At 44.9% G+C, this 72,089-nt stretch overlaps 1 protein-coding gene across 1 annotated transcript; it reads left to right on the top strand.

Annotated features, from left to right (window-relative positions):
- Positions 1–28,017: 28,017 nt before the first annotated feature.
- Positions 28,018–67,804, top strand: LOC310660990 (vasoactive intestinal polypeptide receptor 1-like). Its single transcript, XM_083406664.1, has 13 exons — positions 28,018–28,171; positions 42,467–42,566; positions 42,746–42,853; positions 46,370–46,479; positions 48,022–48,119; positions 50,187–50,319; positions 52,482–52,635; positions 54,755–54,815; positions 57,883–57,955; positions 58,945–59,036; positions 61,143–61,272; positions 62,680–62,721; positions 64,854–67,804. Exons 1-13 carry the CDS (start codon positions 28,136–28,138, stop codon positions 65,034–65,036), a joined length of 1,320 nt encoding a protein of 439 aa, XP_083262790.1. The 5' UTR covers positions 28,018–28,135; the 3' UTR covers positions 65,037–67,804.
- The last annotated feature ends 4,285 nt before the right edge of the window (positions 67,805–72,089 follow it).

Here is a 72,089-nt window from a genome sequence, read left to right as displayed (position 1 = left end):
GGAGAGCAAAGTAAATAAATATGTAACAAAGAACCAGTAACATTGGGATTCCAACCATAAATACGTGTATGAGAAAGTAACTTCCATTGCATCTGGAATGGGGTCCTAGTTCTGAGGACTGAATGGGGGCACTGTAATTCACAAAGGCATCCTCACCGAAGGGAATTTTATTCCTTTGTTCGTCATTTTAGACTCACAGCTGTCCATGGAGGCGCAGGTCAGTTCTGTGTCCAGGGCAGCTGTCTACCAGCTCCACCTGGTACACAGGCTGAGAACCTACCTGCCCGCGGACTGTCTCACCAGAGTGGTGCACGCTCTGGTTATCTCCCACCTGGACTACTGCCATGCGCTCTACGTGGGGCTACTTTTGAAGATGACCCGGAAACTACAACTAATCCAGAATGCGGCAGCTAGACTGGTGACTGGGAGCAGCTGCCGAGACCACATAACACCAGTCTTGAAAGACCCACATTGGCTCCCAGTATGTTTCCAAGCACAATTCAAAGTCTTGGTGCTGACCTTGAAAGCCCTAAGTGGCCTCGACCCAGTATACCTGAAGGAGCCTCGAGTGGGTGAGACACTCAGGGCTGATTTCCTTCAGAATGGAGAGGTTTGATCTTCTTGCAGTCCATGGGACTCTCAAGAGTCTCCTCCAGCACCACAATTCAAAAGCATCAAATCTCTGGCGACCAGCCTTCTTTATGGTCCAGCTCTCACTTCCATACATCACTACTGGGAAAATCATAGCTTAACTTTTGATTCAAATAAATCTGTACAGTTTATTCCATTTTTGGTCTGGCTCTGGTTTCGTTCTCATTGCCACCGCTAACTCACTGGAGAAAGCTCACTGGAGTGAAATTTCAAACCTATTTTTGTATACGGGCTCTTCAAACTTCAGCCATCAGGGATTTTAAAATTGTAACAAAGTGGATGCAGCTGAGTATTTCTAGGAACAAGTTTCCCCTTTGAGTATAATTCTTATATCTAAGCAAAGAAATCAGCGATGCGTAAAACGTAGTAAGTGCATTGGGACGTGAAGGCTGCAGTCCTAAATGCACTTAGCAGGAAGGTGAATTCTATTGAACACCAAGGGACTTAAAGGCAAAGGAAACCCATATCTGATTGTAAGTCTAATTTAAAAAAGAAGAAGCAAATGGGTAGTTAATCAATGGGGTTATAGCAGGACAATACAACGATGGAGCAATAAGCCAATCAAAGCAATAGGGTGTACAAATCTGTAAGGTTACAAAGTTCTCCTTTGGCATAATTGTCTACTGTGCTATTTGGAAAGGTTTAATTTAGACTTCAGCTGGTTTTCATACAAAAAAATCATTTTTTTGGGGGGGGATTCTAAGAAGGTATTCTAACCTCCAAAACAGTCCATTGAGGATGGAACAGGCCATCAAATGGGGGCAAAGGGGAGTCCAGGGATGTGTGTGTGTGTGTGTGTGTGTGTGAAGATTCTTGGAAAAGGGTACAGCTGGATTGCTGGCACTTTGAAAACAGCAGCTTATTTTTTGTTGTTTAGTCGTTTAGTTGTGTCTGACTCTTCGTGACCCCCTGGACCAGAGCACACCAGGCACTCCTGTCTTCCACTGCCTCCCACAGTTTGGTCAAACTCATGTTGGTACCTTTGAGAACACTGTCCAATCATCTCATCCTCTGTCGTCCCCTTCTCCTTGTGCCCTCCATCTTTCCCAACATCAGGGTCTTTCCCAGGGAGTCTTCTCTTCTCATGAGGTGGCCAAAGTATTGGAGCCTCAGCTTCAGGATCTGTCCTTCCAGTGAGCACTCAGGGCTGATTTCCTTCAGAATGGATAGGTTTGATCTTCTTGCAGTCCATGGGACTCTCAAGAGTCTCCTCCATCACCAGAATTCAAAAGCATCCATTCTTCGGCGATCAGCCTTCTTTATGGTCCAGCTCTCACTTCTATACATCACTACTGGGAAAAGCAGCTCATACTGCAGCATTTTACTGCAGATTCCATTTGTCTTCAGCACTGACAGTACAAAAAAGGCAGTCAGCCCTTATCCTTCTCTTTTGTTCCTGAGTCGGGTTCCTTTAACATTTCTCCCAGGTGCTCGGAAGTAGCATAGTGCACCTGAGCCTGAAGCTCTGGATAACACCTAGGACAATAGGACCCAGGGCTGTTCTTCCCCCTTGGACTCCTGTTTTATTCTGCTTCTCTGATATGTCTGTTGCAGAAGAGAGACGCTCCAGTTAATTTATGCACGGCAAGGGAACAATCTCCGAGCCCGGAGTTATTTGTCAGCTTCACAATCAGGGCATGCGCTCAACAATGGGAGCCTGCCAAAGAAGAACTATCTGCTTGCAAACAAATTGCAGGAACGTGGGGTGTGTGGGGTGTGTGTGTGTGTGTGGATTGCAGCAGGGGAATGCAGAGTTAAGAGACTGGGAAGCAAATTGGAGCAGTTCCTTGAGAGACAGCATCTCAAATGTACGGAGACAACACTGAAGCTCTTCTCCTTTGATCAAGCAAAGCAGAGCATGCTGGGAAATGGCATTTTCGCTGGCTGGAGAGCACCAGCAAGAGCAGTACGGACCCCTCTCATTCACTTTAATGATGTACTTCCATCTGCTATACAGAGATAGCATCACATCTGTAATTGGGATATTTAGAATGACTTTGGTGCACTTAACTGTAAATGTCAAGAAATAGTGGGGGGGTCAGAAGCAGCCAATGAGGGGAGCAGGCTTTGAACCATCATAACGTTAAAATTTGTTTACTACGTAAGCTTAGATAATAAAAACGTAACGGTTTTAAAACAGCTAATGAAAAGGAATAATGAAAACAAATGTCAGGAAAGGAGGGTGGGAAGTCAAGAAGAAATTATGTACAGTGGTGCCTCGCAAGACGAAAAGAATCCGTTCCGTGAGTATCTTCGTCTAGCGGTTTTTTCGTCTTGCGAAGCAAGCCCATTAGCGGATTAGCGGATTAGCGCTATTAGCGGTTTAGCGGCTATTAGCGGCTATTAAAGGCTTAAGGGATTAGCGGACTAGCTGCTAAAAGGCCATTAGCAGCTTAGTGCCTTAGAAAAAGGGGGTGGGGAGCGGAAAAACCCCTCAAGAATCGCAAGACATTTTCGTCTTGTGAAGCAAGCCCATAGAGAAATTCGTCCTGCGAAGCAACTCTGAAAACGGAAAACCCTTTCGTCTAGCGGGTTTTCCGTCTTGCGAGGCATTCGTCTTGCGGGGCACCACTGTATTTATAAAAAGAAACACTGTACAGTGGTACCTTGGGTTACAGACGCTTCAGGTTACAGACGCTTCAGGTTACAGACTCCACTAACACAGAAATAGTACCTCAGGTTAATAACTTTGCTTCAGGATGAGAACAGAAATCGCACGGCAGCGGCAGTGGGAGGCCCCATTAGCTAAAGTGGTACCTGAGGTTAAGAACAGTTTCAGGTTAAGAACAGAATTCCAGAATGAATTACGTTCTTAACCCGAGGTACCACTGTATATGATGACTGTCATGGTCCCGTGCTGTTCAGCCAGAGGGAGAAGCCACTTAACCAGTCGAATCTGAGTGGCGTACTTGCCTGGAGGCATAGTCTGTATACAAGGTCCAGTCCAGTCCTAAGGTTGGGGGTATCTCAGTTCACATAGTCAAATGATCCAGGGGTTAAGAAAGCCGAGGGTCCAAGGTCACAAGAAGCAGCAAGGTCTGGCCAGGAACAACAAATCTTGTTTCCAGCAACTGACCGAGGCTGCAGACCTTCCTGAAGAAAGCTGGAGCCAGCTGTATCTCCTCAGGAGCAAGGAGGCTGATCAGCAGCAGGTGGAGTCACTTCCTAGGAGAGCGAGATCCATAGTTTAACCATATGCTGTCTAGATGCCGGGCGCCATTTTAAATCAATATGGTGGACCAAAACGTCATCATCATAATCATCATCATCATTTTATTGGTATGCCACCCTTCCATAGTTGAAACTATGCCCAAAGCGGCTTACAACATGACGAGATTTACCGTATTTTTCACCCTATAGGACGCACTTTTCCCCCTCCAAAAATGAAGGGGAAATGTGTGTGCGTCCTATGGGGCAAATACAGGCTTTTGCTGAAGTCTGGAGAGCGAGAGGGGTCGGTGTGCACCGACCCCTCTCCCTCTCCAGGTTTCAGGAAGCTACCCGCAAGTCGTAGGGGCCCGGCTCAAAGCCGCGCAGCTCTCCCAAGGCTTGCGGAGAGCTCAGCGCGCCCCAGGCTTCGAGCTTCGCACAGCTCTCGGCAAGCCGTGGCAGAGCTGCGCGACTTCCCGCCAGGCTCCCTAGGCTTGCGGATAGCAGCCTGTTCTGGGGGCTGGGGTCGGGGGAAGCTCGGGCTTCCGCCACCCAACCCCACGCCTGGGGAGGGGAACAATTTTTTCCCCTTTATTCCCCCCCCCCCAAAATAGGTGCGCCCTATGGGCCGGTGCGCCCTATGGGGCGAAAAATACGGTACATAATTACAAATATAACAGAAGTCAGAAGCAATCATGTTACGTATTGAGTTGAATAGGATCCAAAATGCAGCAGTCTGATTGGTCCACAGGAGCCACCCAATCCAGCTCCAGGTGGAAGAGAATCCGCAACCTGATTGGCCTACAGGAGAATCCTGGAATTAGCCAATCACGTGCAGCCCATTGTGTAAATAATGTATATAAGGCAGACATTCTGGGGGAACTTTCATTCCTCCTCACCACTATGAGCTGAATAAAGAGCATGAAATCCACTCTCGACTCCGAGTATATTTCAAATAAATAAAACAAATCAAAAAGTACACAACCAAATGGAAACCATTACCATGTAAATCATAAGATCTAAAACTAAAGATATAACAATAAGATCAATGACAGCAACAGCTCTCTAAACCTCCTTTAAACAATACTCCAGCCCAAGAATCTGTTCAACAGCTTTTGTAGCTGGAGTCAGTCATCACTCCACTCTCCCAGGTCAGATGGGAAAGGGCCAGCAAGGCAGGGTGCAGGTCCTCCAGGGCTGACAGCCAGGATAGTCTCATTTAAAACAACACCGATAAAAATTAAAAACAAAACATGACTTTGGTGCGACCTCATCCCATTTTTAGGGATGCGGGTGGCGCTGTGGGTTAAACCACAGAGCCTAGGGCTTGCTGATCAGAAGGTCGGTGGTTTGAATCCCCGTGACGGGGTGAGCTCCTGTTGCTCGGTCCCTGCTCCTGCCAACCTAGCAGTTTGAAAGCACACTGGTGCAAGTAGATAACTAGGTACCACTCCGGCAGGAAGGTAAACAGTGCTTCCGTGCGCTGCTCTGGTTTGCCAGAAGCGGCTTAGTCATGCTGGCCACATGACCCGGAAGCTGTACGCCGGCTCCCTCGGCCAATAAAGCGAGATGAGCACCGCAACCCCAGAGTCAGTCACGACTGGACCTAATGCTCAGGGGTCCCTTTACCTTTGCCCATCCCATTTTTATTTTTATTTTTGCACGGCAGGCCCAAACTCACATATCACACAATCCTCTTTAAAACCACCATCTTTATTGGTTTCTGCAAATACCTGGGCAGCACTGTGCTGATTCCCTGGGGGTTTCATTATGAAGCAGAGCAATGATCAATACAACCAGAAGCGGAAGCCTTTCAACAGCAGGGACAGATAACACACCCAACCAGTTTTCTCTCTCCCCTGCCCCTTTTTATGATCTTCTCTGCTCTATAGCCTCAAGAAGAGGGATGCAATAAACTCTGCATGTCACGAGAGTCCTAGAGAAAGAAGAATAATTAAAAGTTTCTGAGCGCGCTGCCTCCAAGACAGCAAAGCAGCCGCGACGGAGTGGGGTGTTTTATGAGGCTGATTTCCGAGGTCTCGACATGGACCAGGAAAGCAGAGGAGGGAATTTAACAGCTGTTGCAGATGCTGAGGGAGCCTATAAAGTTGTCCCTTAATGGCTGGAGTGGGTGGCTTAAAAATTCATAGTCCTCTGCACTAGGGGAAACTGCAAAAGCCGATGGCCTTAGTGTTCCATTAAGAACACAACGAAGCATCATTTCTGACAACTGAGGTTGAATCCTGAGAAGACAGAAGTACTATTTTGTTTTTTTAAAAAATATTTTTATTGGGTTTTTTACACAAAAAATAAAACAGAACAATACTAAAAAAGAAGAAAGCATAAAATACACAATACAAAAACACAAAAGCAACAAAATAATCAAAAAGAAAAAACATTAATAAAAACAGTTTCATGTTTATGGTATTTCTTTCATTTACTTATTTCCCGACTTCCCCAAACTTCCCTTCACTGTATTCCAAAACACCTATTTGATCAGCAAATCCCTATCCTCTGTCTTAATTAATCCTTGTCTTGATTTTAACATCTTTATATAACTTAGTCTCCTTAAGATCTTAAATCATTAAATCTTTACATTTTACGACTTTTATACTAATAACCTTTTAAATTCAATCTGATGTCATTTTAACATTCATTAATCTTATAATATTTCTGTAAATAATCTTTAAATTTCTTCCAGTCTTCTTCCACCCAGAAGTACTGTTTTGGGGTGACAGGGGGTGGGCAGGTGTGGGGGGACGCCCTGGTCCTGAATGGGGTAACTGTGCCACTGAAGGACCAGGTGCGCAGCCTGGGAGTCATTTTGGACAAACAGCTGTCCATGGAGGTGCAGGTCATTTCTGTGTCCAGGGCAGCTGTCTACCAGCTCCACCTGGTACGCAGTCTGCCCGCAGACTGTCTCGCTGTAGCCTATAAAGAAATATAGGCTACAGCTATCCAATTTACAAGGGTCAATAATAAAAGAGAAGAAATTGGAGGTTGCCCAAACCCATCATAGCAGAAACTTTGCATTCTTGCTTGTTTGGGGCTCATTTGGCTGCTGGCTCCGTCGCTGGAACCGCAGCGTGCGGAAATCTGAAAAATGTCCTGCATGGAAATAGTTCCATGAATAGAAATTGAGGATTATATCAGGAGTGGAGTTTGACACCCTCTCCTCCATCAGTCACCAAGAAAACCGGGATGGTACCCCATGATCTATCAATGTCTGCTCTTTCCCATAACATAAAAGTTCCATTAAAGCACAATTTGAAAACACAACCTCTTGATAAGTCACTGTCGGCGGGACCGTTCATCGCCGTTCATATGGCAGGTTTGGCGTTTTCACCGTGACAATATGATGGACAAGCGACTTGAAGGAGCTACCAGTATGCTTCGAAGACAACATGTCAGCAGCAAATAACTAAATTCAGGCTCAATTGCCTGAAAATTAGAAGGTTTTGCTTAATGTTGCCCCCTCAACAGGGAGCAGCAAGGGTAACATTTGAAATAAGGAAATTGATATTTTCAGACATGGCCTATTAAAAGAGCTGCACAGGTTCCTTACTGTAGTAACCTGGCTTCCCTCCTTCAGAGAAAACTTTTTTTAAAAAAAATTAAATTTTGTGGTTGTAGCAAAACGCCTGCCCCTCTTTTTTTGGCCATTCCAACTGCCTACATCAAATTTATGTTTAGGTGGGAGGATACTACAGTGGTACCTTGGGTTAAGAGTGGCTGGGGAAACTCAGCCAGATGGGCGGGGTATAAATAATAGTGGTGGTAGTGGCGCATGCCCTGTGGAACGCCCTCCCTTCAGATGTGAAGGAAATAAGCAGCTATCTTATCTTTAAAAGACATCTGAAGGCAGCCCTGTTTAGGGAAATTTTTAATATTTAATGCTGTATTGTTTTTAACACTTGATTGGGAGCCGCCCAGAGTGGCTGGGGAAGCTCAGCCAGATGGGCGGGGTATAAATAATAAATTATTATATATTATTATTAAGAACTTAATTCGTTCCGGTGGTCTGTTCTTAACCTGAAACTGTTCTTAACCTGAGGTACCACTTTAGCTAATGAAGCCTCCCGCTGCCGCACGAATTCTGTTCTCATCCTGAAGCAAAGTTCTAAACCTGAGGTGCTATTTATGGGTTAGCAGAGTCTGTAACCTGAAGTGTCTGTAACCTGAAGCATCTGTAACCCAAGGTACCACTGTATTGGCTATTTGCAAGGGATGAGATTTGAGGGGCAGGGGGTGTGAAACTCTTTCACGCCCCTCCATGGTATAAACCACCATTTAAAAACCATTCCATGGTGTGAGGAGGGATTTTCAAATGTCATGATTTCCACACACACACCCACCCAGCCCTTCTCTGAATTTTGTGATGTGGCCATCCAACTTCTGTTCCCCAAAATGCAAATATTAGGGGCAAGTATTCCTAAAGAGGAATGTAGTGTCGAAGATAACATACAAAACTACATTGTATTGTGGGGAAATGATTGCAGAATTGTACCCATTAATCAAAACTCCATGCAAAAGGATATGTTCATTTGGAGAAATTTGCATAAAAATGCTGAAGAATTTCCATGAGGATAAAAATGGCAAATTGCTGCAGGAATGTGGGCAAAAATGAGAAATGGAGGGCATGGGAACTGATGGATCCTTTGTCGTTTGTGTAGAGTTTGCTCCGGAGCCTTTTCATCTCCCGTAGATGTACCACAAAACAGTGGAGGTTTAGGATCAGAGTTTTCCTTCTCCTAGATGGGCTGCCTACATCCGAGGGGGGATGAGAGTTTAGGGGTTGGCCACACCTACTTCTGACCATGCCCACCACTGCCATGTGCCTGCATAGGGTTGGCCAAGGGTGAATGTGGCCCTCAAAACAAAAGAAGAAGAAGCCAGACCCCCTGGAATTAGGCTGCCGAAAGCCAGCGGTGGAGCAAGCTGATTGGGCACCTGGGGCAGTGTGTGTGCCCTGTGCCCAGGGGCAGGGCCAGCCACCCACGGGGATGGGGCAAGCTGGGGCAGAATGCTCTGTGGGGCCTCAGAGGAGTCAGAGGAGTAAAGGAGACAGAGAATTCCCCCTCTCATCAGGATGGACTTGTTGGCATTTTGAGAGAAATGAGACTGCCCCTCGCACCCGGGGCTCCAGGGCTGGGTCCCTTTGTCAAGTCTGCTGTTGTGTGTGTCCCCGAATGTTACAGGGCACCATGGCAGGAGGAGGCTGCCCCACCCCATGCCCCCCTCCCTCATGGGGCTTAGCAGTAAAGAATTTGTACATTTGCATTACATGAGAGAAGAAGCCCCCTCCTCCCCCTCAACCTTCCTCTCTCCTGCTATATAAATACCTATATATACATATTCAAATATATCTATATACAGTGGTACCTCAGGTTAAGTACTTAATTCGTTCCGGAGGTCCGTTCTTAACCTGAAACTGTTCTTAACCTGAAGCACGACTTTAGCTAATGGGGCCTCCCGCTGCTGCTGCTGCACCGCCACCGGAGCATGATTTCTGTTCTCCTCCTGAAGCAACGTTCTTAACCTGAAGCACTATTTCTGGGTTAGCGGAATCTGTAACCTGAAGCGTATGTAACCCGAGGTACCACTGTATATAGAAAAAAAGAGAGCCAGTGTGGCGTAGTGGTTAAGAGCGGTGGACTCGTAATCTGGTGAACCAGGTTCGTGTCTCCGCTCCTCCACATGCAGCTGCTGGGTGACCTTGGGTCAGTCACACTTCTCTGAAGTCTCTCAGCCTCACTCACCTCACAGAGTGTTTGTTGTGGGGGAGGAAGGGAAAGGAGAATGTTAGCCGCTTTGAGACTCCTTCGGGTAGTGATAAAGCGGGATATCAAATGCAAACTCTTCTACCTGCCTCCTTCCACTCAGGCACCCTACATCTGAGGGGGAGGCGGCGGGTGGACCATTTGGGGCAGCGCGGAGCCTGTGGGCACCCAAGCCACGGCGTCACTTCCAGGAGAGACTTGTGACCCGGGCACGCTGCAGGCCCTGCGGTGAGTGCCTCCCAGCATTTTGTCACCCTCTCAGTGGTGACACCCAGGGCAAACCGCCCCCACCACACTCCCTTCCTCTGCCCCTGCCGAAAGTTCATCGCCCAATTGCTTCAAAACAAAGGTTTGTCGGCTCAAATGCTTTCCCAGCGATCTCATCCTGATACCCAGAGTGTTATCAAGGCAATTATGTTCTCCCCCACCGATGTCATTCTTTAATTAGGCAGAGTGCTGCCCACAACCTAGGGAAAGGTGTACCTAAGAGGAAGGTGGCAGAAATATCTCTGCCATGAATGAAAAAGCAGAAGGGTTAGTCACCTGCCTGCTTTGCTCTGCTTGTGTCTTTTGACAGAAAACTCATCATCTCTGAGGTGTGAGTTCGCATGTTATTAAATCCTAGGTGAGTTGCATGGCGAGTTCCCGCCCCCCACCCAAGGTGGAAATAATGACACATGACACAATTATTAAGGTTAATCGGCTAAAAAAGGCCACAACTTTATTGGTTACAGGTGATGAGCAGTATTGGCTTAGGCATTGGTCCTAACCGACTATATCCGACTTCAGCCCGTCTGCTTGAAGTTCGGGAAGGGTTAACCACCAGTAGGGGGAGTCCTGCTGATGCACATCAACTAGGAACTCCCCCGGGGTCACCGATAGGGGGCTTGCCTTAGGCCCTCACCTCCTTAGGCTTCGGACAGGGCCATGCCCCCCAGAATCCTTTAACGGACTACCCTTCCATTACCCTGGGTAGTGCCAGGTGATGGCACTACCTCCCCTCTTCCATCTACAGAACTATTCCAATGCCTAGCCGCCAATACCCAGAAAATTGTGACGATTTGCTATGAGGTAGGCAAAAACCAAGTGGCTGATGCCAATTTGCCAAGTGGAAAAATTCCTACCAGGTCCCTCAATGGCGACCAACCGAGGTCCATAGCAAGGTCAAGGAATGAAAACCTTAAAGGGCAGGAGGGTGGGGAAACAGGGACAGCTGATGAGCGGCAAAGAGGGAGATCCCCGGCCACGCTATGCCTTTATAGGGCAGGCCACGCCCCCTAAGCCAGCCAATTGCCTGGCCAGGTGGTGAGGCGGCTGGGAATCCCCCCAATTGCGTGAGGGCTGGCCTCCACCCACCACACAAGTGGAGGGGCCGTGAAGCCTGCAACCCCACTTCCTTCAAAGGGCGGAAGTGGCTTTCCTAAACCATGCTTGCGTAGCACAGGAGCATTATGATTCCAGCCAGGTATTATACAAACAAACAAACAAGCAAGCAAACAAACACAGATGCCATTCACACTGGTCAGATTTTTCAGAATAAAAAAGTTTATGTTATGTGAATTTCCCCCGTAACCTCTGTTTGCAGCTAGTTCTGCAAAAGGGACAGACTACCCTCTGCTGGAAGGATGCTAAAATTGCTTCCAGGTCTACATTGAGTAGTGATACAGCCCCATCTAGTGGCAAATCTAAGATGATGCTTCACAGTTCCATCTAGAGCACAGAGTTAGGGCAGAAATCCAGAAATTACAAAAGTCCTATTCTTTTTTTTTTTTTAAAGATTTTTTATTGATACAGCAAGAAAAAAGAAAAAAACACAAATACCAAATTACACACAGGAATAACTGTAGACACATAATTTTATTAGCAAACAATATAAGATATATTGGTCTTAACACTAAAGACCTAACCTCCCGTCTATTCCATATTTCAATTTCATAATACTTATTGCCAATACACACTTTTATCATAATTAAACTTATTTTTAATATATCTAATTTCGTATATCTACCTTGCAACTTTAAAATGCTGTCTAAAAAGTAGAGACATCACCTTGCCAACAAAGGTCCGTATAGTAAAAGCTATGGTTTTCCCAGTAGTGATGTATGGAAGTGAGAGCGGGACCATAAAGAAGGCTGATCGCCGAAGAATTGACGCTTTTGAATTATGGTGCTGGAGGAGACTCTTGAGAGTCCCATGGACTGCAAGAAGATCAAACACATCCATTCTTAAGGAAATCAGCCCTGAGTGCTCACTGGAAGGACAGATCCTATTACTGCGGTTCCTTGAATGCTGCAACAGAATTTAAACTACTATATTTATTTTGCAGATATTCTTTGAAAACCTCCCATTTTGAAACAAATTCTTGTTTTGATTTATTCTTTATTTTTTCTGATAGACCATCTAATTCGGCATATTCTGTTAGCCTTTGGATCCAATCTTGTATATAGGGAATTTCATTACCCTTCCATTTTGCCGTGATCAGAACTCTTGCTGCCGCCGTCACATATAAAAAGCTACCCTTCCTCTTCAGGAGCTCCCTGCGAGTATTTCGAGAAGGTAGCAGGAGCGTGAGGGAGAACTTTCAGCGTCTCCTCTTTGCCAGAGAGACTCTCATGCAGTGCTGGGGTTGTTGGGTATATTTAGCTTGGAAAGAGGAGACTGAGAGGTGAAGGTGACAGGTGGCCACCTTCAAATATCTCAAGGGCTGTCACATGGAAGCAGGAACAAACTTGTTGTCTCCTGCTCTGGGAGGTAGGATTTGAACCCGTGGCTCAAAGTTGCAAGAAAGGAGGTTCTGATAAACATCAGGAAGAACTTTCTGACAGTGAGAGCTCTTCAACAGTGGTACGGTCTCCCCCAGGAAGTTGTGGATTCTCCTTCCTTGGAGGTTTTTAAGCAGAGGTTGGATGGCCAGATTTCATGGATGCTTTAGAGTTTGGATGGCCAGATTTCATGGATGCTTTAGCTGAGATTCCTGCATTCCACTGTGGATAATAATAATAATAATAATAATAATAATAATAATAATAATATATTATTTATGCCCCGTCCATCTGGCTGGGCTGCCCCAGCCACTCTGGGCGACTTCCAACAAAATATTAAAATACTGTAATCCATCAAACATTAAAAGCTTCCCTAAACAGGGCTGCCTTCAGATGTCTTCTAAAAGTCTGGTAGTTGTTTTTCTCTTTGACATCGCTCACCGGAAAGACAGATCGTGAAGCTGAGGCTCCAATACTTTGGCCACCTCATGAGAAGAGAAGACTCCCTGGAAAAGACCCTGATGTTGGGAAAGAAGGGGGGCACAAGGAGAAGTTGATGACAGAGGACGAGATGGTTGGACAGTGTTCTCGAAGCTACCATCATGAGTTTGACCAAACTGCGGGAGGCAGTGGAAGACAGGAGTGACTGGTGTGCTTTGGTCGATGGAGTCACAAAGAGTCGGACACAACTAAACAACTAAAGAACAACAACAAAGGAGGACATTCCACAGGGTGGGTACCACTATCGAGAAGGCTCTCTGCCTGGTTCCCTGTAACTTGGTTTCTCGCAGTGAGGGAACCGCCAGAAGGTCCTTGGAGCTGGACCTCAGTGTCTGGGCAGAATGATGGGGGTGGAGACGCTCCTTCAGGTATACTGGGCTGAGGCCATTTAGGGTTTTCAAGGTCTGCACCAACACTTTGAAACCTACTGGGAGCCAGTGTAGGTCTTTCAAGACTGGTGTCTTGAAAAACCATTTTTCCTGTATTTTTTTTTTAACTTGAAAAAAGAAGAAGAAAAGACAGGGAAACTTTTACGTTGTATTTGCAGAAACAAAACAAAACAAAAAAAACAGACTCGCTGGCAGGATTTAAATAAACATTTACAATTTTATTTACAGAGAACAAGAAATTTAACAACATGACAACATAGTAGTATATATAAACAGGAGAATGTAACATGGGATGCAATAAACCAGAGACAGATGTCAAGGGAGGCCAACAGGGAAGGGGGAAACTAGAAAATGAATGTTGAGAAATGATAATGTAGAACACCCTCCCACCAGATATGAAAGAGAAAAACAACTGCCAGACTTTTAGAAGACATCTGAAGGCAGCCCTGTTTAGGGAAGCTTTGAATGTTTAAGAGGTTATTGTACAGTGGTACCTCGGGTCAAGTACTTAATTCGTTCCGGAGGTCCATTCTTAACCTGAAACTGTTCTTAACCTGAAGCACCACTTTAGCTAATGGGGCTTCCTGCTGCCACCGCGCTGCCGGAGCACAATTTCTGTTCTTATCCTGAAGCAAAGTTCTTAACCCGAGGTAATATTTCTGGGTTAGCGGAGTCCGTAAGCTGAAGCGTATGTAACCTGAAGCGTATGTAACCCAAGGTACCACTGTATTTTAATATTCTGTTGGAAGTCAATATATTAATATTAATATTGATATTTGTTATGAGGAAAGAAAATCAATAAAAATTATGTTTTAAAAAATAATAATTAATCATAGTAGTACAGTGGTACCTCTGGATGCAAACGGGATCGGTTCCAGAGCCCTGTTCACATCCTGAAGTGAACTCAACCCACGTCTTTGCGTGAGCTGGTCGTGATTTGCCGCTTCCGTGCATGTGCGTGATGTCAGTTTGAGCCTCTGCACATGCGCAAGTGGCAAAACCCGGAAGTAAGGCGCCACTACCCAGAAGGCCCTCTGCCTGGTTCCCTGTAACTTGGCTTCTCACAGGGAGGGAACCGCCAGAATGCCCTCGGAGCTGGACCTCAGTGTCCGGGCAGAACGATGGGAGTGGACATGCTCCTTCAGGTATACTGGGCCAAGGCCATTTAGGACTTGAAAGGTCAGCACCAACACTAATCTTCCTTTCAATTCCCTTTGGAGGAGGACCACTGCCAATGAAAGTATGCGGGAAGAGTTTGATTCGGTGGAAGTCAGTATCATGTCTCCAGGGTGTCATAATATTTAGTGCTTGCAGTGAAACAGCATCACATTCAGCCCCTCACCTTGCTAACTGTGATGAGAGAGGGAGTGAAGAGAAAGGGAGGTTGATGCTTTCAGTGGAGGTCTGTTGGAGCTGGACCTCAGTGTCCGGGCAGAACGATGGGGGTGGAGACGCTCCTTCAGGTATACTGGGCCGAGGCCGTTTAGGGTGTTAAAGGTCAGCACCAACACTTTGTCTTTGTTTTTTAAAATAATAATATTTATTAAATGTTTAATAGTTACAGAAAGAAAAAAAGTGAAGAAATGATAAAAAATTTAACAAACAATACATCAAAAATAATAAAAAGAAAAACAGTACAACAAAACAACATGAAAAAGCAAAAACATTTAGAAAACACATCCAATTTTTCATATCTTTATCTTTCATTTGCTTATTTCCTCGACTTCCTCACACCTCCCTTTTTCGTATTCTAGTTCAAATTAGCTGGTTCAGCAAATCCTTTCCCTCTTTCTCAATTTTTTGTTCTATAATTTATCTTAACACAATCTAACTTTAAATTTTCCACTTTAGCCCTTTAACAATCAGTTTTTACATAATTCTTAATAACATTTCTGCTAAAACCATATAACTTCATTCCAGTATTCTTCTAACATTCATTAATTTTGCAATATTTCTGTAAATATACTTTAATTTTTTTTCCAATCTTCTTCCATCGACTCTTCTCCCTGGTCTCGGATTCTGCCAATCATTTCCGCCATTTCCATGTAGTCCATCAGCTTCATCTGCCATTCTTCCTGGGTGGGTAGGTCTTGTGTCTTCCAGTACTTTGCAATGAGTATTCTTGCTGCTGTTGTGGCAGCACCAACACTTTGAATTGTGCTCGGAAATGTACTGGGAGCCAATGTAGCTGGTAACTTAAAGGTTATGGGCTAATTTTGTCTCTCTTCTCTTTCATCTTCCTGGTGCCCGTGACATGTGGGATGCCCTCCTTTGTTCATTCATCTGCCCAGCCAGTGCCGTTCCTAAAAGCCATAATTGAGACACCCTCCGCCGCCACCCGCAGACCCCTGGGGTGGCCTGCAATGGAAAAGGCACGAACGGAAAAGGCTCTCACCCTGAGGCTGCTACAGACCTGCCGGAGTGCCTTTTTTAATTATGGTAATTCTGCCTTGACACTGTAATAAACTCTCTGCTGTCGCAAGTCAAACAATTCAAAAGTGGCGGGGGGGGGGGGAATAGGGGTGAGTGTGGAATTAGGCCAGAATTAGAATCCTGATTTGAAAAGGGCCACTGAATTGAGCTGCTACAGTCAGGTGCTTTGAGCGAAGCAAGACTGAGAAGATGGATTGATAAGGAGAGGGTCGGAATTACAGGGGTGACTTCCCCTCTAGATATCCAAAGCAGAGCCAGATTAAGACCTTTGTGTTTTTTTAAATAGTATTTATTAGATATTTTATAATTATAAAAGGAAAGACAATAAAGAAAAACAATACATTGATTCAACAAACAATACGTCAATAATAAAAAAGAATACAATACAACAATACAACATAAAGAAAACAAAAACATTTAAACACACATCCAAATTTCATATCCATATCTTTCATTTGCTTGTTTCCTCGACTTCCTCGCACCTCCATTTTTTGTATTCTAGTTCAAATTTGCTAATTCAACAAATCCTTTCCCTCTTCTTCAATTTTGTTCTGTAATTTATCCTAACACAATTTAACTTTAAATTTTTCACTTTAACACATTAACAATTAATATTCATATAATTCTTAATAACACTTCTGCTAAAACCGTATAACTTCATTCCAATATTCTTCTAACATTGATTAATTTTACAATATTTCTGTAAATATACTTTAATTTTTTTCCAATCTTCCTCCATCGACTCTTCTCCCTGGTCTCGGATTCTGCCAGTCATTTCCGCCATTTCCATCTAGTCCATCAGTTTCATCTGCCATTCTTCCCGGGTGGGTAGCTCTTGTGTCTTCCAATACTCAGATTAAGACCTTTGAGGCCCCAAACACTTAAAAGATTTGAGTGCCTCCCATCTAATTCAAATTCCAAACAATCATAAGTCATAAAACCAGTGAGCTACACTTATTTATTTATAATTTAATAACATTTGTACAATTTGCTTTTGTGACTGTGTGGAACGCAGTTCAGCTACTGATTGATTGACTGATTGTGTGACTGCAGAAATGGATTAAAGCCCCCCATCCAAACAATGACTATCATCAGTGCAGGTAAGAAAATTTTTTAATTTTAATTTTATCATCTACAGTACTGTTTTATTTATTTTATAGTACAGTCCATTGATGATTGCTTTCGTTTTATGGGTCAATGGTCTCGTTAGATAGTGAAATTCATGTTAAATTGCTGTTTTAGGGGTTGCTTTTAAAAGCCTGGCATGGATTAATCCGTTTTGCATTACTTTCGATGGGAAAGTGCGCCTTGGTTTTGGAACGCTTTGGTTTTGGAACGGATTTCCCAAACAGATTAAGTTTGAGAACCAAGGGACCACTGTACTTGAAAAGTTAGAGTCACTCCCATTGCTCCGCCCCCTTTTGCCTCTGGCTCCACCCACTATTGATAGGCAGCTCCAGTGAGGTTGCTGGTGTGGCCTTTGGGCTGGAAAAGGTTCCCCAACCCCCAAAAGCTACTCCCTAGCTGCTCTTCAAGCACTGCCCCCTGGCCATTGCTGAGTGTGCCCAAACACACTTAGTGTTTTTCAGGGCTGAGTGGCTGGCAGCAGCCTGAAATGAGAGGGGATTCAGGATCTGGGATCCATGGAGAAAGCCAGTACACAGGGACAAAGAATGAGCCGGCACTCTCTTCTCACAAGAAGCTGTGGCGATCACACAGGGTCCCCAGACGTTTCGCTGTCTATTGATCCCTGTGCCACCACTTTATCTCTCGCTGCCCCCACCCAAGCCCTACCTGGTACAATACTGAGTCCAGTCAAGGTTAAATTAGAACATAAACTTCTGTTTATTTATTGCAGTTTAACAAGTGTGGGACGCGGGTGGCGCTGTGGGTAAAAGCCTCAGCGCCTAGGGCTTGCCGATCGAAACGTCGGCGGTTTGAATCCCCGCGGCGGGGTGCGCTCCCGTTGTTTGGTCCCAGCGCCTGCTAACCTAGCAGTTCGAAAGCACTCCCGCGTGCAAGTAGATAAATAGGGACCGCTTACTAGCGGGAAGGTAAACGGCGTTTCCGTGTGTGGCTCTGGCTCGCCAGAGCAGCGATGTCACGCTGGCCACGTGACCCGGAAGTGTCTCCGGACAGCGCTGGCCCCCGGCCTCTTGAGTGAGATGGGCGCACAACCCTAGAGTCTGTCAAGACTGGCCCGTACGGGCAGGGGTACCTTTACCTTTTTACCTTTAACAAGTGTGTGGTTTCATAAACGGTATTGGTCAATTACAATCATAGGGTGCCTATCCAGACCTATAACGTCCGCTACCTGCTCTCACTCACTAAACCACCTCTCAGATATTTACTTGTCTTCCTAGCTCCTAACTGTTCCTGACTCAGCTTATTTCGCTACACTAACTCAACCTACCCATATTCTATTCACTCCCACGCCAACCAAACTCCCAATGAACTTCTTCCCTTTGCCCCTCCCAGAGCCAGTGTTATAGTCCTTCTGACTCCACCCCCTGGGTTCTGATTGGGTAACTTGTTTAACTATTTCACCTCCAGCACTCTCATATGTTAATGTCACAGAAGCCTGCAAGCAAAACCTGGGTGTAACAATTCTTTCCCCAACAGCTGGTATTCAGGGACACCTCCACTGTAATTCGCTCTACGCGGGGCTACCCTTGAAGCTGTCCCAGAAACTCCAGTGGGTGCAGAATGCTGCAGCGAGGCTCCTCACGGGGTCTCTGCCATGGGAGCATATTCACCCAGTTCTTTTCAAGCTGCACTGGCTCCCGGTGGAGTACAGGGTCACATTTAAGGTGCTGCTTTTGACCTTTAAAGCCCTTCATGGCCTAGGACCCTCGTACCTACGGGTCTGCCTCTCCTGGTATGCCCCACAGAGAGCCTCAAGGTCCATAAATAGCAACACCCTAGTGGTCCCGGGCCCTAAGGAAGTTAGATTGGCTTCAATCAGAGCCAGGGCCTTTTCAACACTGGCTCCGGCCTGGTGGAACGCTCTGCCTCATGAGACCAGGGCCCTGCAGGGTCTGATTTCTTTCCGCAGGGCCTGTAAGACAGAGTTGTTCCACCTGGCCTTTGGCTTGGAGCCAGTTTGATTCCCTCCCTCTGTCTTTTTTTTCCCTTCTCCTCCTGCAATGAGGCTACATTTTAATATTTTAATGTTTCAATATTTTAATGTTTTATTTTAATTTTGTTTTTAAGTTGTAATCATTCAACTTGTTTTTATTATTGCTTGTAAGCTGCCCTGAGTCCAGCCTTGGCTGGGGAGGGCGGGGTATAAATAAAAATTATTATTATTATTATTATTATTATTAAGCCTCTGATGGTGTAACGTTGGAAAATGTCGATCACTTCTCCTACCTGGGCGGAAAGTTATCTTTCCACAAGGGCCGACACTGATGCTGCAATCCAGCATTGCCTGAGCTCTGCAAGTGCGGCTTTCTCCTGACTGAAGTGCAGAGTGTTTGAGGACCAGGACATTCACAGGGAAACCAAAATGCGTGTTTACAAAGCTATTGAAGTACCAACCTTACTGTCTGCTTGTGAAACATGGACCATTTATAAACGCCATCTCCAATTCCTCAAAAGATTCTATCAACGGTGTCTCCAAAAAATTTTACACATCACTTGGGAAGACAGGCGAACTAATATCAGTGACCTGAAAGAAGCAAAGATCACCCGTGTTGAAGCAATGATTCTTCAAGATCAGCTTCGTTGGACTGGTCATGTTGTGCGGATGCCTGACGATCATCTTCCAAAGCAACTACTCTGTTCTGAACTTAAAAATGGAAAGCGTAATGCTGGTGGTCAACAAAATAGGTTTAAAGACTGTCTCAAGGCAGATCTTAAAAAATGTAGTATAAACACCAGCAACTGGGAAACACTGGCCTGCGAGCGCTCCAGTTGGAGAACAGCCTTGACCAAAGGTGTCATGGGCTTTCAAGACACTTGAACTCAGAACACAAGGGAGAAATGTGCTAAGAAGAAGGAACGCTTGGCAAATCCACACCATGATCAATTATCACCCAGAAAGCAATGTCCCCACTGTGGAAGGACATGTGGATCCAGAATTGGCCTCCACAGTCACTTACAGACTCATTGTTAAAACTGTGTTTATGGGAGACAATCTTACTCAGCTACGAGGGATCGCCAAAGAAGAAAAAGAAAGAAGAACGTCACCATTGCAGCTAGTAGCCTTCTCCTCCATGCAAAGCCCTCTTTGAAAGCCATCGTAGCTGGGGGCCATCACTGCCTCCTGTGAGAGCGAGTGCCATTGCTGATTTCCGTGGGCCAAAAATTCTACAGTTGAATTTATGAGCAGCCATCACACCATTAGAGGACCATGCCTTTCAAGGCAGTTCCTCCTAGTTGGCCTCCACTCTGGCAGACGTGGCAACCCATCAACCTGCCCTTGGAGAGTTTGGGCTTAGCCATTTGTCCATTTGGGGGGCTGGGTATAAATTTTCTCTGGAGCTCACTGAGTTTGGTTATTAACAAAGCTCTGACCCCTTAACCCACGACATTGTTTCGTATCTTCCTTCCTCGATGTGGGGTAATGCATTTTCCCCACCCCAAGCAGGTGGACTTATTTAGAAAACTTATCCCCCTGCTCTTCCGATGCATTTGCTCTTTCTATATATAGGGACATGGGTAGCGCTGTGGGTTAAACCACAGAGCCTAGGACTTGCCAATCAGAAGGTTGGTGGTTCGAATCCCCGCGACGAGGTGAGCTCCTGTTGCTCGGTCCCTGCTCCTGCCAACCTAGCAGTTCAAAAGCACATCAAAGTGCAAGTAGATAAATAGGTACTGCTCTGGTGGGAAGATAAATGGCGTTTCCGTGCCCTGCTCTGGTTCGCCAGAAGCGGCTTAGTCATGCTGGCCACATGACCCGGAAGCTGTACGCCGGCTCCCTCGGCTAATAAAGCAAGATGAGCACCGCAACCCCAGAGTCGGCCACGACTGGACCTAATGGTCAGGGGTCCCTTTACCTTTACACACACACACACACACACACACACACACACATTGTTATTAGTTTTTTAACATATCGTTTTCAACAGTAATTAAACATACTTCTACATCTTATTCAATTATTTTTGAATTCCATCAGTCCTGTCTGAAAATTTTCCTATCTAACCTCTTAGTATGCATTTCTTATTTTCCCTATTACATTTCCAACTCATAACCAATATCTCTGTCTCTTTCTACTTTGTAACACATCATATATTTCTCCTTACAAAACTTCTTGTAGTCCTGCTAGCGTAATTTGTTGATTACAGTTGCTCTTCAAATAATTCATATACTTCTTCCAATCTTCTGCATATCTCTGGTCCCGCAGGTTTCGAATCCTTCTGATTCATTTGCATTGTGCCAATTGCATTGCCAGGGGTATTTTTAGCCCATCAAACCGAGTTGCATAACCAGAGCATATGGGACCGCCTTTAAGTTTGATTACTCTTTAATAAAGCTATTCCGCGTTTAATTTTAGCTCTCGGAGAAGTGCGAGGTTGTTCTCCATCTGTCATGCTGGAAAGATTTCTTAAAACACACACACACACACACACACACACGTTTTAATAATTAAGAAATGGAAAGGATTTGATTATCTGAAAGGTTGAAAAATGGTGCTCGATTTGTTGCTGTTGTTGTTGCAGGGCTTGCTAGAAGCCGCCTTAAAGGGGAAGTGTGTCACGCTGCCCTGATCAATGTGACGGAGAGGCTCTGCCACCGCAAAGTTGAAAGCACCATCTGGTCCTGCTCTGCACTCTTCTTAAGTGAGCGAATATAGACTTCTTGTTGTGAGTGTGTTTCTAAACGGCTGGGTGATCATTATCTTTAACTCATCTTTCCTCGGGGAAACATTATTGAGTGAAACAGGTGGTGAGTGTCAGGCCTCAGGCCCAGGATGAAAATCAGTTGCTGGAAATCCATAGCCTTCAGCACTTCTCTGATGAAAATAAGGATGTCATATTCAATGGTGCTGATGCTGATGGTGCTGCTGATGTGCCGGTATGGTGTAGTGGTTAAGAGTGGTGGGCTCGTAATCTGATGAACTGGGTTCGCGTCTCCGCTCCTCCACATGCAGCTGCTGGGTGACCTTGGACCAGTCACACTTCTCTGAAGTCTCTCAGCCTCACTCACCTCATAGAGTGTTTGTTGTGGGGGAGGAAGGGAAAGGAGATTGTCAGCTGCTTTGAGACTCCTTAGGGTAGTGATAAAGCGGGATATCAAATCCAAACTCTTCTCTTCTTATTTATACTCCACTCATTTCACTGGGTAACTCTGGGTAGATAGACAGACAGACAGATAGATAGATAGATAGATAGATAGACAGATGATAGATAGATGATAGATAGATAAATAGATAGATAGATATAAAGGTAAAGGACCCCTGACAGTTAAGTCCAGTCGCAGATGACTCAGGGGTTGTGGTGCTCATCTCATTTTACAGGCCGAGGGAGCCGGCATTTGTCCGCAGACAGTTTTTCAGGGTCATGTGGCTAGCATGACTAAGCTGCTTCTGGCGCAACGGAACACTGAAACCAGAGCAACGCACGGAAACACTGTTTACCTTCCCGCTGGAGCGGTACCTATTTATCTACTTGAACCTTTTTTTTTTGGCGTGCTTTCAAACTGCTAGGTTGGCAGGAGCTGGGACCGAGCAATGGGAGCTCACCTCGTCATGGGAATTTGAACCGCCAACCTTCTGATTGGCAAGCCCAAGAAGCTCAGTGGCTTAGACCACAGTGCCACCCGATTCCCATATATATACACACAGCGGTACCTCGGGTTACAAACTTAATTCGTTCCAGAGATCCGTTCTTAAGCTGAAACCATTCTTAACCTGAGGCACACTTTCATAATGGGGCATTCTGCTGCCGCCATGCCACTGGCGTGCGATTTCCGTTCTCATCCTGAGCCAAAGTTTGTAACCTGAGGTACTACTTCCTATTTAGCAGAGTTTGTAACCTGAAGTGTTTGTAACCCGAGGTACCACTGTGTGTGTGTGTGTGTGTGTGTATGTACACACACACACACAATCAGACTTTTTTTTTAAATTAGTTTCTTCTCTAGCACGGTGAATTGTCAGTTCCATTGCTACCCCTGATGGTAGCCTCAATTCCTGCCATGGTGTTTCCTGAGTCACAGATGGAAGCGGGCGTTTAATGTGTGAAGCAGTGTGGAATGTGGATGTGTGATAAAATGAGGTAATGTGAGATAATGCATGTTCTTTGTACTTTTGTCCATTTACTGTATTTATTTTTCCGGATTTGAAGTATAAAATGGTGATTTTCTTGAGTCAAACTGAGAGTACCCCTAAACATTTTTAAAGAAAAAAAAGCACTGAACATAATAAAACATTAAAAAAACTCCCCCACACAGAACTCCCTTCAGTTGTCTTTTAAAGGTTGTCTAGTTACTTATCTCCTTGGCTTGGGGGTCACATAATATGTAATACTTCTCCAAAGAAAATAGGGACGTCCTAAGGCAAAGTGGGACATTCTGGGATCAAATCAGAAGCTGGAACGGCTTCTGTAAATCCAGGACTGTCCCTGGAAAATAGAGACACTTGGATGGTCTGGGAATGACAGCTGTGGAAAGGGGTTATTGAACTCAGGTGCTGCTTACAGGTTTTTCACAGTTGGCCACAGTGAGAATGAATTGCTCCAGGATAATGGAGTAGATGGTCCTTTGGCCTGATCCTGCAGGTCTCTTCTTAAGTGAATTGCACTGCACTGAAACTCTGCTCTGGTCTTCCTAGGGCATCTGGTTGGCCACTCTGAGAACAGAATGTTGGACAAGATGGGCCTTTGGCCTGACCCAGCAACATCTTCTGATGTTCTTATGAGAGTCCTATTACATGACGTTCTTCTCTGAGTATCCTTTGGGGACCTGGTGTCACAGACTGCCTGAAGAGGAATGGTGGGAGGCACCAGCTGGTGGACCCCCAAGTGAACCCCCAGGGGAAGAAGGCCCAGGGCCAGGGAACTGATGGTGGGATGAAGACAAGTGGTCAAAGGGAGAAGAGGGAGAAGACTGGGAGGAGGAGGTGTCAGAAGCTGTAGAGGCAACAGGGTTTAGTGAGCAGGAAGAGGCTGGGGCAGAGAGCAGTCCAGAATCAGATGTAGGAGAGGAGGAGGGCCAGGAAACAGAGATGGGGCAGGCTGCTGTAGAATCCAGGGAATCACCCTCTCCTGCTGTGGTCAGCTCCCAGAACATGTAGCAGAATGAAGAGGGTGGAGCAACAAGGGACTAGACAAAGGACCCAGAGATTTGGGAAGGACCCTGTGAAGAAGGAGTCTTAGGGAACGGTGGGAAGGCCCTCACAACTGCCTCACTGGGGAAGACATACTGGAACAGTTGCTGTGATCACTAGTGAAATATACTCGGAGTCCTGTAGTTATTTCATGCTCTTTATTGCAGCTTGTAAAACAGTGATTGAATTGCCCCCCCCCCCAAACCTCAGGCTTTATTTATTTATTTATTTATTTATTTATTTATACCCCGCACATCTGGCTGGGTCCCCCCAGCCACTCTGGGCAGCTTCCAACAAAACACTAAAATACTATAACCTATTAAACATTAAAAGCTTCCCTAAACAGGGCTGCCTTTAGATGCCTTCTAAAAGTTTGGTAGTTATTTTTCTCTTTGACATCTGGTGAGAGGGCATTCCACAGGGCGGGTGCCACTACCGAGAAGGTTCCCTGTAACTTAGCTTGTCGCAGCGAGGGAACCGCCAGAAGGCCCTCGGTGCTGGACCTCAGTGTCTGGGCTGAACGATGGGGGTGGAGACGCTCCTTCAGGTATTTACACAATGAGTCCCGTCTGATTGGCTGATTCTTCTTCCCTCCTGGAGCCTGATTGGTCTTTTCCTGCAGGCCAATCAGTTGTTGCATTCTAGGATCCTACTTGCCTATTGTTCTAGGATCCAAGCTTAGTACATAACAACCAGTTTTGGTTTCTTTGAAAGAAGAATTAATTTCACTGACACAGGGTGTTTTATTGCTGACTTACTCCTGTCTCCGGCACCTGATATCTGCCTGGCCTCTATGAAAACAGGATGTTGGTCTACAGAGGCCATTGGCTTGAGGCAGCAGCCTCTTCTTCTTATCTACATGGCACACTTCAAATATCCTCTACCTCTGCAAGTCTCCTCTCTCCCCTGCCCTTCCTCAGGAGCCTCAGCAGGAGGTGATGTTTTTGTTCCTTTTCTCAATCTGCCAGTGACTTTTATAGAAAGAAACACAAGACCTTTTCCCTTTCTTTCCTTTTAATTGCAGCTGCAACATGTTGTGTGGTGGATTTCACATCCTGCCTGATGGAGATGCATTATGTACCTCCCAATCACCACACTTTCTAATTCTATCCTTTCAAATAACTTCTCTTAATTTCAATCCCATCAGTGTAACAACAATTACGCCATTCGATTCAGCTTTTCCTGGATTCGCTGGCTGTTTTAAGGCTTGGAAATAGTACAGGCCTGATTGCATATAAATAGATTCGTGTTGCTTATTTAAAGAGAAAAAGATGAATGAGAGAAGGAAGGAAGGAAGGAAGGAAGACAAACAGACAGACAGACAGACTGACGGACTGCAAGAACTTGGCTCATGCTGGGATAGCTCAATACAGAATGAGGCTCTCAATCTCAGTGTAGTGGGTTCAAGCCCCACACAGAATCATAGAGTTGGAAGGGACCCTGAGGGTCATTTAGACCAACCCCCTACAATGTAGGAATCTCAGCTAAAGCATCCATGACAGATGGGCACCCAACCTCTGCTTAAAAACCTCCGATGAAAGACAGTCAACCACCTTCCGAAGCAGTCTGTTCCATCGTTGAAAAACTCTTCCTGATGGAGTATCCTTTTTTGTAACTTGAATTCATTGGTTCGGGTCCTATCCTCCAGACAAGGACATCTTCCATGTGACTGACAGTGCTTTAGATACTTGTAGATGACATATCTCCTCTTTCCCAGGCTCAACATACCCAACTCCCTCAACTGTTCCTCATCAGTCTTGGCTTCCAGACCCTCGATCATCTTGTTCGCCCTCCTCCGCACACATTCCAACTTCTCAAGATCCTTCTTAAATTGCCATGCCCAGAACTGGTCACAGGATTCCAGGTGTGGTCTGACCAAGGCAGAATAATGTGGTACTATTCCTTCCCTTGACCTGGACCTTCTATTGATGCAGCCAATTAGCTTTTTTTTTTTTTTTTTTTTTTGCTACTGCATCACACTGTTGACTCATGTGGAGCTTGTGGTCTGCTAAGACCCCTAGATCCTTTTGACATGTACTACTGGCAAGCCAGGTGTCCCCCATCTTATATTGGCGCAGTTGGTGCAGCTCATCCAGCCCTGGAAGTCTGAATTCATTTAAAGTAGCTTGACATTGCCACCATGAGTTTGACCAAACTGTGGGAGGCAGTGGAAGACAGGAGTGCCTGGCGTGCTCTGGTCCATGGGGTCACGAAGAGTCGGACATGACTAAATGACTAAACAACAACAGACATTGCCATGCCACCTCCTTTTCTATGTTGAGCTGAAATTCCCTCCTTACACCATTTATTCTGTTATCACCAGGTTGGGCATCACTTTCCTTTTGAGTGAAGACAGCAACAAAGTATATGTTGAGCAGTTCAACGTTCTCTCTGGGCAGTGAAGAGAGCTGATTGGCCAGAGAACAGAAGACTGGCAGAAAAGTCTCTCTGAGCCTCTGTAAATTCAAACGGATTAGGGAAGAGTGTCTAGAGCAGGAAAGAGTGCAGATTTGAGATTTTGGGGAAAACCCTTTTTTAAAAAAGGATGTCATATAGAGGAGGGAGAAAGGTTGTTTTCTGCTGCTCCAGAGAAGCGGACACGGAGCAATGGATCCACACTACAAGAAAGAAGATTCCACCTAAACATTAGGAAGAACTTCCTGACAGAGCTGTTCTACAGTGGAATTTGCTGCCAAGGAGTGTGGTGGAGTCTCCTTCTTTGGAGGTCTTTAAGCAGAGGCTTGACAACCATATGTCAGGAGTGCTCTGATGGTGTTTCCTGCTTGGCAGGGGGTTGGACCCGATGGCCCTTGTGGTCTATTCCAACTCTATGATTCTGATTCTATGATTCTATGATTCTTGACATTCCGCTTGGGAGCCGGCCAGAGTGACTGGGAAAACCCAATCAGATGGGCAGGGTATAAATAAATTATTATTATTATTATTATTATTATTATTATTATTATTATTATTATTATTAGTGCTGGTTGACTGAATGGACCAGCCTCCACTGATTTTAATTGGTGAGCAGGAAGCAATACAATGAGCACAAACACTAGAATCCCATGACAATTAATTGTTTGCAACCACCCATTAAAGCGATGTTCTCCATTTGCAATCTATATTAATTAACTTGTGGAGCCCTCAGCCCCACAGGATCCCAAATCTGTGCATACCACACATTCTTATAAGTCCCCCATTGAAAGGACGTGTTTGATGCTCCACCCAACTTCTCACCTCTGGCCATACCCACCCATCTGACCCCTGAAAGGTTGTCTATGAGGGAATGTGGCCTTTGAGCTACAGAAAGCTTCACCATCCCAGCTGTACAGTGTGTTGTGCATTTTTAAATAGAAAATTCCTGGAGCTTCCAACAAAGGAAGGATGGCTTTTCAAAACGACGGAGTACGTGAACTGGTGAGATGAACAGCAAAGATTAGCAACCGAAAGGACAGGAAATTCCTTGAGGACTGGAAACGTTTCATTGAATATTATTGTGAGATGAAAACGTGAGCAGGATTTGAAATATGAGCAGCAGTGTTAATATACAGTGGTACCTCAGGTTACATACACTTCAGGTTACATACGCTTCAGGTTACAGGCTCCGCTAACCCAGAAATAGTGCTTCAGGTTAAGAACTTTGCTTCCGTATGAGAACAGAAATCGGGCTCCGGCGGCGCAGCGGCAGCGGGAGGCCCCATTAGCTAAAGTGGTGCTTGAGGTTAAGAACAGTTACAGGTTAAGAACGGACCTCTGGAATGAATTAAATACTTAACCCGAGGTGCCACTGTATGAAGATAAATACATTAGAGAGGATGTATTGAATATTATATTATATGTAAAATATACAGCATTTGAGGGTATTCAATATGGAAGGGAAGTCAATGGAGAAAGCAATTTACGGTCTGTACAGTTTTTTTCCTTGAGAAATCAATAAAAAAGATTTCTTTTTATTTATTTATTTAGAAGAACATTACAGTGATAGCAATAGCAATAATATTCATTATTCCTGTCTTTCTACTACTGCTGGTAAGATGCTAATGACGATGGTGCTTTTGCTTACCTGTGAGGACTGGAGCATGCAGGGAGAATTGCTCCTTGAAAGCCGAGCTGAGAAGGTGTATTTTAGAGGCGGTGCTTGATTGGTGTGGATCGTCAGCCGTGTGCCGGCAGGGACAGAATCTCCTGCCGCGACTGAAGATGCTGCTAACTTTCTGCTCGCTGTTCTTCCCCTTGGTAAGTGAATCCATTGTTTGCTTTTCCAGGGAGCGAAATCCTTAGGCAGCCTGCTCCTCTTTGGGAGAAGCTGGTTTGTGCCTTCGCAAAGTGTCAGCTTATTCCTTTCTAAGGGTCCACGAGGAGCCCTTAAAAGCCTCTGGGCACCCTGTAGTGCTCCATTGAGGTGGTTCAAGAAGAGTTAAATAGGCAGATTACTGCTCTTTCATTGCAGTTTTGAGAGTGAAACAAACAGAAATGGGTTGAGGTCACCGGTTAGTGAGGACCGCAGAGGTGTGATCTTAGGAACCGGGAGTGTGGCATGTTGCTGTTGTTTAGTCATTTAGTCGTGTCCAACTCTCCGTGACCCCATGGACCAGAGCACGCCAGGCACTTCTGTCTTCCACTGCCTCCCGCAGTTTCGTCAAACTCATGCTGGTAGCTTTGAGAACACTGTCCAACCATCTCGTCCTCTGTTGTCCCCTTCTCCTTGTGCCCTCCATCTTTCCCAACATCAGGGTCTTTTCCAGGGAGTCTTCTCTTCTCATGAGGTGGCCAAAGTCTTGGAGCCTCAGCTTCAGGATCTGTCCTTCCAGTGAGCACTCAGGGCTTATTTCCTTCAGAATGGATAGGTTTGATCTTCTTGCAGTCCATGGGACTCTCAAGAGTCTCCTCCAGCACCATAATTCAAAAGCATCCATTCTTCTGCAATCAGCCTTCTTTATGGTCCAGCTCTCACTTCCATACATCACTACTGGGAAAACCATAGCTTTAACTATACGGACCTTTGTTGGCAAGGTGATGTCTCTGCCTTTTTGATGTCTGATGTCTCTGGGATGAGAAGCTGGCAATTATTCCGAGGTGAATTCATACAGGGAGCAAGGACACAATGGGGCATGTCTATGTGTGTTGTGCTGGCAGCTAAGGTTATCGGATGCTTTGCCTCTTCCACTCTCAACTACGGCTTAAATAATTGTTGCTGCTGCTGAACTTCTGCTGTGGAGACAGTGTTCGTCTTCGTCTGAAGGCTCAAGGAGCACTAGGCAGGCCAAACCCCAATGATGGGCGTCACCACCACTGACTTTTCTTCTTACTGGGAATTTTAACAGAAGGAGAAATGGGGGAGAGAAGAGAATAGAGAAAGCAGAAGGGAGAGAAGAAGAGAGAAGCAGAAATGCATAGAAGACAAATATTGCTGATGGAGTATCATCTTTCAGGATGGGTTTAAAAATGAATATTCATTTTTATTTTTATTTATTATTTATTATTCATTTTATTATTGTTGTTTATTATTATTTATACCCTGCCCATCTGGCTGGGTCTCCCCAGCCACCCTGGGTGGCTTCCAACAAGGAATTAAAATACAGTGGTCTGTTAAACATTAAAAGCTTCCCTAAAGAGGGCTGCCTTCAGATGTATTCTAAAAGTCTGGTAGTTGTTCTTCTCTTTGACATCTGGTAGGAGGGCATTCCACAGGGTGGGCACCACTACCGAGAAGGCCCTCTGCCTGGTTCCCTGTAACTTGGCTTCTTGCAGTGAGGGAACCACCAGAACTCAGTGTCCAGGCTGAACGATGGGGGTGGAGATGCTCCTTCAAGTATACTGGACCGAGGCTGTTTAGGGCTTTAAAGGTCAGCACCAACACTTTGAATTGTGCTTGGAAACTATCTGAATATCTAATGTAAGAATCGCAGAACTGTAGAATTGGGTGGGACCCCGGGGTTCATCTAGCCCAGTGTTTCCTAAACTTGGGTCTCCAGCTGTTTTTGGACTACAATCCCCATTATCCCTGACCACTGGTCTTGCTAGCTAGGGATGATGGGAGCTGTAGTCCAGAAACAATCACAGACCCAAGTTTGTGAAACACTGATCAAGTCCCAACCCACTTCAATGAAGGAATCTCAACTAGATGGGCGGCCATCTAACGTCTGCTTAAAACCCTGCAAGGAAGGAGGGTCCACAACCCCCTGAGGGCTCAGACCAATGTGATCAGACCAGCACCCTGTTTCTCACAGTGGCCAACCAAATGCCTGTGGGAACCCTGCGGTCAGGATTCGAGCGCAAGAGCTGTCTCCCTTCCTGTAGTTTCCAGCAACTGGGATTCAGGAGGAAAGTGTGGAGGCAGGGCATAGACATCATGGCTAGCAGCCATCGATAATCGCCTTTTCTTCCTTCGTGAATTTGTCCAATTATCTTTCAAATGCACCCAACTCGGTGGCCATCGCTGCCTCTTCTGGGAGTGAGTTCCAGAGTTTAAACTAAATTACTGTATTTTTCGCTCTATAGGACGCACTTTTCCCCCTTCAAAAATGAAGGGGAAATGTGTGTGCGTCCTATGGAGCGAAGACGCCATAGCCCCGCGACCCTCTCCCGGCTGGAGAGGTGATGCACGGCTATGGCAGGAGCCTCTTTAGTCGCGCGCCACCTCTTCAGCCGGGAGAGCGCGTGCGGGGCTAAAGAAGCACCCCGCAACCCTCTCCCAGCTGGAGAGGTGACGCGCGGCTATGGCAGGAGCCTCTTTAGCCGTGTGCCACCTCTTCAGCTGGGAGAGCGTGTGCTGGGCTAAAGAAGCCATAGCCCCACGACCCTCTCCCAGCTGGAGAAGTGACGTGTGACTATGGCAGCAGCCTCTCCGCTGCGCCTTTCCGCTGCTCCCTGACCTGCTCTTTGGGGCTGGTGGTGGGCTTCCCCTCGCCAGCCCCAAAGAGCAGGTCGAAAGGAACCTGAAGCCTGGAGAGCAAGCCTCGCTCCCCAGGCTTCCAAGGTAGCTGCCTGAACGCACCTTAAACGACACCTTGTTTTAGAGCGGGAAAACAAGAGGGGGAAAGTTCTCCCTCTCTCTGCGCAGCGCCTCCTGCCGCTTCGCTGAAGAGGCTCTGGGCAGAGAGGGGGAGAATTTTTTTTCTTGTTCTCCCCCCTCTAAAACAAGGAGTGTCCTATTGTCCGGTGCGTCCTATGGTGCGAAAAATACGGTACTAAATGCAGATCTGGTTCACTCAGCCAGATGGTTGGGCTATGAATGATAAATAATAATAATTATTATTATTATTATTATTATTATTATTGATTTATTTTTCTTGTTCCCTGAGATCCACAGGCTCTTTTGTACTAAGAAGTGCTGCTTGAACTTGCTTGAATGCAAGTTCCTCATCAGGATTGCTTTTTGCACTCACATTCCTTTAGGGATCAATGGCGACCTCATTCCTATTTTTCTCTCTTCTGGTAACAGTAGAGCCTAAGTCATCCTTCTTCTTCTTTTAAGCTTTCTTGAGTCCAAGTAGTGGTTTCCTTGAATGCATGGCAAAAATGAGAGAGAGTTTTAAATCAAAATATTGTTTCAGTTATGGCTAGATAAGCAAGGGGAGTGGGGCGTTTCTACCCACGCTAGCAATGATGACAGGTTTTTGTTTTTTCACTTCGGCCTCCTTAAGAAGGAGTTTGAACAGATTTCTTGGGCTCACTTGGGTGTTTGTAAGCGGAACGTTGTGACATTTGCGTTTCGGGGAAAAACAGGTTTTTGGCTCAAATTCAATTCCCGTCTTCTCAGAAAAGAGTGAGTCGTTTCTGAACACACACACACACACACACACACACGATACCATAAATTAATACAAGGAAGGAGAGTTAAAGTAAGAAATCTAGACATGAAAATCTGGAAAAGGGCATTCACAGGAGCCTGATTGCCCATGCCCTGACTGAGGTAAAAAATCGACAGCACAGCAGTTTGGCAGCCAGTCAGAATCCATTTCTGAAGGCCCTGTATTTTTTAAGGCCCGGAAGTACATCTGGAAACCTAAAGGAAACTGTCAGGGAGACAAAGGCATACCCATTTCTCAACAGAAAAATGGGTGCTGCCCCCAATCTCCTCCCCAAAATAGGCAAAGCACATACCCCCAAAAAACAAATAAAATATTGGCAATGAAAGGGGAAGGGTAGCCCCCCAGAATAGGCAACCCTCCAATCTACCCCCATACAAATACTTACATATAGTGGTCCCTTGGTTCTCAAACTTAACCCGTTCCAGAAGTCCGTTCCAAAACCAAAGCGTTCCCAAACCAAGGCATGCTTTCCCATGGAAAGTCATGCAAAACGGATTAATCCATTCCAGACTTTTAAAAACAACCCCTAAAACAGCAATTTAACATGAATTTTGCTATCTAACAAGACCATTGATCCATGAAATGAAAGCAATCAACAATGTACCACAGTCACACAATCAATCAATCAATCAATCAGTAGCTGAACTGGGTTCCTCACAGTCACACACAAAAAAGAGCCGTGAAAAAAATAACTCAAAATAAATAGCAAAAACAGACGGACCTCTGCGTAATACTCAGAACGGAAGTGTTGTACTCAAATTGGAAGCGTAACACTCAAAACGGAGCATGTTCGGCTTCTGAAAAATGTTCACAAACCGGAACACTTACTTCCGGGTTTGCAGTGTTTGAGTTCCTAGTTGTTTGAGTACCAAGGTGTTTGAGAACCAAGGTTTCACTGTACATCAAAGCATGTGACTTTGGCCAAATTCACCCTAACCCACCTAACAGCAGGGCTCTTGTGGGAATAAATTAAAAGCCGACGCATGGACACTCCCACTCCCTCTGACCTAACTTTGTGGGACCAATCATTCAGCCTTGCCTACTTTGCAGGGTTGGTCTGAGCCTCAGTTATAGGACTGTGCAAAGACACAGACATCCTGATCTGATTTAAAAGGATGTCACATAGAGGAGGGAGAAAGGTTGTTTTCTGCTGCTCCAGAGAAGCGGACACGGAGCAATGGATCCAAACTACAAGAAAGAAGATTCCACCTAAACATTAGGAAGAACTTCCTGACAGTAAGAGCTGTTCGACAGTGGAATTTGCTGCCAAGGAGTGTGGTAGAGTCTCCTTCTTTGGAGGTCTTTAAGCAGAGGCTTGACAACCATATGTCAGGAGTGCTCTGATGGTGTTTCCTGCTTGGCAGGGGGTTGGACTCGATGGCCCTTGTGGTCTCTTCCAACTCTATGATTCTATGATTTGTGGGACCGATCCTTCAGCCTAGCCAATTTGGAGGTCCAGATTGGTCCCTGCGTGCTGCCAAACCCATGAAACCCACTCCTCTCGCATGGCAGCCCCCAGCCATTGCCTGCCCCCCCTCTCTTTCTTTCCTTTGTCTGCCTGAGCAATTTCTGCCTGCATGGGTGGTTGCATCTGAATGCCTGACGAGCGCACCTAGTAATTATCATTACTCTTAATGCCTTTGAACACGTGAAGCACTTTTGACAGCTATTAACTTTTAATTGGGATGACAAAAAGAGTCACAGAACATGTCAGAAACCTGACGTGGAAGCGTTAGGTACAAAAGTGAAGTTTCCTCTCTTCTCCACCCAGCCAGGGGGCGGTTGGGGGTGGCAGGAGGAGATCGACAAAGCATCATGACTAGCGTGGGAGAAAATGAGAAGAGCATCTCAGGGTCACCTCCACAGCGTGAGAGGGCCAGGGGCCCATGTCCTTATGGGAAGCAATAGAGATATTGATCCGAGTGAGGGGGCGGGATGCAGATTTATTGATTGACTGCAATGTTGTCACAGGACGATGCGCATCGGAATAAATTAATTAACATCTCATCATAGAATTTAGGGACGTGGGTGGCACTGTAGGTTAGACCACAGAGCCTAGGACTTGCCGATCAGAAGGTCGGCGGTTCGAATCCCTGCAATGGGGTGAACTCCCGTTGCTCGGTCCCTGCTCCTGCCAACCTAGCAGTTCGAAAGCACGTCAAAGTGCAAGAAGATAAATAGGTACCGCTCCGGCAGGAAGCTAAACGGCGTTTCCGAGCACTGCTCTGGTTCGCCAGAAGCAGCTTAGTCATGCTGAACACATGACTCGGAAGCTGTACGTTGGCTCCCTCGGCCAATAAACCGAGATGAGCGCCGCAACCCCAGAGTCGGCCATGACTGGACCTAATGCTCAGGGATCCCTTTACCTTTACCATCATAGAATTGTAGAACTGGAAGGGTCATCTATGTGCTGGGCCCAGGGGTAACCCGTGAAGCGCGGTCCAGGACTGGTCCAGAATCCAAAGGTTCCGCTAGGAGTCAGTCCGACAGGGCCAAGGCAGGACAGGAGGCAGGAAACCAGGCAAGGACAGGTACAGGATCACAGGCAGGTTCTGGCATACAGCAATGTTGCTCCCACAACCTGGGGTGAGGTCCGACAGCCTTTTATCTTTGTCGGGGTAACGGTCAGTCCTGATCCCCCGGCAACCCACCTCCCTGTCTTGCCCGAAGGTGAGCATAACTCCTGTGAATACTCAGGTCTCTCCTTCTCTCAGACCTTTGTCTCTGCAGCTCAGGAGACGCTGGTGGGTTACTAGACCCAGGGGCTGCCTCAGCCTCCCCTGACCCAACAGGTAGTGGAGCAGCTGTAAGTGATGGCCCAGCTGACGGCAACGAGGTAATCTGGAGCCAGGGCAGGCTCAGGCCCCTGCCTCAGCCCAGTTGGTGCTTGTTGCAGGGGAACCTGTGTAGACTGGGACTCTTCAGGATCAGGCCCCAGACTTGGTTCAGGTGATGCCCGAGGCAAAGGATCCAGTGCAGACTGAGTCTCCTCTGGTTCTGAGTCTGAGTCCCAGGCCATTGCCTAATCCCAGCAATGCAGGAAGAACAAACACAGATATTGAAACAATTCTCATAATTAGCAGAGTTAAGACATGGAAAGGATTTCACCGCTATCAGCTTTTAAAAATCTGATTTTTTTAAAAAATGGTTTTTACTTGGCGTCGGAAGGAACAAAAAGTGAGGGGCAAGACACACCTCAGAGGGAGAGTCCACACCCTCCCCAAGGGAGACAGTTCCACTGTTGAACAGCTCTGTCAAAAAGGTTTTCTGCATGTTTAGTTAGAATCTCCTTTCTTGCAACTTAGAGCCCTTGGTTTGGGTCCTACCCTCTGAAGCAGGAGAAAACAAGCTTGCTCCATCTTCCATGGGACAGATCTTTAGCTATTTGAAGACAGTTATCATATCTCCTCTTGGTTTCCTCTTTTTCAAACTAAACATATCCAACTCCTTCAACCGTTCCTCATCAGGCTTGGTTTCCATGTACACAAATAAAAAATGCAGTTCACCTTCAGAATCTGCACTCCTCTGACTTTTATGATGCAGTCCTCCAGCATGTTTGCACATCTTCCTTCAGTGGAGATCTGCATTGCAAAATTCAGAGAAGTGTGAATTTTGTAGGATGGCTGTGTCTCAGCACACACATTGCTCTGTAAAGTGCAAACTAGGTAGGATCGCTTTGAAATGAGAACTGTGTGAAATTTCTCCCCATCCCTAGCCACAGTTTACTGTCATGCCTGAACCCTAAACTTTGATTAATTGTTTCTCCTTCCTAATTAATTCTCCTTCCTGTTAGTTTATCTAGTTCTGCATAGTCCATTAACTTCATCCTCCATTCTTCAATCGTTGGTAATTCTTCTTGCTTCCATTTTTGGGCCAATAATATTCTTGCTGCTGTTATTGCATTAACCTGTGAGTTTCATGGTTTAGCGATGCGCTAGGTGAAGAAGCATCAAACATCAGTTGGAGGTGCAAGACATACCCAAACACCCACAAATTTCTTTTTCACCCCTTTTCTTATTTTGCTTGCCTTCCTAAACCATATCGACATTTTGCTTTGGGTGAAATTCAGGGCCAATGCTCTTGTGCAGAACACATTTACATATTGATATGAGCCGTCGTCTATTATTAAAGCTCAGCTTTAAGAAGTGGGATATATTTAACAGTCAGGACTTTGATCTCCGACTCCAGTAATTCAGCCCTCATGGATCTCGGAGCAAGGTTGATATTTTCGGCATTGGTGTTAATTAGATGTTCTACTTTATTTTAATTCCTGGTTATTTAAAACTGATTTGCCAGGCGCAATTAACGTAATGATGAAAGATCAAGGCAATGAATACTGAATATGTATATTATAGTCCTGTAAGAAGAATCTCTCTCATCCAGCAGGGGAGACCCAGGTGAATTAACCGTTTCAGTGTGAGATTTCCCTTGATGAATGCAGAACCACAGAATAGAACGTGAATTTGGAACCAAATCAAATCTAGGCATAGCCAGGACCACAAACTGAGGAGTGATGGCAGTGGAAAAAAAGGGGAAATGTGATAGCAGTTTGGGCAAAAACTTGGTCCCCCAATTTCACACACACACACACACACACACACACACACACACACACATTATTGATTTTAACATATAAATTATAAAATATACCACAAAACATATCACTTATACAATCTTTTTAGACTTCCATCAGCACCTCTGATGATCCACCGTTTTAACCACTTCTTATACATTTCTTAACTTTATATTGCCTTTACATCTCTTAACAAATCATCCCTCCCCTTCTCCATTTTTGCAATACTTCCAATAATACTCCTCACAAAACGTCTTGCAAACCTACAAATGTTGTCTGATCTTCACAAATACTTTTCAAGTAGTCCGTAAATTTACTCCAGTCTTCCATGAATTTCTGGTCCCGCTGGTTTTGAATCCTTCCTGTTAGTTTATCTAATTCTGCATAGTCCATTAACTTCATCCTCCATTCTTCAATCGTCGGTAATTCTTCTTGCTTCCATTTTTGGGCCAGTAATATTCTTGCTGCTGTTATTGCATACATAAAGAGCTTACATTCATTTATATTTATATCACTCCCAACAATGCCCAGTAAAAATGCTTCTGGTGGTCCCAGCTAAAAGTTCTTTAAAATTAACATTCTGCTCAGCCTTAGAACAATCCCCAATAGTTATTTCTTACATTTATATGTCACCTTTTATTCCAAGGAACTCAAGGTTCTACCCTCTCCACTTTATTTTCACAACAACCCTGTGAGGTAGCTTAGGCTGAGAGACAGTGGGTGGCCCAAGCTCACTCAGTGAGCTTCATATCAGAGAGGGGATTCGAACCCTTGTTCTTACTGTAATTGGGGAGCTGAGAGGAATGAACCTGGTCACTTACAACATCTCCATTTCTCAAACTCGGTTCAGCATTTCCCCACATTAATTTGGGGGATTACCTAAGGGCAGGGCCGGATTTAGGTTTGATGAGGCCCTAAGCTACTGAAGGTAATGGGGCCCTTTCTATGTCCAGCTGTCCTTTGTCAACAACAAATTGTCACTGTTATGTGTTGAATATATGCTATGTAAGAGGGACGCGGGTGGCACTGTGGTCGAAACCACAGAGTCTAGGGATTGCTGATTAGAAGGTTGGCGATTCAAATCCATGTGACAGGTGAGCTCCCGTTGCTTGGTCCCTGCTCCTGCACACCTAGCAGTTCGAAAGCACGTCAAAGTGCAAGTAGATAAATAGGTACCGCTTCGGCGGCAACGTAAACAGCGTTTCCGTGCACTGCTCTGGTTCTCCAGAAGCGGCTTAGTCATTCTGGCCACATGGCCCGGAAGCTGTCTGCGTACAAACGCTGGCTGCCTCGGCCTATAGAGCAAGATGAGCGCGCAACCCCAGAGTCATCTGCAACTGGACCTAACGGTCAGGGGTACCTTTACCTATATGCTATATAGTAATTTATGGATCTAATAGGTATCTAAAGCCATTTGCGCTTGTTGCCATGCAACCAGTCCATGCAGAATGTAGACACCCTATATATAGAAATGAGCAAACCAGTGATATTTTAGGGAGCAGGCTAGCAGGTGGGGCCCATTACTTACATCATAGGAGCCTACACAACACAAAACACGGTTGCTGGATGTAGGTTTTATTTTATTTGTTTTTTTTATCTTATATTTTGGAAATGCACATCTAGGGTTTTTTTCCCTTTAATTTTTTGGGGGGTCCCCAAGAGAGTGGGGCCCTAAGCTATAGCTTGTTTAGTTTATACTAAATCCGGCACTGCCTAGGGGGCAGCAGGGACCCTCCAAATGTCCCGATTTCCCCAGAATTACAGAAGCGATCCTGGTTTCTGATTTGATCCCTGAATGTCCTGTTTTTCCTTTTTTCCTCCCCTCCACACCTCAGAGAACAATTAAAAGCGGTGTGGGTGGAAAAACCAACTTCTGTTTATACTGAAAATAAAATTCACCAAATGAATGGTGGAACTGGCATGCGAAGCCCTTCTTATAATTTTGAAGAAAAATTATAAAGCAATCCACTTTATATTCTTTAACTGCAATGCTTCCGCAGCCAGCTATTACTATTTTTTAGGAAATGCGTGGAGTGTTTATTCCTTTATTGTAAAAGGATCTGTACACTGCAAACCTTTTCATGTCTACTCATGTCTACTCAGAAGTAAGTCCCATTGTATTCAATAGAGCTTACTCCCAGGTAACTGGGCAAAAACTTGGCAGGCTTACACTGCAATCCTAAGTAATTTTACCCAGAACCAAGTCCCACTGAATTCAGTAGGATTTACTTTCAGGTATGTTCCTGATCATTCTCACTGTCTTTCGCTGACAGGGACTCAAGGCAGCTTACAGCTCAAATTTTATATCCTTCCATTTATCTGTTGAAGGTGTTGTTCACGATCATCCCCTTGTGGGGTTTTTTTTATTTACAACAGCCTTGTGAGGTAGGTGAGATGGAGAGGTTGCAGTTGGCTCAAGGTGACGGATGTAATTGTGTATATGGCATTTATGTGTGTGGGAGATCAAACAAGGAAAGAAACTTCCTGATGTAGAATAGAATATCCCTGTTTTCATCTGAGAAATATCGGACGGTATGCACTGGAGGTGTAAACGACGGCGAGATTTTGGAAAAAAAATATGGTATCACTGCATGAAGTTCACCAGTTTTGTTGAACTAATCAAACTGAATAGTTTTAATTGAATTCTGAATAAATGTGCCATTATTTGTGGCTGTTTTGAATTTAATTGTGGCATTATCTTCTGTTCTGCTATTCTGAATAGTGCTTTTAATAAGGTAGGGGGCACTGGAGCAGAGTTTCTGCAACCAAGTAGCCCCCCCCCCCAAAAAAATTGGGGACCCTTGATTAAGGTCAGGCCAAAGATCTGACAACCTCATTTCCCATTCATTTCTCCTTTGAATTTAAGAAGTTCCTTGTGATCTCAGAAAGAGGATTCTATAGTAAAAACTGGGGGGGGGGCAGGGGGGATGGAACTGCTACATCTTAATTCTATCTCTGGCTCCTTCGAAAAGCCAGCATAAAAGTATCCCAACAGCAAACAATTTCACATGATTACAGTTCTTGAAAAGCATCTGAAACAGTCAAAGGGGACGGTGGGGGAGAATACAATTAGATTCCAGCCCAAGCTCTGAATAGGTCCTTTTGAAATGCAAATTGCATTGCCCTTCTCAGAGTACTAATTTTTTTGCTACTGTTGTTGGAAGTCGGTATTCATTTGGCCCATCGCCGTGCGAAAACCCTGCGCCGTCTGGTTTTATTTAATTTTATTTATTTTCAGAGGCTTCCATTGACAGCATGACGATGGCCATTTACAAGTGCTTCTTTTTTCCCCCCAATAAAGAGAGGTGCTATTTTTTTTTTGGGGGGGGGGGTGTAACTTAATATCCCTCCCCCTCCACACACACACTAAGGGAAAGAAGAAATTTATCTGCTCCTGGTCTAAAATGGAATAAAAACAATTCTATTTTGGTCTGGGTAGCTCCTCGCATTTTTCTTTTTTGTGTTAGGGTCAAGGTTAGTTAGATGCTCTGCAATTCTTCACTATCTCAAATTTGATGGTCCCAACCCCCACCCAGAAGCCCCGCTCCCTGGGGGTGGAATTTACTGATGTTATCCTGGAGAGTGAAGTCAAATGGGCCTTAGAAAGCACTGCTAATAACAAGGCCAGTGGAAGTGATGGTATTCCAGCTGAATTATTTAAAATTTTAAAAGATGATGCTTTTAAGGTGCTACACTCAATATGCCAGCAAGTTTGGAAAACTCAGCAGTGGCCAGAGGATTGGAGAAGATCAGTCTACATCCCAATCCCAAAGAAGGCCAGTGCCAAAGAATGCTCCAACTACCGCACAATTGCACTCATTTCACGCGCTAGCAAGATTATGCTTAAAATTCTACAAGGCAGGCTTAAGCAGTATGTGGACCGAGAACTCACAGAAGTGCAAGCTGGATTTCGAAGGGGCAGAGGAACCAGAGACCAAACTGCAAACATGCGCTGGATTATGGAGAAAGCTAGAGAGTTCCAGAAAGACATCTACTTCTGCTTCATTGACTATGCAAAAGCCTTTGACTGTGTCAACCACAGCAAACTATGGCAAGTTCTTAAAGAAATGGGAGTGCCTGATCACCTCATCTGTCTCCTGAGAAATCTCTATGTGGGACAAGAAGCTACAGTTAGAACTGGATATGGAACAACTGATTGGTTCAAAATTGGGAAAGGGGTACGACAAGGCTGTATTTTGTCTCCCTGCTTATTTAACTTATATGCAGAATTCATCATGCGAAAGGCTGGGCTGGATGAATCCCTAGCAGGAATTAAGATTGCCGGAAGAAATATCAACAACCTCAGATATGCAGATGACACAACCTTGATGGCAGAAAGTGAGGAGGAATTAAAGAACCTTTTAATGAGGGTGAAAGAGGAGAGCGCAAAATATGGTCTGAAGCTCAATATAAAAAAAAACTAAGATCATGGCCACTAGTCCCATCACCTCCTGGCAAATAGAAGGGGAGGAAATGGAGGCAGTGAGAGATTTTACTTTCTTGGGCTCCATGATCATGACAGATGGTGACAGAAGTCACGAAATTAAAAGACGCCTGTTTCTTCAGAGAAAAGTGATGTCAAACCTAGACAACATCTCAAAAAGCAGAGACATCACCTTGCCAACAAAGATCTGTATAGTTAAAGCTATGGTTTTCCCAGTAGTGATGTATGGAAGTGAGAGCTGAACCATAAAGAAGGCTGACCGAAGAATTGATGCTTTTAAATTATGGTGCTGGAGGAGACTCTGAGAGTCCCATGGACTGCAAGAAGATCAAACCTCTCCATTCTGAAGGAAATAAGCCCTGAGTGTTCACTGGAAGGACAGATCCTGAAGCTGAGGCTCCAATACTTTGGCCACCTCATGAGAAGAGAAGACTCCCTGGAAAAGACCCTGATGTTGGGAAAGATGGAGGGCACAAGAAGAAGGGGACGACAGAGGACGAGATGCTGGGACAGTGTTCTCGAAGCTACCAGCATGAGTTTGACCAAACTGCGGGAGGCAGTAGAAGACAGAAGTGCCTGGCGTGCTCTGGTCCAGGGGGTCACGAAGAGTCAGACACAATTAAATGACTAAACAACAACAACAGCTCCTCCCACTTTTCCCCTTTGGCCACACCCACTTTTGACTCTGGACCTGCCCGTTGCCACCACATGACCCTTGGGAAGATTGTCCATGAAGAAGCTAATACTTTTGAAAAAAGCCCTCAGCCACTGGTTTAGTGAGTAACACTAGCATACCCTTTGGACCTCCCTGCCTCTTGAGACCAGGCAGGAAACTTTGCTGTATTTTTTTTCTGCAGTGGCCTAAAACAGTTTTGCGAAGGCAGGTCTATCGAGACATGCAGACATTATGTGTGTTTTCTCTCTTTTCAGATGCTTTGATTTCAATCATCTTTTTTTAAACAAAATATCAAGCGGTATATAAATTTTGTTCAATGAAAATAAGAAATGCAACAACAAAATTTATATACCGTTTGGTCCCCCCCCCCCAAGGAACTAAAAACTACTAAGCAGTTTATAATATAAAGCATTAACATTATCAATAAAAGCAGGTTGTTGAATGAAAATAAGAAATACACGCAGGCAACAAGGTAAAAAAGGAATGGGATTGCTTTAAAAACTGCCTGGCAAAATATGGTTCCGAAAACAATACTTGGTTGTGTTTCAATTAATCTCACAGATATAATGGAAAAAACTGATTTTAATAAATGAATACAGAATATTTGTCACTTAAGAGAAGTGCTGGAGCTGCAAAGAGATAGATGGAAGTCAACTAATAAACTAGTTTTCCAGAACAGAAGGAAAGTGACTGTAAAGAAAGAAAGAAAAGAAGGATTATAAATGTATTTCTTTCCGAGAACCTGGCATATAGAATATTCAAATTACTTTGAACAAACTTGTGTACTTGACTAATTCTTTTTCGCTTTTTTATTATTCATCTTTTTTCTTTCTTTTCCCTTTCCTTTCTTTTTTATATTTTTCCTTTTTTTTCCTTTTTGGATATTTGGATGAAATGTTTAACTTACGCTTTCTCTGCAATTTTTAAAAATGCAATAAAGATAATAAAAAAGGGGAGGAGGCAAGAAAATAAGAAATACAGGTGTTTTTTCCTCTCTCTCTCCCACCCCTCCTTTTCATCGCAGGTGGATTCCATCCATCCAGAATGCAGAATATTCCAACAGCTTATGAAAGATGAGAGTCGATGTTTGGTGGAAAACGAAACTCTCCTACCAGATTTTAAAGGTAACAGGCGTGAGCCCAATCCTAGATAAATATTCACCAAGTTGGAGCAGCAAGCTGGGTGGAATAGATGAGCCATTGACTTGGTCCAGCGGGCTTTCATTCTGCTGGACCTTGTAGAGCCATTATTCATCATTCTGGATAGTAGGAGTCTTCAACCTGACACTGAGTTTTCTCCTTAGGATGTTCAGGCGTTTGGGATGGATTAAGTTGCTGGCCCAAAGCTACCTTTGGAGAGACAGTGACGGTCGCCTGCCCAGGATTTTTCGAAGAAATCACCAGCATACATGGCAAGACCCTTTTAAAAAAAAATCTCCCTCCTTTGTATCTCGCTGTCAAAGCTCGTGTGGGTCAGAGAGGGAAATGGTGCAGTTTATTTTTTAAAAAACCTCATTTTTATTTGGTTTTTCCAATATAGATTTATAACAAAACCAAATACATTTCTGTACACAGAGATTTCCCAGAATCTCGAGACCTCCCCCCCATCCACTCCGCGGGTCCTAATGTCAACGTTTTCAACTGAATATTATATCATAATCTGTATTTTATATCTATCCATATTGTCCGTAGTATTTGTTACATTGCAAGTGAGATTAGAAGCCTGCTGATGGTTTCATCTGCTTACAGTGGTCTCCTAAATAAATTATAAATTTTCCCTGTTCTTTCTTAAAGTTTTTATCGAAGAGGGAAATGGTTTAAATACAGTGGCGGTGAAGATTGGAGACAAATTCAGTTGTTCTCACCTTCACAGGAACCTAGCTAATTTGCAAATCCTGATGTGATCTGAAATCCAGCTATCCTGTGACGTTTGCACGTCCTCAAATTTTATGATGTGTTTCTCAAAAAAAAAAGTGTGCAAAAATGCACAAATGTTATTTAGACCAGGATGCACATTTTTTGTTTCCATCATCATCATCATATTATCATCATTTCTAAAAAGGTAACGGACCCCTGACAGTTAATATTTTTAGAGGGGGGGTGGATCTCAGTCATTTACAACAAATAAAAAAAGTAAACAAAACATAAAATGCATTAGAGTTGGGGAATTAGCTTAGACTGCCTGCATTTTTTTAAGAAATAATATTTGGTTTTAATTGTATGTTTATATTGTTTTAACCTGCCCTGGGACCTTATTGTGAAGGGTGGGTAGAGAATCTCATGAATTAATGAATAAATGAATAGGGCAAAATTGCATCAATTAGTGTGTATATTAGGTCTCAAATGCTGATGGGTTTTCATGAGTGCTTTTAAAAACTACACAGCTTAAGCCCAGGCTATCTGGAGGACGGTATTCTGCCATAGCATTCTGCCTGGGTTCTGAGTTCTTTAGGGGAGATGCAGGACAGGGCCTTCTCGGTGGTGGCTGCACCGAGACTTTGGAATTCTCTTCCTAGAGTGGTTAGACTGGCTCCCTCCTTGTTCCTCTTCCTGCAGATGAAGACTGTTTTATTCTGACAGGCTTTTGGGAACTGGCTGCTTTTAAGGAAAGCGATTTTAATAGTGCTGTTTGGGTTTTTTTAGTTTTTATTAACAATTTCAACATAACAAATTATCAAAACATATCATATTCATTATTTTTCCCCTTTCCCCCCCTTCAAACCCCCCCTCTGATTTCTCAGCATATATTATTCTCTGCATGTTATAAAATTATACTTACCCTTACATTATCTATCTATCATGCTATCAACTAACAAATTTGTGTATGTTTATTCAAAACCTGCCTAGCAGCCCAGTTCATTTTGTTGTCTTTTTAGATAAATTGTAAAAAGCTCCCATTCTTCCTTAAAGTCACAGTTGTCCTTGTCCCGCAATTTGTATGTCAATTTAGCCAGCTCTGCGTAGCTCATCAATTTTTCTTTTTTTTATATAATAATATTTATTAGTGGTTTTATAGTTACAGGGAAAAAAATATGAGAGGGAAAAAAACCAATAAAAAATTAACAAACAGTACATCAAAAATAGAAAGAAAAAACAATACATCAAGACAACAAGAAAAAAACAAAAACGTTTAAAAACACATCCAATTTCCATATCTTTATCTTTCATTTACTTGTTTCCTCGACTTCCTCACACCTCCCTTTTTTGATTCTAGTTCAAATTAGCTAATTCAGCAAATCCTTTCCCTCTTTCTCAATTTTTTGTTCTATAATTTATCTTAACACAATCTAACTTTAAATTTTCCACTTTAACCCATTAACAATCAGTTTTTGCTTAAATCTTTATAACATTTCTGCTAAAACCTTATTACTTCATTCCAGTAGTCTTCTAACATTCATGCTCATCAATTTTTCTTGCCACTGTTCTTTCGTTGGGATTTCCTCATTCTTCCATCCTTGTGCTATCAAGACTCTTGCCGCTGTTGTAGTATACATAAATAAGTCCTTTTCTTGGCATGTCTTGTCCTATAATCCCTAACAGAAATGCTTCTTCTTTCCCCCCCCAAATGTCACTTTAAACATTTTTTCAATTCATTATACATCATTGTTTTTAGTGTGTTTATGTACTGCTTTTTTAAAGATTTGTGTGGGGGGTGTGTGTGCAATTTGATTCTGTTGTAGCTTACTGACCTTTTAACTATTATCCCTTAAACGTTTTTAGCTAGACGTGTTTAGTCTAGGTGGTGTTTTCAGGTTCCAGAGCAGATGAACAAGGATACAAGGAACTAGAGCAGGCATCCCCAACCTGCGACGCTCCAGAAGTTTTGGACTACAATTCCCATCATCCCTGACCACTGGCCCTGATAGCTAGGGATCATGGGAGTTGTATGCCAAAACATCTGGAACTAGAGGTTGAGGAGGTGGCCTCAGAAAAGATGGCCGTCAAGTTTTAAAACAGGCAGGTGAGGGGTGTTTGCTGAGCATCTTCTCTCACAGATGAGTTGCTCAGACTAGGGAGTCAAGCCTAGGGGTTCTTATATAAGGCCAACAAGCCCCCTATTGGCTACCCAGGTCACGTGATACCTTATGGGCTGACTGTTTGCAGTTCCCGTTCCCACTGTGCCAGGGTGCGATGAGGAGCAGCAAGGCTCGGGCCAGCTAGTCTCTCCCCTAGTAAGCTGGGGTTTGTTTTGCTTTTTACAATCAAGTGGTTGTATAAATCTTATGAAATATGGTCCCTGTGTCAGCATCGCCCTTGAGCCAGTGTGACTAACTGGACTCATCCACTTCAGCCCCGACTGGGCTAGGCGAGCTGGGTAGCACTTCCAGAGACCACCTTCAGCGCAGGAACAGGTCAAAGTGCTGTGGACTCACAGCTTAGAGTTGTGAGCACCGGATTCACTCCAACAAGACAGTCGTCGTACACAGCAGAGTATAGCAGAGTCCAGCAGAGTATATAAACAACTCGGAGAGCAGCTCTGTAGAATATTGTCTTTATTCTATAACTACAACTATTATACAACTATATACAGAGCTAAATAGGTCTAAGCATAAAGAATGCTGAATCGCACTGAGTGCCTGCAGCTGCTCTTAGCAGCAACCTTATCTAAACACACAATCTCTCTCTAACACTGACTCACTGACCGACTCACTCACTGACCGACTCTTTGATGTGGTGCTGGAGCAGAATATGTAGAGAGCAGAACACGCCTCCTCCTCTCTGCAGAATCAGCAGACTCCTCAGGAGATTCTTGGATATGGGAGGGGTGAAATCTCCTCACCCTGCCCCTCTCCCCAACTACCAAACACTCTGGTTTATGCCCATTAGTGTTTTAGGTTCTCCAGATAGTGCCATCTTGATTTATTGTTGACATTGTACTAGGATAGGATGTGTTAACGTTAGAGCTTCACAGCGATATCTTTTCGCAGGGTTCCTGCACAGAAATTGCACTCCAGGTCTTTACTGGTCGGAGCCATTCCCCCCATATCCAGTTGCCTGTGGGTTTGAAGAGAGTTTTACCAAGGGGCCAGAAGATCAGGTCAGTCAAGCTTCTAAATCTGCACCGAATATCCTCCCGTTTCAACATTTGAACCAAAATGAGTTACGCTGGTTGCTTTCCTAACAGTGCATTTGCACCGCGCCTGCCCTCTCCATCACTTTGCCCTGCTCGCCTAGAAAGCAGAGTGACGTGGCTGGCAGGTGGCCAAGAGCGTGTGGCCATTGTTCCCCATTAAGTGCCCCGAATCTTCCCCCGTTCAGCTTCCTAGGATGACTTTGGGAGAGTGAGGTGAAGTAAGTGACTGGTGGGGACAAGAAGAAGGAGCATCGCTACGGTGCTGCAGTTCTGAAGGTGGCATCAGCTGGTGGTCCCAAAGCATCATTGGGATCAGATTAGCAATGTGTCTTTTTGGCCCTTGCTCTGGTCAGACCTCACCTGGAGTACTGTGTCCAGTTCTGGCCACCACAGTTCAAGAAGGACACTGACAAACTGGAAGGTGTCCAGAGGAGGGCAACCAAAATGGTCAAAGGCCTGGAAACGATGCCTTATGAGGAACGGCTAAGGGAGCTGGGTATGTTTAGCCTGGAGAAGAGGAGGTTAAGGGGTGATATGATAGCCATGTTCAAATATATAAAAGGATGTCACATAGAGGAGGGAGAAAGGTTGTTTTCTGCTGCTCCAGAGAAGTGGACACGGAGCAATGGATCCAAACTACAAGAAAGAAGATTCCACCTAAACATTAGGAAGAACTTCCTGACAGTAAGAGCTGTTTGACAGTGGAATTTGCTGCCAAGGAGTGTGGTGGAGTCTCCTTCTTTGGAGGTCTTTAAGCAGAGGCTTGACAGCCATATGTCAGGAGTGCTCTGATGGAGTTTCCTGCTTGGCAGGGGGTTGGACTCGATGACCCTTGTGGTCTCTTCCAACTCTATGATTCTATGATTCTATGAAATGCCCACGCCAAAGCTAGTCTTGAACAGAAGAGAAACTACCGAATGCAGAAGTTGGTCATCCTTAGCCTAGATGCATGAAAACAAGCAAATGTGCATCAAACGTGGAAGGGAAGGTCTTCTTGTCATAGTCCTGTGCTGCTCAGTCATGGCAAAGCTCAGTGGAGGGAGAAGCCAGCTAAATCTCAGGGGGGTTTTGTCTGGAGGCAGAGTCTGTATACAAGGTTCAGTCCAGTCCTAAGGTCAGGAGTATCTCAGTTCATGTAGTCAGATGATCTAGGGGTCAAGAAAGCCAAGGGACTAAGGTCACAAGAAGCAGCAAGGTCTGGTCAGGAACGACGAATGTTGTTTCCAGACTGAGGTTGGAAACCCTGCTTAAGAGAGCTGGAGCCAGCTGGTTCTCCTCAGGAGCAAGAAGGCTGATCACCAGCAGGTGGAGTCACTCTGCAGAAGGCTCCTTCAGGCTGCTGTTTAGCAGGTGAAGCCAACTCCCGGCCCATGACACTTCTTCTTCTTCTGTCTTCTACACAATGTCCTCCTCCTCCCTGGTTGCCAAGGGAAACGGGGTTTTAACTCTGAAAGACGTGTCCTCCTCATGTGCCTTCATTTCTGAATGTTCTCTTTCCCTCCACAGAAATCATACTATTCAACATTCTGGCACATCTACACGGCAGGCTATGCAACTTCCCTGGCTTCGCTCATTACAGCACTGCTCATCTTCACCTTCTTCCGGTAAATGCTGAACGTGCCTTTCAGAGACAGCACCCAGCTCTACGCTTATCTCGTCCCCCCCCTGGGATTTGAACTAAACTGCTTTCCCTCTTCTTCTTAACACATATATATCCCATGATACGTTTGAGTTTCCCTCAAGCCATGTGCTTCTGGGGCCTATAGCTTAGCTGCATCACGTAGGCTTTGCCAGACTTTGATGGGGAGCAAAATAGCTCCGTTGGACTCCATCACAACCCTGGGCACCTCCAGACTGCCACAATTTTGTAGGTGGAATTCAAACGTGTACCGGAAATTTAGTTTTTCACATTTAAAGCGGATTAAAGAGCTCAGTCACCTTTGTGCAACAAAACCACTTTAAAAATAGAAACTCCTTTGAGGTTAAGGAAGTGATGGTACGCAGGATGCGACCCTACTTGCCCGCAGACTGTCTCGCCAGAGTGGTGCATGCTCTAGTTATCTCCTGCTGCGACTAGTGCAAAGCGCTCTACGTGGGGCTATCTTTGAAGGTGACCCGGAAACTACAACTAATCCAGAATGCAGCAGCTAGACTGGTGACTGGTAGTGGCCGCCAAGCCCATATAACACTGGTCTTGAAAGACCTACACTGGCTCCCAGTACATTTCCGAGCACAATTCAAAGTGTTGGTGCTGACCTTTAAAGCCCTAAATGGCCTCAGTCCAGTATACCACTTCCATCGTTCTGGCCGGACACTGAGGTCCAGCGCCAAGGGCCTTCTGGCGGTTCCCTCGCTACAAGAAGCCAAGTTACAGGGAACCAGGCAGAGGGCCTTCTTGGTAGTGTCACCCGCCCTGCGGAACGCCCTCCCACCAGATGTCAAAGAGAAAAATAACTACCAAACTTTTAGAAGACATCTGAAGGCAGCCCTGTTTAGGGAAGCTTTTAATGTTTAATAGGTTATTGTATTTTAGTGTTCTGTTGGAAGCTGCCCAGAGTGGCTGGGGAAATAATAATAATAATAATAATAATAATAATAATAATAATAATAATAATAATAATAAATAAGGAAATGTGGAATGAATGAACAATGAACAGGACAGCATGTAAACGCCTCACAAGATTATCAAGATGAATGCTAAATAAAGACTGAATGCAGTCTAAGTGCCACACGGAGATGGAGGATAAATTTAATTCACATTCATGGAATCATACAATTGTAGATTTAGAAGGGACCACAAGGGCCATCTAGTCCACCCTCTGCAATGCAGGAATTTTTTTTTTGCCCAAGTTGGGGCTCAAACCCATGACCATGATGTTAAGATTCAGATGTGAACTTACCTAAATTTCACCTTCAAAAACGCCATGAGAACTGAAACACAGCCATCTAAATTGGCACTTCTCTGAATTTTGCATTGCAGTCCTCCAGCCCAGTAACAGGTGCAGATTCTAGGAATCAAGTGTGCATATAAGGGCTTAGCGACATTTAATTTCCCTCTGCACTTTCTAGCTGCATATCTGAGTGCTCACTCACTCACACTCTTTCATTTTGCTCCAGAGCTTTCCCCATGAAAATCCACTCTTTAGTGCTGAATCGGAGCAAATGGCAATCCGTGGGGAAATCGAACTGACATTGGTTGCGCTTCAGCTTTTAAAGAGTGGTTTTTCCTGGGGAAAGATCCAGGGGGAGAATAAAGCACTCAGACACAGTGCTTTAAAGCACTGGAAAACAGGAGGCAACAGGTAAGTAACATTATTTAAATACTGGTTGAAACAACATACAAAAATGCACTGCATTAGGGGGATCACTTTGCACACATGTGGATAGGAGAAAATGCTGGTGATTCTTCATGAGGTCTTTTAAAGAAATAAATGACCAACGGATCTGGAAATGTGGAGAAAGGACCGTAAAGGAGCTGTAATTGACAGAATCTCCCACTGCTAACTCCTTGTAAGCTAAATCCCTTTTAAAGATACCCAAGTTGGTGGCCATTCCTATCATTCCTGCAGCCAAAGCCACCATTTAGGTGCCCTGAAAGAAGAATTCAGCTCAATATAGTGAGGTTATGTCAGCCTGCAAAACTGACAATCTGCTTTCCTGCCCCCTTCCAGGAAATTCCACTGCACACGGAATTATATCCACATGCATCTGTTTGTCTCCTTCGTCCTGAGGGCAGCTGCCGTTTTCACCAAAGACACCATTTTGTTCTCCGACGACAGCATGGACCACTGCCTGATGTCAACGGTAGGCATTTGACCAGCTTTTGAAAAGAAATTTTCAAAATTTGAAAATTTGAAAATTTTACACAAAAGCTTTGTTTATATATACAGTGGTGCCCCACAAGACGAAATTAATTCATTCTGCGAGTTTTTTCATTCTATGAGTTTTTTCGTCTTGCGAAGCACCAATGTGTATTGAGGGTTTCCCATAGGAATGCATTGGTGGTTTTTTAAAAAAAGGCGCAAGACGTTTCGTCTTGCGAAGCAAGCCCATAGGGAAATCCGTCTTGCGAAGCAACTCAGAAAATGGAAAACTCTTTCGTCTTGCAAGTTTTGTTCCTGGTATAAGCTTTCAGGTGCATGCACACTTCTTCAGATACCATAAGCACACAAAAGCTTATACAAAGAACAAACTTAGTTGGTCTCTAAGGTGCTACTGGACAATATATATATATAGAGAGAGAGAGAGAGAGAGAGAGAGAGAGACTGCATCAGACCAACGCGGTTACCTACCTGAAACAAAAGCTTAGTGTTTGAAGAAGGAGTGGGCTATGAGGTTTCTCAGACATGGCTTCTGTTTCGCTTCGTGAGGGGGAAAGGATGGCTTTGACCTTAGTCAACATGGCCATTTCATGCTTCCTGATTCCCCTAGTGGGTAAGAAGTCTTGGGGACAGACTCAGTTCGCTTTGTGAGGTGAGAGTACCGGGGAGACTCCACTGCCCTTTCTGGAAAAAAAAAGGAGGGGTGGAATGTACAGACTGGAAGCATGAGCAGAATACTAGACCCAAGCAAAACCAGTCCATCACTTTCTCAAGAGTGGAAAAGTTCTTTCTGTCAGCAGAAAGCTTCACTTACCAACCTTTCCCAGTTGTGGCTGGGATGCTCTCCCCAGGGAAGTCCACCTGGTACCATCACCGATAGCCTGTGGCCATTTTTCTGCTGCCAAGGTTTTGCTGGGTCCATTTATCAGCCATTGTGATGGTTTGAATGCAATGTGTTTTTTTGGTGAGTTCTTTAGAGACTCTTTTGTGAGCGATTAACTAGGAAAATCCTCACCACCCCCAATCCATCATCAACATTTGCCCAAATATTAGGAAGAAATTTCCCATTGTATGAGCTGTTTGACAGTTGAGGAAGTTGGTCAATTCTCCTTCCTCGGAGGTTTTCAAACAGAGATTGGATGGTCAACCATCAAGGATTCTTTAGCTGTGATTCAGATGACGAGGGCCCGATTTAGGTTTGATGAGGCCCTAAGCTACTGAAGGTAATGGGGCCCTTTGTATGTCCAGCTGTCCTTTGTCAACAACAAATTGTCGCTGTTTTTTGTGTTGAATATATGATATATGGTAATTTATGGACCTCATAGGTATCTCAAGCCATTTGCACTTGTTGCCATGCAACCAATCCATGCAGAATGTAGGCAGCCTATATATAGAAAGGAGCAAACCAGTGATATTTTAGGGAGCAGGCTAGCAGGTGGGGACCATGAGTTACATCATAGGAGCCAACACAACACTGTTGCTGTATGTAGATTTCATTTTTTTTTTAACTCATATTTTGGAAATGTACATCCAGGATTTTTTCCCCTTTAATTTTTTGCCCCCCCCCCCAAGAGAGTGGGGCCCGAAGCTATAGCTTGTTTAAAGGTAAAGGGACCCCTGACCATTAGGTCCAGTTGTGACCGACTCTGGGGTTGCGGCGCTCATCTCGCTTTATTGGCCGAGGGTCCAATGTGGCCAGCATGACTAAGCCGCTTCTGGCAAACCAGAGCAGCGCACGGAAACGCCGTTTACCTTCCCACCAGAGCGGTACCTATTTATCTCCTTGCACTTTGATGTGCTTTCGAACTGCTATGTTGGCAGGAGCAGGGACCGAGCAACGGGAGCTCACCCCGTCACAGGGATTCGAACCACCAACCTTCTGATTGGCAAGTCCTAGGCTCTGTGGTTTAACTCACAGTGCCACCCGCGTCCCTATAGCTTGTTTAGCTTATACATAAATCCGGCATTGCAGATGACCCTCAGGATCCCATCCAACTCTCTGATTCTATGCTTCTATAATGATCATCATCTCAGACAGGAGAAGAAAAAGGTCACAGCCCTCAGTTGAATGTTGCTCAGCAGAAAGAAAACCTTACCTGGTGATAGAACCTCCTTGTCTGAAATGAACCTTGTTTTGTCCTGTAGGTGGCATGCAAGTCTGCAGTGGCTTTCTTCCAGTTCAGCATCCTAGCCAACTTCTTCTGGTTGCTGGTCGAGGGCATGTATCTGCAAACCCTACTGATGCTGACCTTTGTGTCGGACAAACAGTACGCATGGAGTTTCATCCTGATTGGCTGGGGTTAGTAGAAGGCTTTGACTTCTGTGTCCAGGGCAGCTGTCTCGCAGCTTTGTCTGGTATGCAGGCTGAGACCCTACCTGCCCGCAGACTGTCTCGCCAGAGTGGTGTCTGCTCTGGTTATCTCCTGCTTGGACTACTGCAATGTGCTCTACGTGGGTCTACCTTTGAAGGTGACCTAGAAACTACAACTAATCCAGAATGCAGCAGCTAGACTGGTGACTGGGGGCGGCCGCCGAGACCACATAACACCGCTCTTGAAAGACCTACATTGGCTCCCAGTACGTTTCCGAGCACAATTCAAAGTGCTGGTGTTGACCTTTAAAGCCCTAAACGGCCTCGGCCCAGTATACCTGAAGGAACATCTCTATCCCCATCATTCTGCCCAGACACTGAGGTCCAGTTCTGAGGGCCTTCTGGCAGTTCCCTCACTGTGAGAAGCGAAGTTACAGGGAACCAGGCAGAGGGCCTTCTTGGTAGTGGCACCTGCCTTGTAGAATGCCCTCCCATCAGATGTCAAGGAAATAAATAACTATCTGACTTTCAGATGACATCTGAAGGCAGCCCTGTTTAAGGAAGTTTTTAATGTTTGATCATGTTTTTAATATTCTGTTGGGAGCTGCCCAGAGTGGCTGGGGAAATTTATTATAATTTATTATAATTATTATTATTATTATTGATATTCCCTATCACTCAACTGAACTGGATTCCAAATTCTTCCTCCCACCCCCTGCTAAGATCTGCAAGCACACTTGGTGTTTTTGCATCAAGCCAAGGGTGATGAACTCCAGATTTTGTTGGACTATGATTTCCATCAACCTCCATTGGCCATGCCAGTGCTGATGGGAATTGAAGTCCAATCTTCTAGAGGGAGAACTACATTGCATGCCACTGCGTTAAGCAAACCAACACCTTATCCTTGCCTACGGGTTTGGGACACCTGTTTGAATTGCTTGGAGATGTCTTCTCTGCATCCAATTGCGTTGGTGTGTCTCAGAATTTTCAGAAACAAATCAACTTCAGTAATTATTTCCCCTAGCAATTTGACTTCTCACCCTTACCTCTATGGTTCTTTTATTCCAACCCTTTTTTTCTACCGCGTTAGATAGCATACTTTAATCTGATACATATTTCCTCTTTTACAATCATAATCCTTTCCCTTCTACTGCCCATATTTTGACTCCTGTCCGCGATTTCATTTACCAGGCGTGTATTAGGGCTGTCACCCACTTAATCAAAGCGTAATTGATTCACTGGATGAGTTTTAGTGGGTTTGTTGATCCAGCCCTGTGATTAAGGTGTGCATTCATTTCTTGACAAATGAAAATGGAATCAAACAAATCCTCTTTTCATTTTTGTGTGAAATAAATGGCAAGGGTATGATGGATTGATTACAGTGGTACCTTGGGTCACATACGCTTCAGGTTACAGACTCCTCTAACCCAGAAATATTACCTTGGGTTAAGAACTTTGCTTCAGGATGAGAACAGAAATCGTGCAGCGGCGGCACAGCAGCAGGAGGCCCCCATTAGCTAAAATGCTGCTTCAGGTTAAGAACAGTTTCAGGTTAAGGACGGACCTCCGGAACGAATTAAGTACTTAACCTGAGGTACCACTGTATAGTATGGTCCACCTTTTACTCCAAGGAGTTCAAGTTGGAGTGCAGGGAACTCCCTCTCCTCATTTAAATGGCTCAGGACCGCAATACCTCAAGGACTGCCTCTTTCCATATAAACCTACCTGGACCCTGAGTTCATCCTCTGAGGTCCGTCTTCATGTGCCTCCTCCACGAGAGATCCAGAGGGTGGCAACACGAGAAGGGGCCTTTTTTGCAGTGGCTCCCCATTTGTGTAATGCTGTCCCCAGGGAAATTTGCCTTGCGCCTTCATTATACATGTTTAGGCGTCAGGCAAAAACGTTCCTTTTCAACCAGCCCTTTGCCTGACTTGAGCTACATCCTATGCCCTTTTAAAATGTATTTTTTGGGGGGAGGGTCTATTGGCTTGTTGTTTATCTTTTTATCATGGTTTTATATCTTTTATGTGGTTTTATATCTTTATTTTATTTTATTTTATTTTAACCTATGACTGTTATTTAATCTGCTTTCCCCCCTTTGTTTCAGGAGCACCAGTGATCATAACAATGATATGGATCTTGAGCAGGATTTACAGACAGAATACTGGGTGATTTATCTATTTTTTTTACTGCTAGATTTTCACAAAATGATTACAGGGAGACGTTCCAAGTTTTCATTCAGTCTCAGAAATTTAAATGCTGAAATTTTAAAATGGGGGGAACCAGGGTCCCCGGAGGCTAAATTAATGGAAGTGATAAGGGGAGGTGTTATTCAGGTTTGCTTGCAATTTAAAGATAAATTCATCCAACCAAGACGCAGCTATTCTTCAAAATCTGAACTTCTCTGAATTTTGCAATGCAGTTTTGTGCACAAACCATGTATACAAAAACGGACATACAGTGGTACCTCGCAAGACGAATGCCTTGGAAGACGAAAAACTCGCAAGACGAAAGAGTTTTTCATTTTCTGAGTTGCTTCGCAAGATGGATTTCCCTATGGGCTTGCTTCGCAAGACGGAACGTCTTGCGCCTTTTTTTAAAACCGCCAATGCATTCCTATGGGAAACCGTCAATACACATTGGTGCTTCGCAAGACGAAAAAACTCGTAGAATGAAAAAACTTGCAGAACGAATTAATTTCGTCTTGCGAGGCACCACTGTATTAGGGAAGATGCATTTAATATGTGCATTAAAATACATATATTATAAAAATAACACAAAATGCATTTTATTATGAAACATTGCCTGCAGGAATTGTTACGTTAGCCAAAACCGCATGCAAAAATGTGATACTAAAGAGAAATTTGCACTATGAGTCTGACAAATTTTCACGAGAATTTTGTTTAATGCAACAATTACCGCAGAAATGCAGAGGACTGAATTCAATAATTATTTAAAAAGAGAAACGAACACACAGTGAAATGGACCAATTTATCCATCCCTAATTTAGGGCACTATGACAACTGTGAATTGAGAATGGGGAATGGACATAGCTCAGCACTGAGCAACTCATTTGAGAGAAGGTTCCTGGTTTGATCTCCAACATTTTGACATAGGGAGGTCCCATTTCTGAAACTCTTGAGAGGTGCTAACAATGAGCTAGATGGATCAGCTTGTGGGGATGATTAGGGAGGCAGGAGAGGATATGTTATTTAATGATATCCTTCCTAACTTGTGCTAACAAGTTCCATATTCTAGCAGAGTTCCAAACATCCCCCTTTTTGAATTGCGCAGCAAACAGCTTGTTGCTGACTCATCTGAGTCTTACTATTAAAGATTCCTTCCTGGTAAAATCCCTTTTAATCCCTCTTAAAAAGAATAAACACAAGAATCTAATTAATGTTAATATGGTCATACCTCGGGTTGAAGTAGCTTCCTTCGGGATAAGTATTTTCGGGTTGCGTGCAGCGGCGACCCGGAAGTAACAGAGCACGTTATTTCTGGGTTTCGCCATTCGCGCATGTGCAGATGTTCAAAATGACATCACACACATGCACAGAAGCGGCTAATTGCAACCTGCGCACACGCAGATGCGCGGGCGTGGGTTGCATTCACTTCTGGGGTTTTTTTTATAATATTTATTGCTTTTTGAACAATTTACACACTATAAAACCAAATAAAAACAGGGGGGAAAAGAACAATACAATACAATATAAAGACATTACATAACACTAGACACATTAAACTAACAAAACCAAATAAAAACAATTTAAAACACTCAAACAATTTCAACATCTTATATTTCATTCACTTATTTCACCGACCTCCTCACACCTCCCTTTTTGTATTCCACTTCTGTCAAATGTTTCAGCAATTCCTTTCCATCTTCCTCTGTTATCTGTCCTATAATTATCCTAGCACATTTAACCTTATTTTACCTTTAAAAATCCATTAATCTATTTATACTTAAATCCTTATAACGTTTCTGCTAAAGCCATATAACTTCATTCCAAGAATTTTTTAACATTCATTAATTTTACAAGATTTCTGTAAATAATCTTTAAACTTTTTCCAGTCTTCTTCCACCGACTCCTCTCCCTGGTCTCAGATTCTGCAAGTCATTTCCGCCAGTTCCATGTAGTCCATCAACTTCATCTGCCATTCTTTCCGGGTGGGTAAATCTTGTGTCTTCCGGGTTGCATTCACTTCTGGATGTGAACAGGGCTTCGGAACGGATCCCGTTCACATCCAGAGGTACCACTGTATGAAAGTAGTTTACTCACAGATTCATTCAGGGTCACAGACATATCCCTGAAGGCAGGCTTAGTTTACATAACAACTAGAACTATTCCATAAAGAAGTTAGTCCCAAGTGACTGTGACTAAGCAGTAACTTTTCCAAACACACAGCAACATACAAAATGGGGAAGACACACTGATCAGAACATGGAGGTCATGTGCTCCTCCATGCTAGTACAACAGACCACACCCTCTTCAAGTCACATGTAATGGAAGTCACATGTCCCAGCTCAGGAGGAAACAGGAAGTCTTCTCCTGAGTGGTACAAAACATCCCCTAATATGTCCACTGTAGGAATGTTGTACTTGACTGCAGTTTTACATCCCACACAGTTGGTGATCTAAACCTCTTACCTCTCTCTGGTACTGATTCTTGTTTTAAAGGAAGCAGAAATATTAAGAGGGACTGATAGCTGGGACAAGAAGGAAGGGTTTTTACATTACATTGGTTCTCAAACTAAATCCGTTCTGGGAGTCCGTTCCAAAACCAAAGCGTTCCAAAACCAAGGCGCGCTTTCCCATTGGAAGTAATGCAAAAGGGATTAATCTGTTCCCGACTTTTAAAAACAATGCCTAAAACAGGAATTTAACATGAATTTGACTAACTAGCGAGACCGTTGATTCATAAAATGAAAGCAATAAACAATGTACTGCAGTCACACAATCAATCAATCGGTAGCTGAACTGGATCACCGCAGAGTCACAAAAACGAAAAATAAATAGCAAAAACAGACAGGCCTCAGCGTAACACTTGAAAAGGAAGCGCGGCACTCAAAATAGAGCATGTTCGGCTTCTGAAAAAAGTTCACAAACCGGAACACCAAGGCGATTGAGAACCAAAGTGCTACTGTACAAAGCACGGCACAGTCATCAAATGGCCGAGGGACTTCTTTCAAGGTAATAGACATAATTTGTTTCTTTTTTGTTGGCTGTTTCAGATGCTGGGATGATGATGAGGAGAGCTCTGCAGTCCTCTGGATCATCAAAGGACCCATCCTATTAACCGTCATAGTGAGTTTTCCTTTTGATCAAATGAACGCTTTGAAAAAGAGAAAGCCCAGCAATTGGCATCAGTCATTGGGGGGACACTGGGCTGTGTGCCGCCCTTGCGCCCTTTGAGATGTTAAGAACCCAAGAAGAGCCAGCTGGATCAGGCCCACCTCCTTATCTATGAAGTGGGATATTGTTCAGTCAGGGTGAGGAATTCCCCCAATTTTTGTCTGTTTGATTTGGCTGAGGAAGTACACAGCTCCCTGATTACCGTGGATGGAGGTGTTTGTTTTTTTGGCTGAATGTACAGATTATGGTGCTGGGACGCAGGTGGCGCTGTGGGTTAAACTACAGAGCCTAGGACTTGCTGATCAGAAGGTCGGCGGTTTGAATCCCCGCAACGGGGTGAGCTCCCGTTGCTCGGTCCCTGCTCCTGCCAACCTAGCAGTTTGAAAGCACGTCAAAGTGCAAGTAGATAATTAGGTACTGCTCCGGCGGGAAGGTAAACGGCATTTCCGTGCGCTGCTCTGGTTCGCCAGAAGTGGCTTAGTCATGTTGGCCACATGACCTGGAAGCTGTACGCCGGCTCCCTCGGCCAATAAAGTGAGATAAGCTCCGCAACCCCAGAGTCAGTCGGTCACGACTGGACCTAATGGTCAGGGGTCCCTTTACCTTTACCTGTCAGTCATCTATCCCACATGAACTGTTCAGTAAAGGAGATCTAGAGGAAAAACCAACCCCAATTAAAGGTTTTCCAGCTTCTGGCTGAAGACCTTGAGTGGAAGAAAGCTGACTACCACCTCTTTAGATACTTGGTTGTCTTCTTGCCATCAGAAATCTTCTCCCAATCTACCCTCTTGTTTTAGATTTCATAGAGAGGAAGGGCTGTATCTTACACTTGTTTCTCTCATTTGGATACAATCCGAGGTTATTTCTCGGTAAAGTAATGTGATCTGGAAATGTATTTACTAAGCTTTGGTCGATGCTGAGATTCCCTCTTGTCTCTCTAGATGAACTTTGCTATCTTTCTCAACGTAATCCGGATTTTGGTGCAGAAATTGAAATCTTCAAAGACTGGAGGACGGCACACAAGGCATTTTGTGTAAGTGGCCAAACCTTTCATCCTCACAAGCCGGAGAGGTTAGACCCCCGATTGTCCAGCATACACCAAGGGTGAGCAATCTGTGGACGTCCAGATGTTGACGAGCTTCAGCTCCCATTAGCCAATACATGGCCAAAGATCAGGGATGTAGACATTGCAATCTAACAGCATCTGGAGGGCCACAGGTTCTCTGTCCCTGCTGTACACTGTAAGCAGATTTCTGCCAAAGTTGTGGCTTATGTGGTAGCTGGGCAGATTCATGAAGGAGGAGGAAGGTTGAACTGTCGCTGTCCCACTCTGTGCATAGGTGGGACACCAAGGGCAGCTCACTACCACCACCTGGCCTGAACCTTGAATACCAACAGGGCTTGCTTCTGAGTAAACATGCCCAAGTGTCAGGGACCGTGCTGAGGAGGATTGGTGGGAGACTCCCTCTGCTCCTAATTCAGATCCTGAATCTCCCCAGGAGCAGGAGGACAGTATAGATTGGGTACAGTGGTTTGCAGACGGACATAGTTCAGAAGGCAGAAGCTGGGAAATATTGAATGGGGAACAGCTAGGACAGGGGTTGGCAAGGTTTACTGGCCATGGGCTGGATCACTACCACGGAAATTGTCTGTGGGCCGGACTGGTGCAGCACGATGCTGGAAATTGCATCTGCACATGTCCATGGTGCCAGAAATCACTTCTGTGCATGCCAAACATTGTGCCTGCGCAGAAGCGATTTTCAGCGTCTGGACATGCGCAGACGCGATTTCTGGTATCTGCACATGTGCAGCCGCCATTTCTGGTGCCACTCGGCAAGTCCCCATGCCATGCTGCGGACTTGCCGAGTGGGTGGCTCAGTTTGTGGGTGGCTCGTGGGCCGGTAAAACGGACTTCATGGGCTGCACGTTGCTGACCCCTGAGCTAGGAGAAGAAACACAGGAAAAGAGAGGGTTAACAGATTCACAGTCTCTGGACAGCATTCACCCCCCCCTTCTCCAAAGTCTCAGAGAGCTCAGAAAATGGCAGAACAGAAAGCACAGAGGGTACAAACTCAGATTACAAGATGTAGGAGCGACATAGTTTAATAGGGGCAGAAGTGGGTGGGATCCTTAATTGGGAGCACCACCATTCTAGGAGATGTGTTCTTTGTTCTCTCGCTGTGATTATTAAAGTTTATAAGAAAAGTCTGTTTACTTTGTTCTGCTTATCTACTGCCACAGAGAAGCTTGACACTAAGATTGCAGTTTCACAGTGTCAGGAGTCCAGGTTCTTAGCTTGGTAACCCAGTAAGCGTAGGTAATTAAAAAGGAGGATTTATTGCAAAAACAAACAGATAGCTCCGGACAGCTGTAACGCAGCTGCCAGCATCATCACTCAAATGGCCCTTCTGAAGACTGCTTCCGGTATCTACAGAATATATTGAACTTTCACACCTTACGTCTCTTGTTTTGCTTCCTAACAGCCCTCCCATTCGCCAACTCCTCAGATTTATTGGATCATCTCCCTCCTCTTCCTTTTCAGATAGACTCTCTGTGTATCTATTTGCGCCTATTTGAGCTTCCGGAGAGCTTTGGCTGTGTTCTAGCCTGCTCTCCGCTACTGCCTTATAAGCTGGCTCATCAAGGTCAGGAAGAGTCGGAGTCTGCAGCTGCCTGCTCTCCCCTGCCTGAGTAACATCAAAGCCTGTTCCTGGTTGCTCTCTGCAGTTGGCTGCAAACCTTCTCTTGGAGCTGGCTCATTCCTGACACACAGGGGTTGTGCGGAAACCACATTCAGGAGCAGTGCACCAGAAGCAGAAAGATTCTTCTGGTGTATTTTCTGTTCTGCTACCTCAGTGGAGGGTGACGCCCTGATCCAAAAGCTATGCATACACCTTCCCCATGAATGAGAACCCCTGCCAACATTTTTTAACCCACTACTACCTCCCCAGTGTTCTGTGGATGTCTTTTCCACATTGGAAGCACCTTCCCTGCCTGAGAAACCTTGTATTGCCCTGCAGAACCCTGTCAGCAAACTGCCACCTGAGTCATCTCTGGCTGCCCACCCCCCGGTCATTTCACAGGAAACACCTACGTAGCCTTTTCTGAACTTATATCCCATCCACATTCTCTCTTTCAGGAGACTAGCAAAATCGACGTTGCTGCTCATCCCTCTCTTTGGGGCTCACTACATCATCTTTGCCTTCTTTCCAGAGAGCATTGGGATGGTCGCCAGGCTGTACATTGAGCTAGGCTTGGGTTCCTTTCAGGTAAGAGTTGGGGAAGCGCTGTAGCCCAGTGGTAGAGCATCTGCCGTTGCCTGCAGAAGGTCCCAAGTTCAAAACCCAATAGCATCTCCTGGCAGGGCTGGAGTAAGCTTCTGTCCCTGAACCCCTGGAGAGATACTGCCCATCAGCGTGGACAATACTGAGCAAGATGAGCCAATTATCTGATGGTATGACGGCTCCCAGTGTTCCTATAGTATACAGTAGGCACATCCCACTCCCAAGAGACTATGATCTACGCCCAGTATAAAAAAACTGGTGGTGATCTACCCATTGTCATTGGAGGGAGGAGGAGCATGCGTGGGGTGGGTATGTGGAAGGGGAGGATTGCCCATAGTTGTTGAGCTTTCTCTGGGGAGGAATGACCAGGGTTGTTGATAATATTCCCCCGGGGATGTCTGGTATACAGGAAGTCTGCAGTGCAATGGGAGAGCATCTGCCGTCCATGCAGAAAGTTCAAGCTCCAAATTGTTAGAATTCCTGCTCCATGATTGCAGTCATGGGATTGTTGTCTATCACACGACGGTGTATGTTTTGACTCCACAGAGTGGGAAGTGACGGAGACAGGATGTTTGTGTTACTGTGTTCCGTAAAGTGGGACTATTCTCCTTTCTTCTTTTCCTCTTTGCTGTCTGATGCTAGAGAGAGAGGGAGCCATGTGCAGTGCTCCGTGTGTGTTTCTATGTAAATAAAGTAGATTAGCCAAAATGCTGAGTTGCTGAGGTCTGTCACGCAAGCTGCGAAGACTCTGTGGATCCCTAAGGGTGCCAATGTCTGTTGGCATCGGACGCTGTGATGTTCGGGCTGAAGAAGGCTTTTGAAGCTCCCGAACGATCGACTAGGAGGGAGAGAGCATGCCAATTGGGCATGTGTCTCTACCAGGGTCTTACTCGAGTGTAGGATGAGCTCCTGACACAAATATCTCTAGGCAGGGCTGGGAATGCCCCCTGCCTGCAATCCCAGGAAAACTATGCCAGACAGCTGGACTTACAATTGGATAGACCAATGATCTGGCTCAGTATAAGACAAATTCCTACTCTCCTGAGAACTGGAAGCCGGAGAGGCTTGCTCCTGTTTGAAGCTATCCAAAAGCAAGCTCCTTGAGAACCAAGCATTTCCTGATGCTTTCCACTCTCTGGCTCAAAATGGGAGCACTTCTCCCTTTCAATATGTGTTTGTGTATGGCTGGATCAGACCAAAGTTCACTTAGTCCAGTATCCTATCCTCTTTTCTGACATAGACCAATCAGATGTCTCTAGAAAGGTGGCAAGCAGGGGCAAGAAAACAACAGTCCTTGTGTGAAGTGCCTTGCCCATTTTCGTATCAAGCCACATTTTTTTGGTAGGTGTGTGCTTCTCCCACAATTCTCTTCTCTCTCTTTCTCTTTCAAAGGGCTTTGTTGTCGCTCTCCTGTACTGTTTCTTAAACGGAGAGGTAAGTGGAAATGAGAAAGTGCTGGTTTTTTGACCTATAAAGCTTATGCAACTCAGGACCCCAGTACCAGGGGCATAGGAAGGGGTGTGTGGTGGGGGCGAACCGCCCTGGGTGTCATCCCAGAGGGTGGTGACAAAATCCCACTGGGCAGATCATGCCGCTGTGCCACGATCAGACACCCACCAGGGTGTACCTGAAGGACCATCTCCCCCCCCAGTGAATGTACCAGACCTGGCAATCATCACCTGAGGCCCTTCTCCATGTGCCCCCTGTTCAGAAGGTCCGGAAGGTGGCAACACAAGAACAGGGCCTCTTCAGTGGTGACTCCTCGCATGGCACATTGTGCTGGTCCTGAGGGTTAACCGTGCGGCGAGGTCCGAGTCCAGTCTGAGGTCGAGGGTGCGGTATGGAGGCTGTCCGTCAAAGCTGAAGCTGGGTCCAAGGCAGGGAGTCGGGTGAGGTCAGGAACTCAGGCAGGAACAGGCTACCAACAATGTTGCTTCCACAACTTGGGACTGGGGCTGGCTGGCTTTTATCTGCCTCAAGGCATAGGGTGGCCCCGATCCTCTGGTGACTCGCCTCTCCTGGCCTGGAGGTGAGCACTCCTCCTGCAGGAACTTACTTCCCTCCGCCTCTCTGCCCTGAGCATCTGCAGCTCAGGAGAGGCTGGAGGGTTACCGGACCCAGAGGCAACCTCAGCTTCCTCTGACGGGGCTGAGAGTGGAGCACCTGCAGGCAATGGGTCCTCCATCACCTCAGGAGCCAGAGCAGACTCAGCTGGTGCCTGCACCTGAGGATCCAGCACAGGCTCAAGCCCCAGCCCCGGCTCAGCTGGTTCTGGAGGCGGGGACTCCTGTGCAGGCTGGGATTCCTCAGGTTCAGCCTCCAAGTCCGAATCCCAGGCCATCACACACATGCTCTTCCTGGAGAGGTTTATCTGGCACCATCATTACCTAGCTTTATGTGCCTGGCGCCTGCATGTTTCTCTCACCCCACCCCCAGGCCTTTGGCTCTTAACTGCCTCCTTGAGTGGTGGGGATGCTTTAACTCAGGTTCTTAGAACTAAAAATAGGGTTTAGGTTTCTATTTATTCTCTTTAATGCTGGTTTTAATGCATGTGTCTGTTTGTTTGTTTGTTTGTGTATTGAAAGTCACTTTAAGTTACCTTGGTCAGAAAGTGGCCAACACATGGAATAAGTAAACAAATAAATCAAATCAAATAGAACAGAACCCTCTTTATGTATGCAACCACAACAGCGAGGATTTTAATAGCAAAAAAACTGGAAAAGTGATGTAATCCCCACAAAAACTGATTGGCAATATTCAGAACTTGCAAGGATGACTGGGAGAATTCTAATCAGAAATTTAGTAAAGATTGTACAATGTTCAAAGAATATCTTTAAAAGTACTGTAATAGCACAAATCTCTTGACAGATTTGGGTTGAATCTTGAAGTTTAAGGAAATTATAAAGTTTAAACTTTTTCCTGATAATTAACTGAAAAGAATAATAAAAATGAAGTGTGTATAGACTAGTAAGGTATAAAAAGCACAATGAGGTGAATTGGAAGTTAAGGGGTAATGAGGGATGTGGGTGGCGCTGTGGTCTAAACCACAGAGCCTAGGGCTTGCTGATCAGAAGGTCGGCAGTTCGAATCCCCACGACGGGGTGAGCTCCCGTTGCTCGGTCCCTGCTCCTGCCAACCTAGCAGTTTGAAAGCACGTCAAAGTGCAAGTTGGATAACTCCATACTCTCCAATGATGATTATGATGATGATGATGATGATGATGATGATGATAATAATAATAATAATTTATTTATACCCTACCAAACAAAAAAACCAGTTGATTAAAATATAAGTTAGAGTACAGTATAAAATGCAGCTTAATTAGTGACATCCTTAGGAAAAGTGGGACATTCCAATATCAAATCAGAAACCAAGATGACTTCTCTTGATCAGGGATGTCCAAGATGGTTTCTCTTGATCAGGGATGTCCAAGATGGCGTCTCTTGATCAGGGATGTCCCTGGAAAATAGGGACACTTCGAGGGTCTGAAGTTAGGGGCTGTGTTTTGACTCTGTCCCAGCTGTAAGCCTCCATTTCCTTTCCTGCTGTTGCTTCCTCCATCTTAGGTCCAGGCCGAGTTCAAGAAATGCCTCCGGAAGTGGCACTACCGACATTACCTCAGCTTTGCCCGGGTGCATCGGAGCCTCTCCAGAGATAACAGCCCTGTTGATTACGTCACACAGTTATCTATGCTGGACAGAATCAGTCCCAAGAGGGGCGCCTGTCAGAACGGCCTGTCCTCCGTCTGAAGATGTTCCTCACTTTCATGACCTCCAGGGTTTGGGGGGGAGGGACCCAGCCCTCTTGTTCCAGCAGAAGTGGCAGCTGTATCAGAAGACTTCCACCCTACAAGTCCCTATGGGACCTACAAGCCTTCAGACAGAAATTGCTAAGTCAGGGTCAGGTTGGTTGGCTGTTGTGATGTGGGTACCTCAAACCACTCATCCTTTGCAGGAGGGTTTGTGCAATTAAAGTATACTGAAGGGCTCTCTGCTGTTTGAGTACAACAAAGCCACTAAAATAAAAATAAAAATGGATGTTTTGCAGTTAGGAAAGTGACAGGGAACTCCATGACTATGGGAATGTGGAGGGATTAGGGAGTTGTGGGAATGTGGGTGAAGACGAAAGCAGGGGCCTGCAAGTACCTGCAGAATAAGAGAAGATGTTTTTATAATTCTGCAGAAGGTGAAAAGGGTGCTTAGCAGCAATGTGTAAGAGGAGGAAGGGGTAGGAGATTCCCAAAGGGGTGGTCTGTGTGCAAGGAAGCTTCCACAAAAGGATGAGGGTGGATTTGAGGTTGGAGGTGAAGACAGGGGTAAAGTGGGGCTACAGAGTAGAAAAGAGAAGTGGCTCCAGAAATCCCGTTAGGGAGGTGAAAAGCAAGCTTCATTATTTCCACGGGGTGGGAAGGGGAAGCTCTAGGGGAAGGGGAAAGTAGGGGAAATGGTAAGCAGAACAAGCAGGGGCACAACCCCCTAGTATCAAATAAATATGCTGATATCAGAAATGCAGTCTGGCCTTGTGTTTGTGTGTGTTGCTTTAAATAAAAACCCCAGAAACATGGCAGATTTTTCGGAGCTAGCCGACCTGACTGGAAGAATCCGCGACCAGAAGGAGGAGGACTATCAAGAAGAATGAATGAAATTTAAAGACTATTTAGTTAAATATATTTAGTTAATTTAATTGGAAAAGCTTGTAAATACCAGATAGGCTTAGGATTTTAATATGTAATGTGATGAATTAATATGTTGTAATGCTGAATTGAAAAGAAAGAAAGATGTTAAGTAAATAAGTTAACCTTATAAAAATATTGGTTTTGAAAAATGATATACATTGAAATACAACCAGGGGGATACGAGGAAGTCACTTAACAACGTTACTAACTTTGGTTTAAATATAGTGGAGATTTATGTTTGTTTGTTCATTTGTTTGTTTGATTTTTTTTTTTGAAAAACCAATAATTTTTTGGGGAAAAAACAACAACAACCCAGAAACAAGTCACAACAAATCTTTTATTGTTATTATTACATTTTGCTTTTAATAACATATATTCTCAAACTCCAAAATATATCTCACAGTGGGGGCAGGGGGCGGGGCATAGCACTGTTGAAATGCAAAAGAGATCTTGTTTATTTACATCTCCTTGAGAAGCAGTTCTGCCTCCGGGTTTCTACTGCTCCGAAGGTCTACAAAGGGAAACGGTCACCTCAAACAGTGCCCTGCCCACCCATTTGCCATATTCATTTTTAAAATTATTGATATTATTCTTTTTTTACATTCAGCCTAAGGAGAACGCTTGAGCAGAGGCCCCATTAGAAACAATGACATTGCTGGCATAACTCTTGGCTCTGGGTACACCTTCAGCATGAGCACCCCAAAAATGGTTCATGGGAATCCCAAAAGTATCAGAGGGCACAATCCTGAGCACTTCAGAAGTAACAGGTGAGGCTTACCCTCAAGCAAGTGTGCACAGGGTCACAAAACGAGTCAGCTCTTTAAGGACACCATTGTAGGTCGTAGGGGCTTGTAGCACAGGGGAGGAACTTAATATACACATAGAGAACCAGTTCTTGAAGAACATTTGGCACTGGTGAAAGGCATTAGATGGATGGCACTAGAAGCTGAAGTTTCCACATTTTCTATTAAACAGGAAATGTTGAGAACTCTAGTTTAGTGATCCATTATTGTCAACCACTAGATTCTGGATGCTTCAGCATCAAGGGAGGAATCCCGAGACATCAAGGATCTTGGATGATCCTGTCTGTACATTATCTATGAAAGCAGACATTGGCCTGGCTCACACATAGATCACTCAACCATGGTTTATTAAACAATGAGTTATTAGTGTTATGTGTGATTCCTGCCCGGTTGCTTAAGTATTATTTGTTTCCTGACAACAAAACACAATCTGAGGCCATGGTTTGCTGTTGTCTAACAACCCTGGTTTGTTTTAAACTATTGCTTGGCCTTGTGTTAGAACCCAGCACCAGTCCTTAACCATGTTTTGGAACCAGATACTCTTCAGAGTGCAAAGGTGAGGCAACAGCAGCTGGAAAACAGGAGAAACGAGCCACGGTTTGTTGGGTTGACTGTTTCACAACTCTTGGCAAACTCATGGTTTGTTAAGCAAACCTTGACTTAAACCAACCATGTCTTAGCATTACGTGTGTACCAGGTATCAGAGGAAGCCTTCTTGCAAAGACCTCTTTCTTGAGAATAAGACACCCCCTATGCAGAAGATGCACTTTTCCCTATCCCTCGCTTCTAAAAGTGCCTCCCAGCTGACACTGTCATCTCCCAGTGACTTCTCCCCCTCTCAGCTCTGGACATTAGCATTACTATTTATCATGTATGCAATACCATCAAAACAGATGGTGCTTTCCCAGAAATTCTTTTTCCTTTGGAGGTTCAGCAAAGCCTGAGCTTAAGCATCTTCTAGAATTGATCTAACATTTTTATTTTGTTAATAGGGCCACCTATTCATTAATATGGGGAGGGGGAGAGAAGTAAAAGGGGTGACATTGGGGTAAAAGGGTAAAGGGACCCCTGACCATTAGGTCCAGTCGTGGCCGACTCTGGGGTTGCGGCGCTCATCTCGCTTTACTGGCTGAGGGAGCCGGCGTACAGCTTCCGGGTCATGTGGCCAGCATGACTAAGCTGCTTCTGGCGAACCAGAGCAGCGCACGGAAATGCCGTTTACCTTACCGCTGAAGCGGTACCTATTTATCTACTTGCACTTCGATGTGCTTTCGAACTGCTAGGTTGGCAGGAGCAGGGACCGAGCAACGGGAGCTCACCCCATCGCGGGGATTCGAACCGCCGACCTTCTGATCGGCAAGCCCTAGGCTCTGTGGTTTAACCCACAGCGCCACCCGCATCCCAAACAGCCTGCTAGATCAGGCCAAAGGTCCATCTAGCCCAGCATCTTGTTCTCACAGTGGCTAGCCAGGTGCCTATGGGAAACCCGCAAGCGGGATTCAAGCACAAGAGTCCTCTCTTGTCTCCCGTGGCTCCCAGCAACTGGTATTCATAAGCACTGGTGCCTCCAACCTGACCCTCTGAGCAACACCAGTCAGCTAGGTTTAAATTTCCCACAATGCCACCAACATAGCGTCACACTCAGACATCGTGGGGAATTTCACTGGTGGCTACATCCAGCTACCCAGTGCAGCTCAGAGCATCCGGATGGCTGTGACCCACTTCTGCCACCAAGTACATCCACGCCACTGGTGGAAAAGGCCTACTGGAGGGGATGTTCTCTAGGGCACCTTCAATCAAGGGGCCAGCTTGGGCTGGAGGGTAAATCAGATCATCACTACTGCTGCCTGGGGGTGAATTTGTCTCCTGCTGTCAACTCTTCAGCTGTCCATCTTCTCTAGTTGCCCCTAGGGAGGGATGGTAAATTTAATTTCCTACCAGTTCCTCATTTTTCTAATCTTAAATTCAGTTTGCTCCATTTCCATATCAGAATATGAAAATTCATAAACATTTTTTTTTTGGCACCCATTTCTCCTCAAGTACAGTGGTGCCTCGCAAGACGAAAAGAATCCATTCCGTGAGTCTCTTCGTCTAGCGGTTTTTTCGTCTTGTGAAGCAAGCCCATTAGCGGATTAGCGCTATTAGCGGTTTAGTGGCTATTAGCGGCTATTAAAGGCTTAAGGGATTAGCGGATTAGCTGCTAAAAGGCTATTAGCAGCTTAGTGCCTTAGAAAAAGGGGGTGGGGAGCGGAAAAAACCCCCCAGGAATCGCAAGACATTTTCGTCTTGCGAAGCAAGCCCATAGCAAATTCGTCCTGCGAAGCACCTCCAAAACGGAAAACCCTTTCGTCTAGTGGGTTTTCCGTCTTGCGAGGCATTCGTCTTGCGGGGCACCACTGTACAGATAGTTATAGAAATTCCAGCCTATTACATGAATTGCAGTTTTCCATTAGCTGACTGCATTTTCCTATGCTGTTGTCGCTATCATAGTTTTGCATGCTCTTTCGGCTGATATGCACCCAGTTGTGCACATTGGTTGCAACACAAAATTGAGAGAAGCGATCATTTCGAAAGTGTCTTTGTTCATGCCCTGGCGTGGGAAAAACAAATCTGGTAAGTTTGCATTCAAAGATATAGAAAAACGAGTCTCGGGTGTCAAAAGCCAGGGCAAAGAGATGTATCTGACATCTTAATTATACAGCTTTTGATGAATGCTGAAGATGCACCTAACTTTTGACACCTGAGATGCATATTTTTAGGACCCCCCTTTTTTTTTTTGCAAATTTAAGTTTTTCACAAATGCAATGTTGGTGACATGGTGTTTTAGTTGTTGCAGCTTACCCTGGGATCTTAGAGTGAAGGGGTGGACAATAAATTTAAATAGTATTCATATCCATAACATGCAGACGAAGACATTTCTTCCTAAACCTTCCCTTTCAGTTGATAAGAAAGATTTCCAGCTTAAGAGTCAACACCAGAAGATAACCAGCTTACATTCAGAACCAGCAGTGACAATAACATCACTCCTTCCTTTTGCCAAATTCCACCTGTGCTTTAAGTTTGACCAGGGGGTGTGTGTGTGTGGTCTGGTCTGGAAATACAAGGTGTCTGAGCAAGCCAGCCACCTCTCATCTACCATTTAGAGGAGGGAGTCTTTCAAGATTCCAGACATGCAGAGTTACCTGCCTGTTGTCCTAAGCAGCTATAGGGTCTTTGAAGTCTTTCTGAGATACAATCTGGGCCACGTTCTCCATGGGTGCCAATAGAACTGGAACCTTTTTCTCCACTGGTGCCTATGCTACACAGACCGCCATTCAACCCTGGCAACATTTTCTCTTGGCACTCAATGAAACCTGGGCTATTGCTTCCATCGACGCCTTCAAAACCTTGGCCATTCTTCTCAATGGACCCCTGGCAATTTCCTGCACCGATCCCTGTGGAATCTGAGCAAAATAATCCCTCGATACCAGTGCAATTGACTGGTTGCGGCGTACGGGCAAACATCCAGTCCATTGAATCTTGGGAGATCCTATGGAACGGTTGAAATTTGCTCCGTTGCCAGTTCTGGAATCTTGGCAATTTCAGTTGTTTGGCACAGAAGCTCAGTTGCAGGCACAGGCCTCCTGCACGCAAGAGCTTCTCGTTTTACTTCCATGGAATGGATGGATCCATCTGTGCAAAACCAGGGATGGACTCTCAGAACTATGCCCTCTATTGAAGCAAATGGGCAAGTCGCCATGCATGCATCATAGTGAGCAAGAAGCTCTGGATGATATAAATTGTGTTTATTACTTATAGGGTGGTTTTGTGTTGTTTTTTGGTCCCATGCACCATCACAACTGGGAACAGTTCTGAGATCCATCCGAAAGAAATAACTGTTGCTTTCATTCACAGTTCAGAATGAACTGCCAATTTTGCAGTGATTTGAAACTTCTTTGTGGCTTGGTGGAACGTGAGCCCAATCCAGACTGGAACATAGGAAGCCGCCTTGATTCCATTTCCATGAAGTTTCCCTAACTTAATTTTCACATTACGTTTCAGCTTCAAAAGCCGCTTCCAGGAATAGAACACAATGTGCCGTCCACATGGCAGTCTATTCCATTTTCCTGATGTTTCCCTAACTGTTAATTTCATTCATTCCGCATGAGCTTCCATACAGTATGAGCTTTCAATTTCAGAAATATTGTGGAGTATAGTGTGACTTTGGTGCTCATTTCCCTGTTACTTACTTCCAGGGGGGGAAAAAATCTATTTGCAAATAACATGGAAATGAGCATTAAACTTATTCTATATTCCTGGAAGCGGCTTTCACATCATGTGAAAGCTCAAATGTAATTAACAGGTAGGGAAACATAATGAAAGAAGAATAAACTGTTGTGTGAATACAGTCTAAATCAGGGGTAGGCAACCTAAGGCCCGGGGGCTGGATCCGGCCCAATCGCCTTCTCAATCCGGCCCGTGGATGGTCCAGGAACCAGAGTGTTTTTACATGAGTAGAATGTGTCCTTTTATTTAAAATGCATCTCTGGGTTATTTGTGGGGCATAGGAATTCGTTCATTTCCCCCCTTCAAAATATAGTCCGGCCCCCCACATGGTCTGAGGGACGATGGACCGGCCCACGGCTGAAAAAGGTTGCTGACCCCTGGTCTAAATGGACACATCCATTTGCTCATTTCTTTAAAAAACAAACAAACGATTTATAGATATATATTGAAAAAAATACATTTCACACAACATCACGACGTGAGCAAACAAAATCCAGAAAGAAGGAAAAGGAGCCTTTGTACACAGTGGCCACGATCCAGTCATTATGCCTTTGCTTCTCTCGCCCCCAGGACTGGTCAAATGAGGCAACACCCTTCTGGATCCCAGGCAGTTTTGTTTCACCCCATGGTTGCTCTGCTAAGATGCGATGGCTACAATTACCATGAGGTAGTGTCCAACCCACCTCCATGCTGGCAGCTGGAGGTATCTGTTAGCTGCTATGCAAGGATATGCAAGCAGGTAACTTTCAGCCTGCGACAACCATCCTATTTGTAGTGGTGGGTTGGGTGTGGCAGCGAGGAGACTTTGCAGTCAAGACTCCTAAGCGGTGACTACCCTTTCCAGAAACCCAGAGAGCTCAATGCTAATTGGAACCTCCCTTTTCCCTTTGATGCCATTAGAAGACTGCGTGAGGGCATGCAGTGTTTATGCTCAGCTCTCTCTGATACCGAAGGGAACTCATGCATTGTTCTCAACACAACTGGTGACCCACTGAACCAAATGGGACTTGATAAACCACCTGGCCAAACAAGGGAGGGACAAGGTTGTGGAGGACCTG

The sequence above is a fragment of the Podarcis tiliguerta genome (assembly GCF_965153285.1).
Source record: "Podarcis tiliguerta genome assembly, chromosome: 12".
NCBI classification, from domain to species: Eukaryota; Metazoa; Chordata; class Lepidosauria; order Squamata; family Lacertidae; genus Podarcis; species Podarcis tiliguerta.
This window is presented reverse-complemented; position numbering and strand designations above follow the sequence as displayed.

What these genes read in the sequence shown, in the direction of transcription:
- LOC310660990 (XM_083406664.1), top strand. Translation starts at nt 28,136, where the DNA reads ATGCTGCTAACTTTCTGCTCGCTGTTCTTCCCCTTG. An exon ending in ACCACTGCCTGATGTCAACG is followed by an intron (nt 50,320 to 52,481) that starts GTAGGCATTTGA and finishes TTTGTCCTGTAG; the next exon opens with GTGGCATGCAAGTCTGCAGT. An exon ending in CGGCACACAAGGCATTTTGT is followed by an intron (nt 59,037 to 61,142) that starts GTAAGTGGCCAA and finishes TCTCTCTTTCAG; the next exon opens with GAGACTAGCAAAATCGACGT.